The sequence below is a fragment of the Callionymus lyra genome, chromosome 11 (assembly GCF_982586985.1).
Source record: "Callionymus lyra chromosome 11, fCalLyr1.hap1.1, whole genome shotgun sequence".
Lineage (NCBI taxonomy): Eukaryota > Metazoa > Chordata > Actinopteri > Syngnathiformes > Callionymidae > Callionymus > Callionymus lyra.
Window position 1 is genome coordinate 5,857,288 of NC_141828.1, and position 50,726 is coordinate 5,908,013.

Genomic DNA, 50,726 nt, shown 5'->3' on the forward strand with positions numbered 1-50,726 from the left:
AAACATTACCACTTTAGTCCCCTGGCGTCGCCTCGACTTTAAATCGCATATAGTTGCTTTGAACTGTTTTTTTTGTTTTGTTTTATTTAAAAGGTAAAACCTGTTATTTTATGGGATTATATGAAATGATATGTCCTTGTTGGCACTTTCATAAGTTAAATGGGTTTATCTGTAATAATGTGTCGATGTCTGTGTGTGTGTGATTTTCTTGTTTCTCTAAAAGCTGCAAAATGTTTATTCTTGTGTTTTTAATGTTTTTTATTTTTATGTGGAATGTGAAGTTTTAATTATCATGACAAGTTTGTTTCTTCGCTTTCATTCTATAGTGTTGGAATGAATAAGTGACTCAGCAGTTAAATAACCTCTTTAAAAGTACATTAGTTATGTACATATATGTTATGTACATAACTAATGTTATTGAGCTGGTGAATGGATAAAACACATGTTAATAGAAACATTTAGATTGTAAAACAACTTTGTCGCCTTCACAGTTTTATATTGAGAAACACAAAAACCACAACAAAAACTTTATGGTCCTAACTTCAAAAATAAAACCTTAAAAAAAACGAATGTACAAGTGGAGATCGAATCAATTGACGACAGTTTTACATTGGAAGTTCAATCTTTATTAAAATAGGTTTGTCAACATTGATGACACATTTCCTCCTTTATCTTGTTCCATGATCTTGTCCACCGCAATTCCCGCACCTGGAACAAAACAAGAAGACAAACTTAGCAACAGCTTCGTCTCCAGAACTCTTACATGTTTCTCATTATGTGTGTTATCTTATGTCATTCTTTTGTTCTGAACTGCCACCACAAAATAAAATGGAGTGAATACAACACTGGAAATAAAGATTTCTGATCCTGACATCAGTGTGAAGTCGTCTCTTACCTTTTTGGACCATTTCCTTAATCTGACCATTTTTTTCGTCTCCAGCATTTCCACTCAAAGCACCCATCCCTTTGGACCAAAACAAGAAGACAAACTTAACACCAGCTTCGTCTTCAGAACTCTTATATTTTTCTCATTATGTGTGTTATCTTATGTGATTCCTTGGTTCTGAACTGCCACCACATGATAAAATGGAGTGAATACAAGACTGGAAATAAAGGTTTCTGATCCTGACATCAGTGTGAAGTCGTCTCTTACCTTGTTGGAGCAGGTTTCCACCATTTCCACCCAAAGCATCGATGCCTTTGGACCAAAACAAGAAGACAAACTTAGCAACAGCTTCGTCTCCAGAACTTTTACATGTTCCTCATTATGTGTGTTATCTTATGTCATTCTTTTGTTCTGAACTGCCACCACATGATAAAATGTAGTGAATACAAGACTGGAAATAAAAGTTTCTGATCCTGACATCAATGTGAAGTCGTCTCTTACCTTGATCGAACAGGTTCATTTCCTTCTTGGGTTCGTCATCCTTTTTATCATCCGAGCCACCACCTACAAACATGCGTGTCAGTGAATCACCAATTTCTGTTTCAAGTTGCTCCAGCGTTTGTGGCAGCAGAACGAACTCCAGGAGACAGTTATTGAGCATTAAGGATTTCAGATAAGAAGGACTTGATGAGAAATGTTTACATTTTTCTTCTTCTTTTAAGTATAAAACTCCATGGAAAACGTCTTGTCAACAAACTCTTCTCAGAGACGACACAGTCAAGTCCTCATCAGTCGAGTCACAATGTTTTAACAAATAACTGGTTCCACGTACGACCTCCATACTCACACACTGTTCCCAAAAACATCCATATTTTGGTGCAGAATCCCCCCCCCCGTTCAATACTTCTACTAGTCAGCGTGTTTTGTCAGAGTCCTCATTGACACCGTGATAGTGATCGAGTCGTGTGCATCCCTGGTCGAAAAAACAAACTAAGTATTAAGTCATTACTTACCGACAAGTCCTTTGGCTAGGGCATCGAAATTCATTGTTGCTGATGGTGTCACCGGGAGTGATGAGGTCCATCTTATAGCTGCCGGTGTACCAGATCCTCCCCACTGGCATGGGGTGTGTCGACCGGTATACCAGGTCTAGGCTGATCTTTACGACAGCATTATTGAGTATCGGGTTTGTTGATGCCCTGAGCGACTGACGTGCCCAACGTCACACAACTCCACCCAAGACAAAGAATCTGGTGACTGTGTTGTGTTGCTTTAGTTTCATAACAGGAGTGTTATTGTCACGATTGGAAGATTGACTATGCGGCTATGGTGGCTGAGAAAACCTCCCAACAATCGCAAACGGCGCAACACAACAAACTACTACTATGGACCCATTTCGGATAGTCTCAAGCGAAAAGTATCGGGAGATATTTAACAAATAAAAGTCGGAAAAGTAGGTTAAAGGAATCAAATATCCCAATCTGACTATCTACTAGGGGTGTAAGAAAATATCGATAAAACGCTATATCGTGATATATGCCTCGGTATTAAATTGCACTGTATCGATATTTAAAAATATATATATGTCACAGTACAGATTGGAATGCAGTAGGATCTTGAAGCCTACTTGTACAGATTGGAATCCTGCTACTGAACTGGGATCTTAATATTAATATGTAAATCAGAGAAAAAAACGTAAGTTACTGACTCGGTATAAAAGAGCTAATTTCTCCCAGTTTCAAAGTTGATGTCAGTGACAGCATAAAGTAGCTTGATCAAGTGATGGCGGCAGATGTTCCAAGATCAGGGTGTGAACTAGAAGTGATACTAGAAGTGATACCATGCATGACGCTTTCAAACATTTTTGATAATGAAAGGTTGCGGTCTTTAAAACTTGGCGTTCTTACTACAGGTATTGTGCTAGTACATTCCAATATTCAGATCCCAGTTCAGAAGTAGAATTCCAATCTGTACTTGGACAGATTGGAATTTTTGTTGCTGTGTGCGGATGTTTGGAGGAGAAATCCCTCCACTGGATTCAACAGCACTAACTTTATGAAACGAGCAGAAACAAGAAAGACGAAACAAAGCGGTTAAGTTCGCTGTTCTGTAGAGACGAGATAAACTTTCAGTCGACGCATAAAAGTAAAACAATAACAAACGTTCTTGTTAGTGTTAATGTTGACTTCATCATTGGAATCTGTCTCGTACAATAACTAGAGAGTTTGAGTTGAATACTGGTTGAATGAATCAGTCGACGCTCCATTAATTTTGAATTTAACAAACTTCAGGACGATTAATGATGACACAAAAGGAAAAATGTTTAGTCATAACAGCCTTAAACACTTTACAAACATACTTTTAAACCGTGTTAATCACAGATCAAATGATTTTTTTCAAAGGTAAAATATATATTTAACCTCAGCTTTTAAAATTGATGTTTGGACTCATTTTAAAATGAAGCAGGAATCTCGTTCTGTGTACACTTTGTTAATCCAGAATGACAATAAAAGATGTCTAAGTCTAAGAAATCACATAGTTTTGGGGCAGAGTTGTCTCAGATTTTTACATTCATGACATCCACACATCCATCCATCCATACATCAATCCATCCATCCATCCATCCATCCATCCATCCATCCATCCATCCATCCATCCATCCATCCATCCATCCATCCATCCATCCATCCATCCATCCATCCATCCATCCATACATCAATCCATCCATCCATCCATCCATCCATCCATCCATCCATCCATCCATCCATCCATCCACCCATCCATACATCAATCCATCCATCCATCCATACATCAATCCATCCATCCATCCATCCATCCATCCATCCATCCATCCATCCATCCATCCATCCATCCATCCATACATCAATCCATCCATCCATCCATCCATCCATCCATCCATCCATCCATGCATCCATCCATACATCAATCCATCCATCCATCCATCCATCCATCCATCCATCCATCCATCCATCCATCCATCCATCCATCCATCCATCCATCCATCCATCCATCCATCCATGCATCCATCCATCCATCCATACATCAATCCATCCATCCATCCATCCATCCATCCATCCATCCATCCATCCATCCACCCATCCATCCATCCATCCATCCATCCATCCATCCATCCACCCATCCATCCATCCATCCATCCATACATCCATGCATCCATGCATCCATCCATCCATCCATCCATCCATCCATCCATACATCCATGCATCCATGCATCCATCCATCCATCCAGACATACATCTGAGACTTACCGTCTCTATATATTTTCTGCCTTAACATAGAGACAGTTTTCCAGAAGATATTGCAGGAAACTCAGTAAATGTTGAATGTGTTCCACTTTGCTCTTGGAACAAAAAAATAAAAAACATTGTCCAACATGTCTCTAAAAACTCATTAGTAAAAGTTGGAACACAGCAGTGGCATAAGTTTTCCCCTTCTGTCTCTTTCTCTGATCCTGCAAGCATTATGGAAGATAAGAGGAGAGAACTCTGTTTCCTGGAACTTCAGACTTCCATGCTAGACACACATTTGCATCTCATGCAAATGTGTGTCTAATGCCTGCATTTAAAGCCCTAAAAACAACTTCCCAGTACTCCCAGAACCCTCCCCCTAGGGGGGTCAGCAACCAACGCAACAGGCAGTGACAGTAATTTTTTAAAAGTTTATTCTCAAAACCATCAAGGTCACATTTATGTCGTATTTGTGTCGCGAATCTCCGTCTCTATCGCACATACTAGATATTTGAGGTCAGTCTATATCCTGAGCTCACATTAGAGTCTCTTTGTTTTTGTCTTTGTCAGCAAAACATCTATTCTCTGACATTGACAGGCCTTTTGTCTTGTGCTCACCATTAGCGCCAGTAAGAATTCCAACTTTTATGAGCAGGACAACACCCTGTTCTTGTTCAGCAATGTCTCAAAAAATGTAAACTGGTTCGTCTGGTTAAAAGTCAAGAATCTGAGGTCACCACCCAAAACAACTCTGACCAGCGTGAGAAACGAAGAGTCAATGTCACCTTTAAAACCTTTATTTTCATGATCTTTTAAAATGTAATATTGGACCCTTGTGAAGCCCTGTCTTAAAAATCTATCAATACAATTCAAGTCTTAAATTTCAACTTAACTTATATAAATTAAATACTATTATACGTATTTAAACATCAACGTGTTTCTGCTTTGTTTTTTATTCTTTTATTGATCTACACTTGATTATTTCTCTCTATTTTTGTCAGTCGACATATTCTGTTTTTATTGTGTTTGAGAAATACTAGAATAAAATAGTTATGGTTCAACACAAATATTTCCCCATAATAGCTTCACGAGTACAAGAGTCGGCTCTTTCAAGTCAAAGACGGAACCGGACGAGCTTGTTTTAACACAGTCGATCACGGGTTCCTATTAGAGACCTCAGTCCTTTGCTTTTTTATCTCTTGAGTTCAGCACATTCGTTTGATCCGAGGAAGAGCGAAAATTAGAATTAATACTGTGAATTTATTTAAGTTGAGTTAATTTAAAAAATATTATAAAATTAGGCCATGCAAGACCTCAAGTACAATTAACAAAAATCAAGACACAAAGTGAACAAAAATGAAGATTATTTAGAAATACCAGAAGTTCTGTGCAATCGGTCCAGCCTCCGTCAAATCCTGGTGCATCCACCAGATTCTATCAGAGAGTGACCCCTGACCTATGAACTTGCCTTCCTTACATGCACCTCCAGAGACTCCTCCAGGGGGTTTATGACCATCACGCTATAGCTGGCTAGGAGAAGATATCTTTTACAATCTAGTTCCGTCTCAGATCTCTGCAGCCAGAATTCGTTGCTCTAGTAGAAGAACTCACATTTCTTTCTTTCTTTGGTTCTTACTTTCAGATCTATTCATGGTCAGACCTTCCATCAGTGATCTGATCCAGACTTACACCCCAGCTCGGGCTCTGAGGTCTGTGGATCAGAATCTACTGATGGTTCCTGAACTTCAGGACCAGAGGAGAGAAATCCTTCCAGACTGTTGCTCTTAAGCTTTGGAACGATCTCTGTGTTTGATGATCTACTGACTCCTTCAAGAAACATCTTTGTTTGATGATCTACTGACTCCTTCAAGAAACATCTGTGTTTGATGATCTACTGACTCCTTCAAGAAACATCTGTGTTTGATGATCTACTGACTCCTTCAAGAAACATCTGTGTTTGATGATCTACTGACTCCTTCAAGAAACATCTGTGTTTGATGATCTACTGACTCCTTCAAGAAACATCTGTGTTTGATGATCTACTGACTCCTTCAAGAAACATCTGTGTTTGATGATCTACTGACTCCTTCAAGAAACATCTCTGTGTTTGATGATCTACTGACTCCTTCAAGAAACATCTGTGTTTGATGATCTACTGACTCCTTCAAGAAACATCTGTGTTTGATGATCTACTGACTCCTTCAAGAAACATCTGTGTTTGATGATCTACTGACTCCTTCAAGAAACATCTGTGTTTGATGATCTACTGACTCCTTCAAGAAACATCTCTGTGTTTGATGATCTACTGACTCCTTCAAGAAACATCTGAAGACACTTTTATTTGAGCTTTTCCCTGATTTTCTGGGACTCCTGTGTTTGTCTTATGTGTCTTGATCTTTTATAGTATAGAGTTTTAACTGTGTATTGTTTTTTGATTGTTAAAGCGCTTTGTGACCCTGGGGTAGAAAGGAGCTTTACAAATAACCATTACTTACTAAATGGTAAGTACTTAAGTACTTGACTAAGTCAAGTCAAGTTCTTTTATTGTCAAATATGCATGTATTAAGACATACAGCATAAATTAAATTGTGGTTCTCTCTGACCCATGATGCAAAACATAAGACATTAAACACTTAAAACAATTAAAGACTTAACAGTTTAAGACTTAAACAGACATTAAATAAGACATTCAAGAAAATAAATAAAAATAAATATACCGTAAAAAATAAATAACCAACGAAATTAAATAAATAATCAACAAACTTAAATAATCAACTAAAAGACAGAATTTAAACAAAAAAAACAAAGAACAAAGTTAATGCACAGATAAAAGTTAAAACAGAGATTGATGGTAGGACAGGGAGGGAGTTGAGTCTCCTGACCTTTAACCTGCTGGTTCTGCCCTGAAGACTGCCTGACGGCAGCAGCTGAAGAGGCTGTGGGACGGGTGAGTGGGGTCACCAGTGATCCTGATGCGGTTGTTATAAATGTCCAGGAGGGGAGAGACACCAATGATCCTCTCACCTGCTCTCACGACGCGCTGCAGCTTCTTGCGGCAGGAAACTGTGCAGCGCTGAACCACACGGTGATGCAGCTATATAAGCTAAATATATAAATAAATAATAAACTATATATATAAGTATACTTACTAAAGTTAGTACTCCTCATCTCAACAGTTTACCTGAATTAAACACACCTGTCCACAGAACAATCAGACGCCCACCATCACTGATGGTCCCTCCTCGGCTCAAGATGTTGAGAATGTTTGGAAGAGAAAAAACACACAAGAGTTCACACACTTTCAATACACACACTGATCACCCATTAGAAAGCAGGATGTTAAAAATAATATAGTTCAACCTTTGTTTGTTTATTATGAAAGCAAATGTCATGAAGTTGATATTGTTACCATCTGATAAGCGTGAGAACATATCTGAGGGTAAATCTGAGAATCTTAATTCCACCTTCTTGTCACGTGCAACAAGAAATATGTTGTGTTTGTCAACACATTGTTGCACTTGTGAAAACGCTTTTGTGCGTCGTTATGGAATTATTTTGACCTTATGTTGAGCTGACTAAGACAGACAGAAAGTACGAGTGAGAGACTGTTGACACACACAGAGACTACACCTATAATAATATATAGTTATAGTTATAGTTATAATAATAAGTATGTGATTCCCTTTTTGGGGATTTTGTAAATTTGCTCACCCACAAAAAAAATGTTTTTTTATACTTTAAATGGCAGTTTCATTTTAACAGTGAGAGAAAAAAAAAAGAAAGTCCAGAAAATCTCATTTAAAAATAATAATAATAATGATTTGTATTGCATTGAGTGAGATAAGTTTTTGATCCCCGAACAACCATAAAGAATTCTGTCTTCCACATAATTCTCCACACATTAGTCCTTTCACTTTAATAAAGTACTCCTCAGGTCAACAGGTTACCTGAATAAAACACACCTGTCCACAGAACAATCAATGAATCCAGACCCTCATCCTACAGGAAATCTGTGGCGATTTTACTGTTTAGTTTACGACAAACTTTTAAAATGTTTTCAAAAATAATAACATCTTCCAAATACCAGCCAAGAAAAACAAAAGAACAAAGAAAGAAGCATGTTTTTTTTTATCTATTATTTTATTATGTATTATTTAGTACATTTTTAAGTAGTTTTTTTTTTTCAAAACACAACATGAACAATGTTTAACTGCACCCAGAATTCCATCAACAAAACAAACCAAAAATAAAACATGAAAGAAACAATGACGAATCCGAACCTGACAGTCGCTGCACACTCACGGAAAAATACAAAAGGAAATACAAACATAAAAGTGATGACAACACTAAAAAGAAAATGATGAATGTTCTATTTAGTAACACACGAGACAATACGTGCACGTTACCGCCTCCCAGCGGCCAGAACGCCTCACTGCGTCGATTATATTCCACCGGTCAAGCGAAGTTTTTAATTATATTACGTGAATTACTACTTATAATGTTTTGGTATACATTGTTGAAAGTCAAACTATTCCAGACTTTTTACTGTTGTTTACTGTACTTTTCTCCTAGATTTCCAGTTGTTTTGGTTTTATTTAGCAGATATCCATATTGTTATTATTTTGCCTCAATATCTTTTAACATAAAAACATTTAGGGTTTTAAAAAAAAAAGGTTTGTTTCGACTTGTCAATAATACTCAGTGTGGACGTGGACGCCAGCAAACGTTAAGAAAAAAAGGAAAAAAAAGTTTTATTTTCTTAAGACTAACCGGAAGTGGGGCCTTAGCTGTACTCTGGTTTCCGGTCCCGCTGCGTCCGTTACTTTCTCTGGTGGTTCTGGTTCCAGGCTCGCGGCTCCGGAGGATGATCCGAGACCCGGTCCTGCAGGCGGGCTGACAGGGCGGCGCGGAGGCGGGAGCAGCGACTCGGATCCCGGTAAGAAGCGAGAAGACTTTTGCAAGATGTCGGTTCTTGAACTTTCATGGTCGGACCTCGTTTTCTCCGAGCGTGCACGTCAGCGTGCATGCGCGGCTCGGTTTCCATGGTGACCCTCGGCGGAGTCTCTCAAGTTAGCTTCAGAAGTGGCTAATTGTTGTTAGCTTTCCTATTTTTTATCTTCATTCCAAACAACATCACGAGGAGGACAAACCACTAATTTACTCATATTATTGTATCTGTATCCTATTTTATTTGCAGAGTAAAATGTGTTTAACGCAATTCATTTGTTAATATCTTTTTTTTTGTTGTTTAATTTTTTGGTCAATAAAGTTAGATTAACCAAGAGAAGCCATTTTCCCAAAAAAGGGGCAGAAATCAATATATTCAAATAAAATAAAACGTTTATATACAGACATTTTGGCTGGTTTTATAGTTTGACTCGGTTGATGCATTTCCCCTTCTGTTCATCTGTTATCTTTGTGACATTTTACTTCAAAATAATTTAAAATAAATATATTAAAGCTGAAAAGTGTGTTTATTTTCTTCAAATGAAAAAAATGACAACAATAACATTTATTTTAAATATTTCTCATCATTCAGGTATTTAGGGATCTATGTCTTCTCGTTTACACTATTGTAACAGTTTATTTTGTGTCTAAACAAGAAGGATCTTCTCGCCTGCAGTTCATACAAAACTCTGCAGCAAGAATTCTGAGCCGCTCTAGTAGAAGAACTCACATTTCTCCGATCCTTAAAACTCTTCACTGGCTGCCAGTTTCTTTCAGGATCATTTTAAAATTCTGGTTCTTACTTTCAGATCTATTCATGGTCAGACCTTCCATCAGTGATCTGATCCAGACTTACACCCCAGCTCGGGCTCTGAGGTCTGTGGATCAGAATCTACTGATGGTTCCTGAACTTCGGGACCAGAGGAGAGACTATTGTTTTTTATTGCTAAAGCGCTTTGTGACCCTGGTCTAGAAAGATCTTTACAAATAATAACTTACTTACTTCGTCCCTCACAGGACTCACAAAATAGAAAGTGGCGCCTCAGGAAATCAAACCCCCTGGTTTAGAGTGTGTCGATGATTCTAGTTTCACCAGAAGAGGAAACGTATACTAAGTGAGGGAGTCCATGGGGCGTCATAGCTCAGATGGTAGATTGACTCGTGGTCTGAGAGGTTGCGGGTTCGATTCCAGTTCCAGACGAGATTGTGGTGTTGTGTCCTTGAGCAAGACACTTTACCCTGATTGCTCCTGATGGTTGAGTTGGCGCATTGCGTCGCAGCCTACTCCCATCAGTGTGTGATTGTGTGTGTGTGTGAATGGGTGAATTTGTAACTTAGTGTAAAGTGCTTTAAGTGCTGTAAGAGCCATAAAGGAAAGAGGCATTATTGATAATATCGCTGTTGCTTGAATGTGGGTCACCAGGACCTGGGGCCATTCAGAGTTGACTTCCATCTCTTGACGTGGAAAAACAAGAACGTGATACAAATGTTTACCAGAGCACTGATGAGGACCTGCTGTATAACTTGATGCACTTTACATCAGGGAGGTCACACTTAATCATGCAGTCCAAAAATACACATTATATTTACTTTACTGGAAGAAGCAGTTTATTTATTTTATTTTGTTCTCTTTCATGTTGTTGACATCCATAACTTTGTCTCTTAACTTATCTTAAACACAGGTCTTTATATGTCATATTATAATGAACATTAATACACGTCAGGAATTTGAACCACATGAAATGACCCTCCAGCCAGGGTTCAGCCCGTGGGTGATTGATTGTGATTCGATGAAGACTAAGTGACGTCACTCTGGGTCACCAGGTTGTAGTTCCTGGCAGTGATGTCATCATGGAGGACGAGAGCTGCTACGAGACGCAGCTGAAGACCGAGTTCGACCGCTGCGACTCCACGTCCTCTGGACGCCTGAGCAGACAAGAGCTGACCGTTCTGTGTCAGAACCTACAGCTGGAGGCACAACAGCGCCTCCTGTTGGAAACCCTGCTGGGAGATCACGTCTACACCGGAGTAAAACACACACATCCCATCAACAATCCACACAGGTGTAGCATTCAAGCATGTGTGTGTGTCCTTCAGGTGAACTTCCAACGGTTTAAAAATGTCCTGGTGTCAGTTCTGTCTGGAACTTTGGACTTGAGCACGTCCGAGGACGACAGCAGCTACCTGGACCCGGGTAAGACCTGGACCTCCACACCAGGGGTCACACGGATGTCGCCGCATTATTGATCAACAATGTTCGTCTTCAGTTCTGCCGCAGCGGGAGGTGAAGCCCAAGTTGGTCCGAGGAGCGAAGAGCTACGGTCGACGTTCCTGTCCTGACCACGAGTCGGACACGTTGACCTCCGAGGAGGACTCTGTGCAGGACAGCACTCAGGATCCATCAGCAGATGTTCCCAGGGCCAAAGTGAGACGTTCAATGTCTCTGGATAGTGTCCAGGTGAGCCTGTGTTAACACACACAGACACACACACACACACACACACACACACACACACACACACACACACCAGGGAACACCTAAGAGAATGTGGTGCGTGAGTTGTATTTAGAACAGGAAGTGGTCTTGCGAGGAATGTGAGTGAAAGTGGTCTTTCGTCTGCAGAGCCTGAAGTCTGAGGAGGAGGATGGCGGAAGGTGGGGGGACACCGTGTCTGACTTCCTCTCCGAAGGTTCTTGGCTCAGCACAGCATCATGTCGAGTGAAATTGTTTTTGTCTGTAAGTGCATCCATATGTGTGTCATGCAGGGAGTCACCAGGAGGAGGCGCTGTCTGCACCTAGTGAAGGAGGCGCAGCCTTGCAGGCGCTCGCAGAGAAAGTAAGACCAAATACAAAGTGGATTTTTCTTTATTATTCAATACAATAAAGTTGCTTGAATAGAAAAAAGTTGCTGCAATAATAAAAAAAAGCCATTTAAAAGCCATTTTTTCTATTTAAGCAAAAATGGTTTTGAATTAAAATGATAAAGAAAGTTTTCTTTCATTGAGATAACATTTTTAACAGGAAAAAACCTTCAGCCTCGAGGAGCTGCAGAAGGAGCTGAGAGGCTCCGCCCCCTTCTGCTCCTCCACCCCCGCCAGAGACCAGCTGAGGGGGTCGACACGGGTGAGCGTCATCGGGTCGAGTTGATCACCTTTTTTTTTTTATTTTAGGAAAAAAAGCTCATTAATAACATCCAGAGAAATATAACTTTTTCCACTCGCTTCGTTTAAGTCGAGCTGATCAGACGCACCTGAACGCATCGTCAGAGCAGTGACGTGTTTCAGCTGCAGACAGAAACAAGTATTTGGTTATTTGAGTCAAAATCAGAGTAAGAATGATTCAAATCTACACTGAAGGTGACTTGGTTCTATTCTAGAAACTACTTACTTTTAAAAATGTATTACAATTTTAATAATATTGATCACAAGGATTTTGTTGTATTTAATTTCTGTTAATAATGTTTTCTGTTGCTCTGGTTCTGTTGCTCTGGTTCTGCTGCTCCGGTCTGGATATGACTGTGTGTGTGTGTGTGTGTGTGTGAGTGAGTGAGTGAGTGTGTGTGTGTGTGTGTGTGTGTGTTCCGACCTCCCGCTCAGATCTAGGAATAATCCAGATTAAAAGTCATCACGTGAGAAAACTCTTGCACTCGCTGACTTGTGGTCTTTCTCTGGTTTGGGGTCGTCATGCAGGCCCAGGCGGTGTCGGCGACCCCGTCTCTCCTGATGGCCACGGTGGGTCACAAGGTTCTGAGCCGGCTGGACGAGGGGTCCGGGTTCACCACCCCGGATCGCGTGGTTGCCGTCTGGGTCGAGGAAGGAATCCAGAACAGCCAGGACATCCTGCAGGTACGGTCTAGTTTTTCTAATGAAATAACTAAAACTTAAACCATACTGTGTGTGGCTCAGACCCTGGACTTCTCCCTGGACGAGCCCGTGAGTCTCACTGACCTCACCATGGCTCTGGACAACGAACTGTTGGTCAGTGGCAACGGCATCCACCAGGCGGCGCTCATTTCCTACAAGAGTGAGCTGCAACACCTGCAGTAGGTGTAACCCTGTGCACTGTGGTCTTTTGTGTTTTAAGTGTGGGTCACTTTTGCGTGTCGTGTTGAAGGTTGCAAGTCATGCTTGTAGGTCGCTACATGTAGTTCTTAAGTGTAGCCACTAGGCGGCGGTAAACATTTCAATTCAATAGTTTTGAAGTAAGTAAGTAATTTTTATTTATAGAGCGCTTTTCCAGACCAGGGTCACAAAGCGCTTAAACAATCAAAACAATATTCAATAAAGTATATACTTTAAAGATCAAGATAATACTGAGAACAACACAGGAGTTACGGAAAATCAAGGAAAAGCCTGAACAAATAAAAATGTCTTAAGATGGATAGATGAAAATAGAATGACGTTATATTGAAATGTTTTAAACTGCACTTTACATTTTTGAGTAGAACATAAAACATGTCATTTACAATAACCCATTTGCCAGTTTATCCTAATCTTTCCATGTAAATGTATATTGTGGCGTGATAAGGAAAGCGAGTGGATTTAACTGTTTATTAAGAGGTCGCGGGATCAGACACTGCATGTCATACACAGCAGTGAGAATTTGTACCATATGTTATATTAATTTATTCATTTTCTATCGCTTTATCTCTTACCGGGGTCGCGGGGAGACTGGAGTCTATCCCAGTATCATAGGGCGAGAAGCAGGGGACACCCTGGACAGGATGCCAGTCTATCACAGGACACACAAAGACAGACAACCATTCACACACACACTCATAATTTAGTTTTTTCTGAATTGAGCTCATAGAATTGGTGTCTAAAAAGTATTGTTTATGAATCAGTATTTAAGTGAAGGTATCGGACGTTTTCCTACAAAACCCAGCCCTATTTTTTTAGGATTTTTTTATTATGTTTTCACTGTACTTTGTTTGTTTACATTATAACTCAAGCGGTTATAAATGGATCTCCCTGGACTTTCCAGAATTGGTTTGAACGTGATAGAATATTTTTTATTTACTCGTATGGTCTCTGACTGCTGCTGCTCATGTGCACAGTTCTCTGTTCAGAACTAGCAAACTAAACAGGAAAATATATCAAACAAATGCGTCTAATCACTGAAACAATTCATCCTTCACTCTAGAAAGAAAGAGTTTTATATTAATTCAAGCTTGTTTTGGGAGACTTTGGAGATTAATGGACTCTGGAATGCTGCTCTGGTTAAGACCCTGAGGTTAAACCCATTCCTGGAGAGGGAAACTGATCATTAACTTTTTTTTTGCTGAGACTTAATTAATTGTTAATTGTTAATTGACTTAATTGTTTTATTGATTACATTTTATGTTGTTTATTTTTTGTCAAATGAGCTTCTTGGCAGAGGTATTAACTGTCCTGGTGCTTCTTATGGATCCAAAATAAATCAGTTTCCTGTGACTGTTCTGCTGGTGTCACAGTCAAGATGTATCCGATGTTCAGAGATTAGTTGGTTTCTTTATCTTTTTGTGTGTGTGTGTGTGTTTGTTTATTTTTTTTATTTGGGTTAATACGTCTGTGAGGTGCATTCATGCTTGTGTGGTGCGTTCAGGGTCCAGGTGGAGCAGGCCTGCCGACAGAAGGACAAAATGAAGTTGGACTTGGAAGCTGCAGAATCTAGAATCCTGCAGTTAGTCAGGGAAGTTGACGACCGACAAGCAAACCTAGAGACCCTCAACCAGAGTCGCCTTCGGTACACACACTCACACACACACAACACACACTCACGCTCCTGCTAAGGTCAAGTTACCCAACAGGGAAATCCAGCAGAACTTTCGGGAGAGGTTGTCGACTCAGCGCCTCCTGGCCGAGCAGGAGAGCGACGCTCTGCTGCAGCAGCTGGAGACCGAGCGGCGCCACCTGCAGGACGAAGTATCTCAGCTGAAGGTGCAAGAGGGGGAGCTGCAGGAGGAGCTCAGCTGCGCCATCCAGGTACGTTTGTGTGTCCGTCGCTTGAACCTACGTGACACGTTGACGTGTGCATGTGTTCTCAGGACAAGCGTCACCTGCAGGAAGATCTTTACGTGATGAAACAAAAACTCAACGAATCAGAGATTTTGGTTTCTCGACTGCAGAGGGACATGGAGCAGCTGCTGCAACACAAGGTCACACACACACACACACACACACACGTGCACAGTCCATAGTGTCAACTTTCAACCCGTTAAATATTAATGAGTCTTTCTTTTGACATTTCTGCTGGAGAGATGTTTTGCTTGTCAAGTTGGATTGACAGCCAGGTTTGTGCTTCGGATTTTGACAGTTTGGCGGTCTGGACCCGGCCGGGGCGGTTCTGACCCACGAGGAGAGATTCTCAGAGATCGTCAAGGAGTACGAGCTGCAATGTCGAGTAAGTGTGTTTGTGTGTGTGTGTTCGGTGATGCTGAGCTCAATATCTGTGTGTGTTATTTTCATGCTTCTGATCTGTGAGGATAGAAAATCATGGTGAAGTATGACTTCCTCCCTTCAGTTCAACACTGTGACCCGACTATGATTTTTACAAAGACGCTGCAACCGCTTGTTCGTCCTCAGGAACTGCGAGACAGAAACGACGAGCTGAGTTCGGAGCTGGATCTGATGAGGAGTCAGCGGAGCGTCTGCCGGGTCGTAGGAGGCGAGGGAGCTCTGGTGAACTGGGCCAAGCAGCGAGAAACTGACCTCGGTGAGCTTCATGAATAATCATTTAAATGTGTGTTCACTTGTCTAATTAAAAGATCGGGTGTCCAGAGCGACCAGGACTGGATTAAACAACATTTTTTACTTTATGCCATTAGTAATTTCCCTCTTTATTATTATTACTATAATTATTATTTTAAATCGAAATATATGCATTTCCTTCTCCTATTCACAGTGATATTGATATGTATTAGGATTCACCAACGTTTGAATGAGGTTATTATATTCACTGACCAACGTTCAGATAAACACAGTAAAAATAAACCATATAGAATTATTTTTTTAACACACTTTAACTAGTTTACAGTTGATTTTTGGAGTAAACTGGAATGAAACTAGTGTTTTGATATGTCAACAGTCTGAGGTTACTTTAGAGAAATTAACATCTTTAAAAACAAACAAAAAAACGCATTCCAGGCAATGATAATACATTTCAAATATAACATATATTATCCTTTTTTATTCTTCTTCTTTCTGTGAGTAAGAAGTTCCTCAAAAGGGGTTTCAATCTTGAGTTAAAATGTATATTAAATGAAATATTACCATTAATTGAAATCTCTAGCTCTTAGTTCTAACAATACACTTGCTATAAATATATTATGCGGCTCATTAGGAGTAATTACACACTGAAACTGAAGTATCTGTCACCCAACCTTTGGCTCTGGTATTTAAGAAATATTTCTATCCAAGCAGGCGAGTCTTCAAAGCTCTGCCCAGTGATGAAAACTTACTTAACTTGTCCGTCAGGTTCTTGACAAGACGCGTCTCACACATGTCAGTTTCTCTAAGTTCTGGACTCGTTTCATTTGTCAGACGAGACAGAAATGAAGCAAAGTTGCTCTCCTGTGACCCAGAAGAAGCTGGAGGACAAACCAGGTGAGCGCACGCACACACACACACACACACACACACACACACACACACACACACACACACACACACACACACACACACACACACACACACACACACACACACACACACGTTTAAGTTCGACCACAGTACTTCCATGACTCCAGTCGTGCCATCTCATCATTATTGTTCATACGTCTAGTTTCCAGCGTGAGCCTTCAGACTGAACTCGCTCTGGAGCAGCTGCAAGAGAAGCACCAGCAGGAGGTGAAGGACCTGCGGGCTCAACTGGAGACTCAGGTAAATGATAATGTCTGATGTTTGAGGAAGTGATGCGGCATTAAATACTGACCTGGGATACGTTTATTTACACTTATTAATCAATTGTATTTACCCAATGTCAATTCTACAATGAAAATAAAATGTAGAAATGTCAATGTCCCCCTTATTTAATGTGTAGCGAAACGTTTTTCAACATATAATTATGAATTATATTTAAAGTCAAGTTATTTTATTGTCAAATATGCATATATTAAGACATACAGCATAATTAAATTGTCGTCCTCTCTGACCCACGATACAAAACAATTAAAGACTTAAACAGACATTAATTAAGACATTCAAGAAAATAAATTTAAAAAAAAAACAAATTGAAATAAATAATCAACTAATAGGTTATGTTAGATCCCTCAGGAGGTCTCGTTCGGGAAATTGTTTTTCCAATTAGACAAAGCAATACAGACGATTATTAATAAAAATAAGAACAAGAACAAAGAGAATAATAAACAGAATATAAACAAAGTTAATGCACAGGTAGTGCAAGCAGAGGTGAGATTGATGGTAGGACAGGAGTATTTGAGTATGTTAGACAGGAAAATCTTCATACATTCCTGAAGATTTTTTAATTTCCTTAATTTCTTTTCCTTAGCATACTTTTTGATATCCTTCTTTACAGCTTCTCATGTTTGACGCTCTTCACTTGGTTTCTTCTCTTCTGCCTGCACTTAAACTATCGCCCCCTGCAGGTGAACTACTATGAGCGCAGCCTGGAGTTGATGCGTCAAAACGTTGAGGTCGAGCGCAAAGATGTTGCGCAAACGTTCAAGGTGAGTCCAGCAGGTCTCTCTCTGCTGCCCCGTGAGGCTGATCCTTGTCGTCGCAGCTGGAGATCACCGAGCTGGAGGATCAGAAGGCCGAGGCCGAGAGGCGAGCGTTGGACCTGAAGAAGGCGCTGGACTCACTGCAGGTCCAGATCCAACATGGGGGGAGGAGTTGGAGCCCCGAGCAGGAGCGAAGGTGAAGGTTATTTTGTGTTCGGGTCTCGTTCAGGGATGAGTTTGGGATTAAAGGTTGGGGAGAAGGTAGAGATTGACGTGAAGATGCGACTTGTGTTCCAGTGTGCAGCGAGAGAGGGCAGACATGGAGCAGAACTTCGCTCGGGAGATCAGTAATCTGGTCCAGCAGCTGAGCTCGGAGAAGGAGCAGCTGGAGGCGGAGCTGAAGCTGAAGATGGACCAGGAAGTGATGCTGGTCCGGTGAGTGACGACGAGGCGTCGACCGACACGACGTGATGGACTCATGGGTTCTGTGTGTGGAATAGAATTCAGCTGGAGGAGGCCCGGTCTGACAACAGCGCCCTCCAGGAGCGAACGATGGTTCTGCAGCAGCAACTCGTCGCTCTAGAAGAAGACATGGTCAAGAAGAGGTCAGTGACCTTTGACCTGAGGATGTTAACCGTTCTAAGCAGAGGGATGGAGATCACGAGTCGAACTCAAGGCCCTCTTGACGGTTTTATGTGGCTCTTTATTTTCTAGTATTTAGTACGGGGCTATTATTGTTGCCAAACCATTTCCTAACAGATTTGTGTATCTGTGCCTTTATACGCTAAACTTGATTTTTAAATGTTTTGAGATTTTTATTTTAAATTTAACAATTTATGAATAAGGTTTTACGCATTTGCTGATCATGGTCCAGATACACGAATATATTTGCAAATCCCTTCACGCATTTTCAAAAAGTTTAAGATACAATAATGATCCCATATACAGTATAATCTCGAAATATTCATATAATATATTTATTTAATATTGGGTTTTTATTTAAGCACGTTTGTCATCCACTTTTGAATATTTACTGCCCTTCAAAAACATTTAAGTGATGTATATTAAATATTTGAAAAATAAAGTATTTCTAATGATTAGCTTTAAAAAGAAAACCGTAGAATACAATAAAATGACTACAATTATTTTTAATTAATACTTTTCACTCCCTATCTTTTGGTTGTTGGCCCCTAACAACAGCAACTATATAAATATGTGGCCCCTGAGGAATTATAACTTATAGATGGTTTGCTCAAACTAGATAACCGTATTTTACTGACTATAAGATGAGCTTGAAATCCTTTAATTTTCTCAGTGTATATTATGTATTATTTCAGTTTGTACTTGCTTACCTAGAAACTATTTAATATGGTACTGGGCGCTCAAAAATATGTCAAAATATTTTAGTATAAGGCAGTGTTGCTCTGTGGCGTCACTCCATGAGTTCTACTACTGATCAATTTGTGACGTATAGAGATGTTCTAGTGTTTAAGATAAGATAAGGAAGAGATGTTAATAAACACAAAGATAATTAGAATAAATCAAGACTTTTGGTAAATATACGTTTTGCTCGCCCCCCGATTTCCATTGTTCAAATATCGTGTGATTGAGTTCGACCTCCTGGTTCATGTCTTCAGGTGGAGGCTGGAGGAGCTGCAGCAGGACAGTGCCCTGAAGAAGAAGGATGAGGAGGGACTGTTGAAGGAGGTGAGACCTCATGACGCCGGCCGCCCACGCCTCACCATCTGACCACCGCCACGCTCTCCCTCAGAACTCCAGCTACAGAGAGGAAGTCATGAGTTTGAGCAGCAGGAACCTTCAGCTCGGCAGCCAGAACACGGAGTTGAGTCGTCGCCTCCACGAGGAGCAGGAGTCGGCGCTGGTGCTTCAGCGGCGTCTGGACGCGTCTCAGGAGGAGCAGCAGGAGAACGGCGCCGAGGTGGATCAGAACCAATCATCTCACGTTTTCCTGACGTGTATTTAAATCTGTCCCGTGTTCAGATTCAAGGGCTGCAGGACACGTTGCAGCAGCAGCAGAACGAACTGAGGGACCAGCAGGAGGTCTGGACTCTGCAGAGGCGCCACCTGGAGGATGAGCTCGGTAAATGCAGGAATGAGGTGAGAACTTAAGCATGAAATACTGCCATCTATTGGTCAGTATTGGTCAGTAGATATCGGCTCTAAAAAACAACTTTTTACTATCATCAGGTAAAGCGTCTGACTTCCGTGGAGGCGGAGCTTGTGAAGGTGACCCTGAAGGTGAAGCAGATGGAGAACGCCGCCGGCTCCCGGTCAGACCAGGTCAGTGACCACATGAGACGAACCATCATGACCAGGAAGTGGCTGACGGACATCGTGTCGTAGGTGGAGTCGCTGCAGCGCTCCCTGCTGGAGGCGAAGACCAGGGAGGAAGACCTGCAGGCTCGGGTCCAGGCCGCCACGCTGAGCCAGACCCAGAGGGTCAAGGAGCTCCACGTGAAGGAGCAGGAGCTGGTTCAGGCGGTGCAGGCGCACGAGAGGACGCAGGAGGAGCTGAGGCGGCAGATGCTGGAGAAGACGCACCTCCAGCGAGCGGAGGAGCAGGTGACAACATCCCTCCTGACCCGTCTTCGTTCTGGTCTTTTTTTTTCAATGTCGGCGTCTTCGTCCAGGCCACGCTGGCGAGCGCCGCCCTCAGCGTCGCACAGCAGGAGGACTTGGACCACCGGGAGCAACTCGTGCTCCTGCGGACCAGACTACAGGAGGAGCAGGAGAAGACGAGTGAGCTGCAGGAGGAGCTGAGACGGAGCAACACTCAGAGTCGCTCACAGATGAACCTCACACAGGTCAGTCAGCAAGAGATCCCAGTTGAAATATTGGATTTAATGGTTTTATTGTGTGTTCAGGAGCAGAACAAGATGTCTGCCGAGATGCAGCAGAGGATGGAGGACCTGGAGGTCCAGTTGAAAGGGGTTCAGCTGGTCCTGCAGGAGAAGGTCCAGCAGCTCAAGGACCAGGTGAGTTCAAGGTTAATGTTTCAAACTCAAGGGCAACATCCGACCCGACAAGTCATTCGATGTGGCTTGTGGTCAGATGTTTCAAAAGTGAAAGTAGATGTTGAGACGTATAAATATGTCTGTGTTTGAGAGAAGATAATGGACGATGGATGTCAACGCAAGTTAAACTGGAATTATTTTGATGAGAGAAGAAAACAGAGTTAATTAGAATCACTTAATTCTCAAAGAATGAAAAAAAACAACATCAGACTCTACTTCCTATTTTACAAATACATTCTGTTTCAGCCACAACTTCCTGCTAAATGGTTTGACTCCTGGTATAGAGTCGCTTGATGCTTCTTGAAAGTTGTATCGTCAAAAGTATTGGCAAGAATATGGCATTATAATATAATAATATAAAGTATATTTGTCTGAATACTTGACCCTGGTATTGTAGTATTTACAGACCACATGACTCTTGACAAAGTCGTAACTGCTTTCATTTTCAAACCAAAGTATGTCCAAACATCAGCTTTAAAAGCTGCTGGAGTCACTGTATCCTCTCGTGCTCAGTCATCATGATTATTGTTCCTTCAGCTGTTGAAGACTTAATGATTAATTGCAACACAAAAGTTAACAAACCATGAACATTTGCATGTAAACTGTAAAGAAAAAAATGGAATAGAATTATTTTTAAGTATAAAACCTAAAAGACTAAAAATAAAATCTGAGTTGAAAGCCAAGAAAATATCAAGTGCTTTTGAATATCAGTACATTATCGTGAAAACCGTGTTGGGATATATATCCTCGAATTGATGTTTTCTCACCCATGTTCCTCAGTTACATAGACTCTCGAGCAAACATTCACCCGATCACTGGTGTCCTGTTGCAGCTGCTGAAGAACGGCGTCAGCTGCTCGCGGCTCAAAGAACTGTACGTGGAGAACTCTCAGCTCATGGTGGCGCTTCAGGTCACGGAGAAGCGACAGAAGGACGCGGAAAAGCAAAACTTTTTGTTGGAGGACAAGGTTCACGCTCTCAACGAACTCCTGAAGGACCTGGTCATGTCCACGCTCGCAACGTAGCAGCATGTGGTTGTCATGGCAACACAAAGTCACTATCCTCTACTCATACAAACCATGGAATCATGAAAAATGTAGAATTTCCTCTTTTTATCCAAACGTTTATTTTTTCCTGTCGCAGGACTTTTATTATGAAATCCAGACGTTTCAATAAAGTTCACATTTCTGACAACGCGCTTCACGACGAACCGGCTCCTCCTCAGGACACGACGTGCTCCAGGACGCCCTGACGAATCAGCTGCTCGCATTTCCAGCGCGGCAGGAAGTGCTGCGGACACAGAAGACGTTTGGTCACATGACAGACGAGGAGGAAGAGCCACTTCCTGTCCGGTCACCTGACTGTTCTTCTTCAGCAGGATCACCGTGCCGTCGTCGATTTCAAACTCGCCGTGATCCTTCAGACATCGAACCTGGATGTAGAGGCTCTTGGGAGGCTTCATGTCCTGAGTCACGTCCAGACCTTCTTCTCCGCCCAACGACCGCATGAAGGACGCCAGAGACTTCTTGTACTGAGAGAACCACTGCAGCTGCACACACGGGTTAGAGCACGTCAGTCGACATGCACCGCGTTGTTTCATCTATGCTCGACTCTAGAACAGTGGCAGGTGTGACGCTGCGTTAGTAACCATGGTAACATATGCCGGGTACCTGCTCACCAGGTTTTCTTCAACTTACTCCGGGTTTTCTCATATTAAAGTGTAGCTGCGCCATAGAAATCTCCATTGTTTGATCAAAGTTGTTTAACTTGGACTGACAGAACTGTTGAGCCAGACTCTCAGGACCATAGACATATATACATATATACATAGACGCCGCATCGACTGCTGCCGTCCACTAGAGCGGTGTGTAAACAGGGCGGCCATCTTGGTACAGTGCATTACATCTATAGAGGACTGATGTATTTACACCATCACTAATCGCTCATTTTTCAAGATATTTTCACGAGGTTGTTAGATAGACATACGGACATAAAAAAATAACCCAGAAAACATTCAGGACTTTGAAGTTCTATTGGATTAGAGTATATTCCTCTTATTACAGAAGTTCTTAAACAACTTTGTGGGGGCTTGTTTTTCAGGACATTAATTTCAAACGGCAGCTTCTATGGCCAGGAACTATAAGGTCTAGCCATAATTGCTAAATTATCAGAAGGAATCTTTTTATTATTATTATCCAAACACCCCGTTTCAAAGCTACATGCATGACGTTTTGAACAAACCAAACCGTTGGAAAATCAGTCCAAAAATTCAGCGATTAATAGTATTTTAAGATTGAGAAGTACCTCCTTCCCTGTAGTTAACGCTGCCTCTGATGACACTGTACCAAGATGGCGGCGCTTCATACACATCCGTCTACAGTCGATGCAAAAACGTACTCATCCCTCGGCTGCTAGTGATGACATCATGGTGATTCTTGATGACACGAGCAAATGACTCAAGTTTGAGATGCATGTCTGCCATTCACCAGTTCTGTTACAACCTTTCCAACTTTTTAAAGACAACTTGAACGCAGCACGTTTTGGTCACATGCCCGACACGACCTCCTCGTCCATTGGCTGCTAGTGATGACATCATAGCGATCCTGAACGGAACTTGTTCTTTCCCTTACAAGCCTTGCTCATGAGAAACGATCACATACCTCGTCTGCACACATGTGTAGGCGGACGTTCGTGGGAAGAACGCTTCCATACTCCCATCTCAGCGCCCTTATCCTCAGCAGCCGGTCGTACCTGAGACACACACTCATCACATGACCTGAAGACATATTTAAAGATTTGTGTGTTTTTACAGGTAAGCAGTGATGCAGCGTTGGTTGCGCAGCAGACAACAATGTCTGAGCTTGATTGAAGGAATCAAATCCGCTCTCGCGCCACTTTTGGCCTCGTTCCTGAAGAAACGAATGAACACAGAAGTAAATCTCACATGACGAGTGACATTAGTTGGATCTTCAAGAATTACTCAACACTTACACGTCACCCTGGTTCTGCTCATACAGCGACTCCATCTCCTGCAGAACCTGTCGCAATCCATCCTCCTGCAAACATCAACCGTGATCATGACTTTCACTGGCATCACATGAACCCGCACTGAAGAAATCTTGCGCGTCTATTGCCAGGCTTACGGTAAAGACGCTGAAAGCTACAAGATAGGTTGAGAGAACTTGAAAATTGTTTTTCTCAAGCAATACATTAATAGTAATAATGTTTTATTTTATTTTTATTCAACCTGATGCAATCCTGTTCTATTTTCTTTGGACTAAATGATGTAATTTATTTATATTTATTATGTTTACATTTATTTATTTTAACCAATAACAAGACCTATAACAACAAAGGTGCCGACGAGGATGGCTGCCTCTCCAGTAGCTCCACAGCAATAATCTTTAACTTTCTGTTTTTATTAATAATTTTTAGTATTATTTCTTCGATGGATACTTTTTTTTTTAAACAATTTCCCAAAGAAGACCTCCTGAGGGATCAATAAAGTTCTACCTTACCTAATAACACAAATTAATTAATTAATTTAAATTGTGTTAATAGCACTATAGCGGAAATGTATCTTAAACTTTTATGGGGTACATTTAAAAGTTATATCATTATAATCTTTCAATAACTACATATTGATTTTAAATATCATATAATGAAACTCTTTAAAGTTAGTGAAAAATTCCACTGGATTATGATTCATGATGACCTTGACTATTATCCTGGAAAATTTGGAGAGATTTTACTGCAGAAATTTGAAGTAAATGATCATGAAATACAGTCATTAATGACGACATTTAAAACAATTAAATAAAAATAAAAAACTTAAAAGTTTAGTGAAAAATTCCACTGGATTATGAGTCATGAAGACCTTGACTACTGTTCTGGTAAATGTGGAGTAATTTTACTGTAGAAATTTGAAATAAATGATCATTAAATACAGTCATTAATGACATTTAAAAAATTAAATTTAAAAAAAAATCCTTAAAAGCTTAGTGAACAATTCCACTGGGTTTTGATTCATGGAGACCTTCACTACTGTCCTGGTAAATGTGGAGTAATTTTACTCTAGAAACTTAAAATAAATTATCATTAAAGTAATCATATGTTAATGATGACATTTAAAAAAATAAATCCTTAAAAGCTTAGTGAAAAATTCGAGAACTGCGGGCTCAGGTATGACTTTCATCCTCAGTGTTCATCTTTCACTTCTTAATAATCAATGTTTCTTAAACAAGCGAAACACTCGCATTTCATGGAACAGCATTTTTATAAACCAACATCAAAACTGTCAGTTTTTATCAGTTTCTAGTTTAAATGACACACTTTTAACAGAAGTATCTCTTCTGACAAACTTACGTTGAAGGCCGGAAGTTGTCCTTCGCTCATCCGATGAAGTTCCCGGATCAACTCGACCGCTTTCTCACAGAACATGTTCAAATAAAACTCAGGTTCCTTCGACAAAACACTGAGCTCCTCGTACGGGAAAATTTCGCGGGTAAACTGTGATGTTTTGACCACGTGACGCAATACGTAACGCGACAACGGCATCCGCTTGGGGTCAAACGGAACATAGTCTTCCTGTTTGGTTTTCTTAAAACACCTGAATCGTCTTGTCTTGGAGCGAGAACATGGAACAACTTCCCGAATATTTCTTAAGGTGAGTTCAAGTTTATTTAATCAACACAGTTTCCCATTTTTAATAGAAACAAACCGTTTTGATAAAACACACTTCCGGTTCTGCACTTGACAGCTTGTGTTCAAACGAGTACTTTAAGGTAACAAATCAAACTTTTAATAAGATTAGGTTTAATGATATTGATAGTTGTTTCTCCTTTTAAAATGACGTCTTACTTTGCAAAGATTGATCTTATAAGAATAATAATGCAAGATTGTAATAATGGGAAATATAAAATGTGTTAATATTATGATATTTTTGGTGTTTTGTTCTGGTATATTCCTCAATGTTCATATTGTTCCTGTTACGTTATTGTTGTTTTAAAATAGATGTTCTTTATTACACAAGCGAATTAAAACCCAAGTTCGAAACGGTCCGTGAACGCAACGCGCGCTATTCACCATCTTTGTTTTGGTTGTGTAATTTCCGACTTTCTGAAAACGGCTTGAACGCGGCACGTCACGGTCACGTGCCCAAGAACCTCCTCGCCCATTGGCTGTGGTTCGGCAGCTTCTGCGGTCCTCGGTGCGGATCAGCGGGGACTCGGTTCTGTCCAGAAAACCGGCTCCCGGCGCTTCTCACCTCCACCTGCCATCTGCACTCCTCAGGTATGCGGAAGCGGACTGACAACGCGAACTCTGGTTCTGAGGTGGACTCGGGCACGGACGGGCCCGGGGAAGAGTCGTTTGGGTCCGGGTCCGGTTCTGGCCCGACTGAGGTGGCGACGATGAAGAGAAGGTTACGGAGGTGAGTCGAGGACAGCCGGTCTTTAATCCTAATCTTCTACAAATAAGATAATGTTATCAAGAATGACAAGTAGAAAATCCCAAAATAATAAAGTATTTATTTTAAATGTTTACCTTTAATGTACTTGTTCGACCCAGTTCTGTGGACGTGGTGCCGGTGTAACTGGTTCTGGTCTCGGTAGGATGGAGGACTTTCATAAGGGCGAGACATGAAGTAGATGTTTCTGGTGTTTCCTCTTTTTTAGGGGTCACTGACTGTCGTCACCACTAGGGGGCGTGTTTTTAACCTCTGTACTGGATTGTGCTGTGTTGTTACTTTTATACTGTTGTGAGTCACGAGACAAACACAGCAGCGAAAAGTATCAAATAAAGTAATACAATTGAGCTAAATATCATCTTTATTTCATTGAATACTTTACTATACTGTATTTGTTTTTACCTGTAAAAGCGTTTTTTTCCCCAAAAATATTTTTAAGCCACTTAAATATTTCTGAGGGGCAATAAATACAGTAATGAATAATAAAAATAAATAAAAATATAGATTGACCTCCAGGTCTGGTGATGAAAGAAACAAGTGTAACAACAAGTACAAACTTGTTAGTGTTTGAATTGTTCTGTGACTGTTGTTGGTTTAATGAGTCTGGGTGAGTCAAGACACCTGTTGTTCGAGCTAAAGTCACATTTGTTTTTATTAATCATTTCAAAATAAATCTCAAGGTTTAAGATCATGTCAGGGATTAATGGGAGTTTCAAAATAAGACGACTGCTCCAGAGGTCATGTGTAATAGATCCTGTTGGATTATTCAATTATTCATCAGAGCAAAGACACAAGAGGAACTTGAAACTATGTGTGTGTGTGTGTGTGTGTGAGTATTTGTGTGTATTTTCATTGACCCGTCTTGGTGTCCCTGCAGGTCCGGTCTGATGTCCCGGGTGAAGCGGGTCCTCCTGGGTCTGCTGCTGGTCTACGCCTTCATCCCGGTTCTGGTGAAACTCTGTCCATCCATTCAAGCCAAACTAGTCTTTCTTAACTTTGGTGAGTTTCATGTTTGTGTAGTTTTATTTTTTTTAAACATGTTTGTGTTTCTTTGACAGTTTGTCACAATATTTAACAAATTAACATATTGTTACATAATGTTGATGTTGTTGAATTTTTCATTTTTACTGAAATTATTTTTTTTAACCCTTGTTTCTGGGTCAAGGTGACCCAAAGGCCCAGAAACAAATGTGTTTGTGGTATCCCTTGCATTATCTCTAGGTCAAGGTGACCCAAAGGCCCAGAAACAAATGTGTTTGTGGTATCCCTTGCATTATCTCTAGGTCAAGGTGACCCAAAGGCCTGAAAACAGATGTGTTTGTGGTATCCCTTGCATTATCTCTAGGTCAAGGTGACCCAAAGGCCTGAAAACAGATGTGTTTGTGGTATCCCTTGCATTATCTCTAGGTCAAGGTGACCCAAAGGCCTGAAAACAGATGTTTGTGGTATCCCTTGCATTATCTCTAGGTCAAGGTGACCCAAAGGCCTGAAAACAGATGTGTTTGTGGTATCCACTGTGTTGTCTCTGGGTCAAGGTGACCCGAAGGCCTGAAAACACATTTTTTGTGGTATTCCTTGTGTTGTCTCTGGGTCAAGTTGACCCGAAGGCGAGAAAACAAATGTTTGTGGTATCCCTTGTGTTGCTTCTCTGTCTCAATGAACGACCTCCCTGGCTTTCAGAAATACATATGCAGTGGTGGACGTCGTTGACCTTGACCCAGAGACGACACAAGGGATAATATGAACACATTTGTTTTCAGGCCACCGATTCATCCTGACCCAGAGACAACGCAAGGGATAATGTTTTCAGCCTCAGGGTCACCTTGACCCAGAGGCGGTACAAGGGTTAAGAATTGGATTATCTTTTTAAATAATATAACTTAATAATGTTTTTATATCAAAAAGTTTAGTTTTTTTGCACATAGTTTATCTATAATATATTTAATTTATTTTTTTATAATTGGAATCGGCATATCAAACTTAATGTGTAAAAATCATTAATAGCAAAAATGTTGAAAAAAATAAATAATAATTCAACCTTAAATATGCACATAATTAAATCCAATTATAATAAAATGATTAAAAAACACTTCAGTAACTGACCAGTACTGACCAGTACTGACCAGTACTGACCAGTACTGACCCGTCCATGTGTTTCCGCTCCAGCGAGGCTCCCCTACTTCATCGACCTGCAGCGCCCCCTGGACCAGGGACTGAACCACACACACAACTTTTACCTGGAACCCGAAGAGGGCCTGAAGATCGGAGTCTGGTAACACAAGTCGCACGAGTCCGACCCACAAAGAAAGCGCAACTCTTTATTATCCCGACGGTTCTGTTCAGGCACACGGTTCCGGATCACATGTGGCGAGCAGCCGAGGGCCAGGAAGGCCATTGGTTCGATTCCATGATAAGATCCTCTCATCCTGTCATCCTTTATCTCCACGGCAACGCAGGGACCAGGTGAGTGGCTCGTGTGTGTGTGTGTGTGTGTGTGTGTGTGTGTGTGTGTGTGTGTGTGTGTGTGTGTGTGTGTGTGTGTGTGTGTGTGTGTGTGTGTGTGTGTGTGTGTGTGTGTGTGTGTGTGTGTGTGTGTGTGTGTGTGTGTGTGTGTGTGTGTGTGTGTGTGTGTGTGTGTGTGGGGGTGGGGGTGGGGGTGGGGGTGTGTGTGTGTGTAGGTTGTTATTTGTGTCCTTCTAGTGTCGTACACGTGAGGATTATTGTTGTGTTGAGATGTTTTTTTGGGAAACAAGTAAAAAAAATAGATCCTTGTAGCGACGTTTTTGACTCTTGATCGTTATTTATAAAGTACATTTTTTATGAAGTATTTAAGAAGGTGTGTAGCGGCGATACGGGGACAACAATACAATATATTTGGAAACTGTAGGAACAAGAATATCTTTGTAGTATTCTACGAGTACTTGACTCTCTTTTCATTTGTCTCGAAACCAAAAAATATGTCCAAACGTCAGCTTTAAAAGATGCAGGAAGTCGACTGTATCCTCTCGTCCTCAGTCATCGCTGGGTTCTCTCTCCAGGGATGTCCTTGTGTTTAGCTGTGGAGGACGTAATGACTGCTGCCATCTAGTGTGTGGGAGTTTAATTGCAACACAAATATGAATAAACGCAGTGAATATTTGTGTGTTAAGTGTACATTTTTCAACACATCTATTCTTTTGACTCTGCGGTTGTTTCTCCACAGAGGGGGTGACCACAGAGTTCAGTTGTATAAGGTACACACATGTACACACATGTACACACATGTACACACTAACACTGACAGACACACACTCACTTTGTGTCTCTGCAGGTTCTCAGCTCGTTATCGTACCACGTCGTCACGTTCGACTACCGAGGTGAGTTTGTGTCACTGGTGTGTGAGACTGTATGTGTGAGACTGTATGTGTGAGACTGTGTGTGAGACTGTGTGTGTGTGTCCGTGTGTGACCGTGTTTGGAATTCCAGGCTGGGGCGACTCGGACGGCTCGCCTTCAGAGGCCGGCATGACGGCGGACTCTCTCTTTGTGTACGACTGGCTGAAACAGCGCGTGGACAAAAGGCCGCTCTACATCTGGGGCCACTCTCTGGGGACGGGGTGAGACCACAGGCCTGTGTTTTCTTGTCAGAGATGTCACTCACGTTTGTTTTCAGAGTCGCCACAAACCTGGTGAGACACCTGTGTGAGAAAGGTAACGCACACACACACACATGCACACACACACACATGGACGCACATCACAGCTTCACAGTGTGTGTGTGTGTGTGTGTTTCAGGGTCTCCTCCAGACGCTCTCGTGCTCGAGTCTCCGTTCACCAACATCAGGGAGGAAGCTAAGAGTCACCCGTTCTCCATGGTAACTGAACACAGGTTCACAACCATAAATATACACTTGAACTCAACAAATATACACTTACACTCTAGAAATATACAATTAAACTACATAAATATATACTTAAACTCCATAAATATACACTTGAGCTTCATAAATATACACTTGAACTCAACAAGTATACACTTGAACTCAACAAATATACACTTGAACTCAACAAATATACACTTGAACTCAACAAATATACACTTGAACTAAACAAATATACACTTGAACTCAACAAATATACACTTGAACTCAACAAATATACACTTGAACTCAACAAATATACACTTGAACTCAACAAATATACAGTTGAACTCAACAAATATACACTTAAACTCCATAAATATACACTTAAACTCCATAAATATACACTTGAACTAAACAAATATACACTTGAACTCAACAAATATACACTTAAACTCAACAAATATACACTTGAACTCAACAAATATACACTTGAACTCAACAAATATACACTTAACTCCATTAATATACACTTAAACACCATAAATATACACTTAAACACCATAAATATACACTTGAACTCAAGAAATATACACTTAAACTCAACAAGTATATATTGACACTCCAGAAATATACACTTCAACTCAACAAATATACAGTTTAAGTCCATAAATATACACTTTAACTCCATAAATATATACTTAAACTCAACAAATATACACTTAAACTCAACAAATATACACTTACACTCCATATGAATGTACATGAATACACATGTATGAACTTTCTCCAGGTGTATCGGTACCTGCCCGGCTTTGACTATTTTTTCCTGGATTCAATAACTGCGAACAATATCCGCTTCGCCAGCGACGAAAAGTAAGGTGACCTTTGACCTTTACGTTGCCAACAGCCCGTAGACAGAACTGTGGAACTAAAGCTGACGTGTCCGTAGTGTTCATCACATCTCGTGTCCGGTGCTGATCCTCCACGCTGAGGACGACTCGGTGGTTCCGTTTGATCTGGGCCAGAAGGTATGATGTCATCTTTTTAAGATTAATAGATAAGGATTTTACTGTCTTCTCTTCATTCTGATGACCATTCGTTTCGCTACAGGAAGTAAGTAATGGTTGTTTGTAAAGATGTTTCTAGACCAGGGTCACAAAGAGCTTGAACAATCAAAACAATACACAGTTAAAATATATACTTTAAAGGATCAAGACACATAAGACAAACACACGAGTCTCAGAAAATCAGGGAAAAGCTCAAATAAAAGTGTCTTCAGATGTTTCTTGAAGGAGTCAGTAGATCATCAAACACAGATGTTTCTTGAAGGAGTCAGTAGATCATCAAACACAGATGTTTCTTGAAGGAGTCAGTAGATCATCAAACACAGAGATGTTTCTTGAAGGAGTCAGTAGATCATCAAACACAGATGTTTCTTGAAGGAGTCAGTAGATCATCAAACACAGATGTTTCTTGAAGGAGTCAGTAGATCATCAAACACAGATGTTTCTTGAAGGAGTCAGTAGATCATCAAACACAGATGTTTCTTGAAGGAGTCAGTAGATCATCAAACACAGATGTTTCTTGAAGGAGTCAGTAGATCATCAAACACAGAGATGTTTCTTGAAGGAGTCAGTAGATCATCAAACACAGATGTTTCTTGAAGGAGTCAGTAGATCATCAAACACAGATGTTTCTTGAAGGAGTCAGTAGATCATCAAACACAGATGTTTCTTGAAGGAGTCAGTAGATCATCAAACACAGATGTTTCTTGAAGGAGTCAGTAGATCATCAAACACAGATGTTTCTTGAAGGAGTCAGTAGATCATCAAACACAGATGTTTCTGGAAGGAGTCAGTAGATCATCAAACACAGATGTTTCTTGAGGGAGTCAGTAGATCATCAAATACAGATGTTTCTTGAAGGAGTCAGTAGATCATCAAACACAGATGTTTCTTGAAGGAGTCAGTAGATCATCAAACACAGATGTTTCTTGAGGGAGTCAGTAGATCATCAAATACAGATGTTTCTTGAAGGAGTCAGTAGATCATCAAACACAGATGTTTCTTGAAGGAGTCAGTAGATCATCAAACACAGATGTTTCTTGAAGGAGTCAGTAGATCATCAAACACAGAGATGTTTCTTGAAGGAGTCAGTAGATCATCAAACACAGATGTTTCTTGAAGGAGTCAGTAGATCATCAAACACAGATGTTTGTTGAAGGAGTCAGTAGATCATCAAACACAGATGTTTGTTGAAGGAGTCAGTAGATCATCAAACACAGATGTTTGTTGAAGGAGTCAGTAGATCATCAAACACAGATGTTTCTTGAAGGAGTCAGTAGATCATCAAACACAGATGTTTCTTGAAGGAGTCAGTAGATCATCAAACACAGATGTTTCTTGAAGGAGTCAGTAGATCATCAAACACAGATGTTTCTTGAAGGAGTCAGTAGATCATCAAACACAGAGAGGGTTCCAAAGCTTAGGAGCAACAGTCTGGGAGGATTTCTCTCCTCTGGTCCGGAAGTTCAGGAACCATCAGTAGATTCTGATCCACAGACCTCAGAGCCCGAGCTGGGGTGTAAGTCTGGATCAGATCACTGATGGAAGGTCTGACCATGAATAGATCTGAAAGTAAGAACCAGAATTTTAAAATGATCCTGAAAGAAACTGGCAGCCAGTGAAGAGTTTGAAGGAGAAATGTGAGTTCTTCTACTAGAACGGCTCAGAATTCTGGCTGCAGAGTTTTGTATGAACTGCAGGCGAGAAGATCCTTCTTGTTTAGACACCAAAATAAACTGTTACAATAGTCTAAACGACACAAACACATGGATTATAAGATCCAGATCATGTTGTGACATCATTTTTCCTAAGTTTAGAGATTTTTCTCAGTTGAAACTGTTTCTGGTCAGTTTTCTTCACTCACTGTGACTTTTTTTCAAAATGAATCCTGTTTGTTTGATTCCTTATTCCTATGTAAAGCTTTTCAATGTTTTTTAATACTAATAAAAGAACATGGCCTTGATATTGTCATCAACTCTTATCTTCCAGCTCTACAATCAGGCCACTCAGTCCCAGACCTTGAAAGGCCACAAAATACAGTTTGTCCCGTTTCCCGCCAGTCGCAACTATAGACACAAATACATCTACAGGAGCCCGGAGCTACCAGACATCTTGAGGTACTACCCCCCTCCCCCCCCCTGACCTTTGACCTTTCACACCGCTCTTCTCTTGCGTAACCGTCCGTTTCTTCTTCCAGGGACTTCCTGGGCTCGACTGAGAGTCACTGAGAGGAACCTGGACTTGAGACGTTTCACTTCCTGTTGACATTCCCTTCGACGACTGTTACCCGATCATCTTCATCATCATCACTCATCCTCATCATCATCATCATCATCAAGGCCTGAATGTGTTTATGGATCCAGAGCAGGATGTTTTGAAGTTTAATGGCCACGTGAAGAAAATGTTGTTTTTTTTCACTGTACACTTTTAATTCCATCTGCGGTTTTTACAAGTGCCGTCGACCACTAGCAGCTGTTGTTCTTCTCACCCTGAAGGTTTCTTAGAGAAACCTCCTGAAGCGACAATAACTCGTATCCGTTACATTGCACGAGCAGAATCTTCCCTCGCAGTATTCCCAAGTATCTTGAAACCAAAGAGACACAATTGTACGCGGTGGCTGTGGATGTTGTTGAAGAAGAAATGTGACGACTTGAAGGCTTTTATTCTTTTGATTTTCTTTGTTGGATCATGTCTGAATTAAATATTTCCGGTTTTACCTCAATGTCTTCTCTTTTAATCACGTTTGGCGCCACACGCGACCTTTTGAATGTATCTACGCGACTCTGAAGGAGGTCAAAGGTCATGTACAAACTTTCTTTTGTATTGATTTGTTTGTTTGTTCTGTATATTATTCATTACTAGTCTAGCAGTTTATGGAAGTAATTATTCACCCTTAAAAATATGCAAGTGAACACAAACAAAATATTTGGGGGAAAACATGCTTTTATATCAGATTTAAAAATATAAATATTATATAAAATACATTCCATTTATACTGTACTGTACCAATGTAAATGCTAACCACTGGGCTAAGCTAACAAAGTCACATTCATTTACCAGATAAAATATCTGTAGAAAAAGTTTATTATCACACGGGATTCAGGCCGACAACCCTTTCATAACAACGACACGTGACTTCGGAGTATCTTGAGGTATTGGCTCGGTCAGGGTCAGGGGTCCGGCTCAGACGGACTTCAGATATTCGAGGTAGTGGAAGGTGGCGCCGAGGGCCCAGCTGGTCTCCGTGTGATTGATGGCTCTGGCCAGCTGCGAAAACAAAAACAAAGATAACTTTAAAGATAACTATTGTGTGACCTTTGGACCGAGCTCCTGACCTTGAGCTGCTTGTGAGGAGGGAAGCCCAGCTCCTGCAGCAGGACGGAGATGTAGACCAGGTCCAGACACAGAAAGGGACCTTGGTCTGGGAGGTATGAACCCGCACAGGCTGAGGACACAAGAGGGTCGCACACGTCACTCGAGAGCGCTGCTCATGATGGCCAGCAGGGGGCGGTGTCTCACCTCTCTCTGCGGCGTCAGAGAACTGGCCGAGGCTGATCACTCCAGCAGACTGAGCTTCTGCACAAACACAAGTTCAACCAAACATTCAAGGGTGTCGAGGTGATGGGTTGAGGTTTTACCGATCGCTCCGAGGTCGACGGCACGGTCGTAGTAGAAGGAGAAGGCGTAGAAGTCCATGTCCTCCACCTCCACCACCTTCTCCAGCTTCCTGTACAGAAGCTTCTCCACTCGGGTGCGACACGCTGACAACATGGGTTCACCTGCAGACGTCACGTGTTACTTCCCGACCAATGACGCGTCATCACACACCTGGATCCCCTTTTTTGTTTTACCTGCTTTCTGTCCCTTCACTGTGTACATGATGTCATTGTGCTGCCAGGAGCCCGAGTACTCTGGAGCCAAGCAGGGACTCACCAGCTGAGTACTGCCCCCTACTGTTCACACACCAGAGTGAGGACAGACAGACCAGAGTGATGCAGGACAGAAGGATAAGGGTGAGAAAAGACAGAAGAGAGGACAGACAGAAGGATGAGAGTGAAGACAAACAGATGTGAGGACAGACAGAAGAGAGTGAGGACAGACAGACAGAAAAGAGTGAGGACAGAAGAAAGTGAGGACGGACGGACAGAAAAGAGTGAGGACAGACAGACGGAAGGATGAGAGTGAGGACAGACAGACAGAAGAGAGTAAGGACAGACGGAAGAGTGAGGACAGACGGAAGAGTGAGGACAGACAGACGGAAGGTTGAGAGTGAGGACAGACAGACAGACAGAAGAGAGTGAGGACAGACAGACAGACAGAAGAGAGTGAGGACAGACAGACAGAAGAGAGTGAGGACAGACAGACAGACAGAAGAGAGTGAGGACAGACAGACAGAAGAGAGTGAGGCCAGACAGACAGACAGAAGAGAGTGAGGACAGACAGACAGACAGAAGAGAGTGAGGACAGACAGACAGAAGAGAGTGAGGACAGACAGACAGACAGAAGAGAGTGAGGACAGACAGACAGAAGAGAGTGAGGACAGACAGACAGACAGAAGAGAGTGAGGACAGACAGACAGAAGGATGAGAGTGGGGACAGACAGAAGAGGGTGAGGACAGACAGACAGACAGAAGAGAGTGTGGACAGACAGAAGAGTGAGGACAGACAGACAGACAGAAGAGAGTGAGGACAGACAGACAGAAGAGAGTGAGGACAGACAGACGGAAGGATGAGAGTGAGGACAGACAGAAGAGGGTGAGGACAGACAGACAGAAGAGAGTGTGGACAGACAGACAGAAGAGAGTGTGGACAGACAGAAGAGTGAGGACAGACAGACAGACAGAAGAGAGTGAGGACAGACAGAAGAGTGGACAGACAGATCTTGGAACAGATAAACAGCAGCTGGCCGCAGCAGCAGTTAATCTTGCTCTGATATTAAGAGATTAGATAATGGCTTATTAATCTGGAGATGAAAGAAAAACAACTCTGATGGAAGCAAGGACGAGGGGGGACGGGGGAGGACGAGGGAGGACGAGGGAGGACGAGGGAGGACGAGGGAGGACGGGGGAGGACGAGGGAGGACGGGGGAGGACGAGGGAGGACGAGGGAGGACGAGGGAGGACGAGGGAGGACGAGGGAGGACGAGGGAGGACGAGGGAGGACGGGGGAGGACGAGGGAGGACGGGGGAGGACGGGGGAGGACGAGGGAGGACGAGGGAGGACGGGGGACTCACAGGGCGGGGCCTCCACGCCACCTAAGATGGAGAGTCGAGCCGACATCAGACCCAGACCTAAATAACTACACACACAAACACACAAACACACACAAACATCAGATCATGAGTGTGCGACTTCATTTGTGTCTGTGTGCACCTGTGTGTGTAGAGGTTGTGTGTGGTGTTGAACATCTGGAAGGACGTGATGAAGTCCACGGGAGACGTCTGGATGGTTTGCTGCACACAAGTGTGTCAGTGGCGTCAGGAAACTTGAGAAATAATTAATAATCATTTAATTAAATAAATAAATAAAAATGTAATTACCTACTGAACCGTTTAATTTTTACTGTTGAAACTTTGATCCTTTATATTGAACACGTTGTTGGTTTTATAAGAATTGAATTAATTTCAATAATTTAATTGTAAAGTTAATACTGTATATTGAATGGGTGATAAAAAAAAAAAAAATAATCGAACAATCACATGATCGTCTGCGCGTCACATGATTGGCTGAGAGTTCCTTCAAGTAGCTCTATACTATCATGTATCATCTATACTCTATACTAACATGTTTATATGGAACTAAAAAGACAAAAAATAAAAAAATATTAAATTTACCTTTTTTTATTAAATTACTGAGATCAAAATATAAAAATCTTTATGTAGAAAAATTATAAATTTCATTTTTTATTATTATTAAAAAGCGACTTTTCAATATAAAAATTAATGAATTATTAAATTAAATAATTTAAAAAAAAATAATAATAAATTATTAATAATAATTCTAAAAAAAAATAATTAATTAATTAAATAAACATTTCAATGAAAAAGATAAAAGGTTTCAGCGGCTCCGAGAGGCTCCGCCCCCTCTGGCTCGGGGGTGTGCCCAGGATTACTGTAACCATCTCCATCTTGACACGTGTGAAGTTCTACATGTTCCAACTCACCTCGTCCTGAGGTTTGAAGGTGATCTGAGTGGACCCCCCGCCCAGGTCCAGGATCCCCACGGTGGGGGTGACACTGTCCCGAAGGCCACCTGCAATAAAAGAGGGCGGGGCCACAGCTGTCAATCGGAGCCGAGTTGTAAACACGTGGGGTCTCACCGGTGAGGAAGTTGATGGTGACCCAAGACGAAATCCCTGAAAAGACAAAGGTTGGTCAGTGTTGGGTCGTCTGGAGGTGGAACCGACAACTCTAGCAAGTGTGTGAACATGTGTGTGTACATGTGTGTGTACATGCCGACAGTCAAACTAAAGTGAGATTTGTGTATCCAGGTCACCTCGTTTATGCCGCGAGTGTCTCTGGACTTAGTGCATTAGTGGCTTTTATCGGTGCCCTCTGACCCCCGGGCCGGGCAGAAGTGGGCGATTACTCGCAGAAACTGTATCATAGAAGCTTTAAGATAAAACTTGAAAAGAAGCAATTTTCAAAACAAAACAAACAAGCGAGGAGCACGGAGAGCTTAAGTCACAGCTAAACACTGGCACTTAGTGCCCCCCCCCCCCAGACCACCCCTCCCGCTCACATCTGCATTAACAATAAGTCGCTTCCATCCGGGCCAGTTTGAGGGTAATCTGGGCCCACAGATAGACGAGCACTCAGGCCAAGAACTGCTAAATATGGAAGCGATAATGAGGTTAGACCAGCGGCCAGCGTCGCGTCCATTAGCAGCTAGAGTGGGTCGGGCTAAGAAGTTAATTCAGTGATCATTAAAAGACTTTTACTGCTCAAAGAGAGAAGGAGAAAACATTTTGAGGCTCAGAAATGAGCGAGGGATAATCACCCCCCCGCCCCCTCCAAGATTAAGCGGGACATTATCCCACGCGGCCATAATTGCTTGTATGAACGACTTTAAAAGGATTGGACTATTTTTGCGGACCTGCGTGTCGAGAGGACCTTCATCCCTGCGTTCGTGCTCGTCCGGCTCGTTTATGTCACCTCGATTCAAACGTCTCCGAACATAAAACGGACTTTGCAAACGCAGGTTTTAAGTGAGAGTTTTTGGAATAAACAAGTAAAAAAAAAAGAAAGAATAATTAAGTCCTGGCCAGCAGTGTGAGATCACATGACCCCAGATCAAGACGTTAAGACGTGTGATCGACGTAGCAGGAATATTTGACAAATTTGATGTGTATTGTGTTGGGTTTAATGGCTTTTGTGTGTTTTTTTTTTAATTATTTTTTTCAAAGCTGTATAAATGATGGAAACCATCTGACAACAAACATTCCCTTGTAGTGTTATGCACTTTATGTACTTTTTTCTTTTGCCCCATTTCGCTGTTACCGTCAGTGAAAATGAACGGCAGCCTTAAACAATAACACAGTGTCAAAATGGCTGCCATTATTTATATTTGGGGCGAGTGGTTGTTGCTGGCAATCTCAATACAATCGCGCACTTCTGCACTTGAACAGCCAGAAAATTGAATGTGGATCGATGGACACTTTCCACCCTCAACGTCCTCCATCTTAGTGATGTAGATGAAGCTAAACTGAAGCTAAACTGAAGCTAAACTGAGGCTAAACTGAAGCTAAACTGAGGCTAAACTGAAGCTAAACTGAAGCTAAACTGAAGCTAAACTGAAGCTAAACTGAGGCTAAACTGAAGCTAAACTGAGGCTAAACTGAAGCTAAACTGAAGCTAAACTGAAGCTACGTCACTGACGACGCGTCTTCGGAGCAGATACTGACGTAAATGTCTCAAGAAAACACTCGTTTTACCACAAAACAACACAACAACAATAATAACACAATGAAACACAACTTAATAACTTGTTTCAAGTGTAGAAAAGTGTTGTCAAGTGTCAGTGATAGTGTTTCAACGACTGGTTACAATCAGTGTTAAAAAGTAGTAGAAGAAGAAACTGTGTAGCAGCAGAGTTTGATCTGAGACAGAACTACACTGGCCACATTTGTGCACTGCGCAAGTAAGTGCACTGTCTTAGAGTGTACTGTAAAACAGTGCATTTAGAGAAGTGCACGATTTGAGACACAGCAATTGTATCCCTTGCCTCTCACCCTGAGCAGCTGGGACAGGCTCCAGCTAATACCCCGATAAGGAAATAAGTGGTGGAAAATAATATGAAAAAAATATTCCTTCCACTTGATTTAAAAATATTTGAAAACATGTTATTTTGAGGAGCAGGTGATACTTAAGTTGAAACACTTTGATTTCTTATGTCATTTTAGAATTTGTCTCCCGTTATGAAGTTTGAAAAAAAAACCAAGAATTGTTTTGTCTCTTTCTAACCATACTGTTATATTAAATTAGACATTTATTAACTCATTTAATGTATCTTGGGATAGTGGTTAAGGAAAGTCTCTCATCTCATATTTTCTTTACAAATCTACTGCGATTCAATCAACAACAACAAAAAAAATCACCACCTTTTTTTAAGGCAGAGTTCCAAAAAAATGTTTTTTTAAGTTTAATTTAATTTTTTTTATAAGCGTTTAAATTATCTCAGTCAAACTCGTGGCACACCAAGTCATTTTATGTAAGTAAGTAAGTAATATTTGTAAAGATCTTTCTAGACCCTTCAGGGTCACAAGCGCTTAAACAATCAAAACAATACTGTCAGCCAGCGAAGAGTTTTAAGGATCAGAGAAATGTGAGTTCTTCTACTAGAGCGGCTCAGAATTCTCCATGTGGTCCTTCCGATAGTCTCAAAATCATAGGAGACTTACGTTCATGTTGATAATGTGATTAAAGATGTCAGTGTTTAAGATAAGATAAGGAACAGACATGATGGAGGATACGTTTGTTTGGTCAAGGAAAACTCAATTGAGCCTCAAAGAATAAAAAGTCAATATAACAAAAAAACATAATACTTCCTTAAAGGTAAATGTAGGTTTTTCTCGGCCCCGCGAATAAAAGATTTTGGCCCAAATGAGATTAAGTTTGAAACCACTGGTTTAAAAAAACACTTTGGTAGCTATAACTAGAGTAGAAATGATCACCATGGTTACCGCTGTTTTGACTACAACCATGTCTGCTTTGGTCCATCATAATAACAGTAACTAATGCGACATCAGCATTAGTTACTGACGTCATTTCCTCCACGACCTTGACCGTGATGAACTATTATGATCATAACAAGAGCTCGATGAACACGACTTATCGGTGACGGTAGCGATACCTTCGTCCGTGCCGTCCATGATTGACACGCTGTCAGACTTGTACAGGAAGGGCGACGCCTGGAACAGAGTCCTCACCTGCAATAAAAGAGTGAGTCAAGAGTGAAAAAGATGTTTATGTGTGAGTGTAATCAGCTCGGAGCATAATAAGAGTAAAGATTAAGATTAAACCTTGTTATCGCTGATTACTTAAAAGATTTAATAGACTTTATTTTTGGCAGCCTGATTAGGAGGATGCAGGGGCGGAAGCTTAGCTTGGGCTGGCACAGGCTACTTGTTTGGATATTAGCTCAAGTAATAAACCGTTTGGAAGCCGTTGCCATGGTTACATCACTAAAGGCCTGGATGAAACACGATAAATCATTGTCAGTGTGTGCGTGTTTGTGTGCGTGCGTCACTCACAGCGTCCAGTAGTTGTGCAGCCTTGTCTCCAGGTAGTAGTCGGAGTCCAGCCGTGGCCTTCAGCGCCACCGGAGTCACATTCCACTGAGCGGACGGAATGTTTACCTTTGCCACGTCCAGCAGCTGCTGGATCCCGTCCGCAGACTGCAACACAGACGAGCAGGTGAGGAACTTTAACTCACCCGGGGCTCGTGAGACGACGCCTGTACCTTTAGGGGCTCGACGGCGTAAGCAGACAGTCCTGGCTTGATGGCCCTGAAGGTCTCATGTTGCAAGAGAGGTACTACGATGTAGAAACACATATATGTTCATATTAATTATTAACATTTTTTGTATTTCCATGACAATCCCTTTACTTCAATGTTCACCTTCACCAGTTTAATAAAATGTATTTCTTAAGCCGTTTATTTATCATTTATTTTTTTAGAGAAAAATAAGTTAACATTACCAAGATTACTGAGAACTAGAAAGAAGAAGACGAATGGGAAATTGTAAACAAAAATATAAATACAATAATAATAAAACTGAAAAATCTTGGGGGAGACACACCGATCTCTATAAATTACTTAATCAGTTGGATATGTTAATTTAACTTATCTGTGAGTCCCAGCTCACATTCTTAGGAAGTTGTATCTTCCATTTGGTGAATCTCCTCCATTTGAATCCAACAGTTTTGATTCGATGCATCAACATTCTGTCAGTTCCTCATAATTCCTCTAAAACTAAAACATTGACTTGTGAAACAAAATGATACCCAACAAAAATGACTGACAGTCTTTAGAGAAACTACTGATGACGTTTTATAATAGTGCCATTATACTGACACACAATATTAGCACATTAAAATATTTTTATTTATATTTATAGTCTGTATAGCTTTTACTAATGTATCTCTTCTCATTTTACATTAATATCTATATTCTGCTAAAGCACTTCCGGATGGATACAAACTGCACTTTGTTGCCTGGTACTTGTGATATTCTAATCTATTCTATTCTATTCTAGAGCAAGTCCAACGTACATTATAAGGATTTGATGATGTGTGACCTCGTTCTCTCCAACAGTGTTGTGGCTGTTCCATGTCTAGCCTTGGAATTCAAGATTATAAAGATTCTAAATAAAACCTTCCAACCAGATTTACCTCCATCTGTTGGAGCTCCTAGACCTACGCAGTGACCTGTGAATCAAATGCTATTCTCCTCATTCAGATGAAGATATAAACTAATGTTAAATGTACTTAAATAACCAGCGGCGCGTCTTGTACCTGGTGACACTCGCCTCTCATGACTGGGTCACTGCACTGCTCTACGTGGAAACCCTGAAGATTTGGGTCCGGCAGACCTTCACGTATGATATAAACTGGGTCTAAAGAGACCCTCAAGGCAGTTCTACTTCAAGGCTCTGAAAACAAGTTCAATAAAAACGTCCTCTTCTCACCTTTTTGACCCGCCTGGAACTTGAAAATGTGGATCCTGGTGCCGGTGCTGCCCGCATCAAACATGATGCCGTAGTAGAAGTTCCAGCCGTCCGGCTGAGGGTCCCGCAGGTGGGTGGGGGGTCTGTAGATTCGGTCTCCATGGTCGTAATAATGCTTCATGGACAGCAGGTAGAGGAGCAGGAAGGCGAGGGACAGGAAAACTGCAGTCAACTTCAGCCTCTTCATCTCGACTCATGCTGCTCAGCATCTGTGGAGCAAACATCACTCTGAGGCTCAACTCACTTTAGTCCAACTCACTTTAGTCCAACTAACTTTAGTCCAACTAACCAGGTCAAGTTTATCTTATGAAGTGGATCACAGGGCAGATATTTAACTACTTATTAGCAGCAGATTAGTTTTATAACTGGGGCTACAACAACAAAGACAAGCTGTTTCCAGACTCCACGTAAACCCACAATAACTCTGATGTTTACATGAACAAATCGCAAGTCTTATAATCGCATAAGATAATAAAGTGATGCGACATTACATGCTGGTTTAGTTCGTCTGGAATAAACCGTTAACCTGAGTCGTGAGCTCGTAAATGTAGCGGGTTGTATGTAGCCAGGTGGCTAAACTTCACAGTGACTTATAAAAACGACGTAAATTCGTTAAAGTTACCGGTCAGTCGTGTTCCGAGCTGGCGACATTCAACAGTTCCTGCTCCACATCCTCCTCACGATCCTTGGAAAAACACACACAGCGTCGCCGGGTGATGACGTCAGCATGTTTTGATCAAGGTGTTTGGTTTGGAAACGGGCGGGAGATAAAATGAAAAAGAACACATTTATTTCATCACATTTCGCTTATAATTTCAGAAAAAATAATATTGTGCAAAAATTCTCGTGAATTTTCACGAGAACGTTGTTCGATAATTCACGGTCGCAGATGCACTGAGTGGCAGGTCGCGTTTGGACGAGCCGGCCCTCCAATTAGGCGAAAAAAGCGGAACTGTTTCAGTTTATTTGTTGTTTTGGCTGATAAAACAAAACTATCAGTTCCGTGTGTGCTTCAACTCTTGCATGTACTATATGAGCACCTTCAGCAGACCATTTTCTCTCTACAGTGCTCAAGAGTTCCGCCTACAAACTTCGAAAAACTATACTTATTTAATGTTGTGCAAGCTACAAAACAATAGTGGACCAGTGAAAACACTTATACTATAACAGTACAATTGGCCATTAAAAAACATCAGAAAAAAAGATATCTGCTGGAGCACAATTTCTTTATTTTAGAGAATACTTATATTTATTTGCATTCTGTTTTTAAGACAGAAAAAACCGCAGCAGTTTCATATTGTCTTCATTAAAAATATCACTGCTGACTCAAAAGTATAGTCTATTTGTATTTTTGGTTCAATTTGTCGTCCCACATCCTGGTCCTATTTTTCCATGTCTTTTTTGAGAGTAACTACTGGCTCACGACCCATTAAGCACCACCACGAGAGATGGGTTTTTAACCAAGTTTTCAGCTACGGTATTTGAGATATTGGACTCACAGTGTTCCTTGTTGCTTCTGTGTTTTGACCTCATTGTATTTTTAATGATTTGTGTGTCTGTTAACGTCGACAACTCTGCTCCGTTCAGTCGCTCAAACGGTGTAATTATGGATCCTATTAAGTGTATGTGTGTCTCCTGTATTTTCAATTTCCAAATTATCTCTGCAGGAATAATTGAAATCACTCAGTGGAAGTATTTAATATTTGTAATCCAACGCTGCTCTGGTGGATCAAACCGTTGCTCCTCAGCTCTGCTCCATATATGTAATTTAATCTGTAATCTGCTTCTAATAGGTTAAGTTAATGGGTCGCAGCCCGTTAATGGTTTTGTAATCTTCATCTCATCACTGTGATGGGCCTCAAACAAAAGCGAGAACCGAGTGGGTCCTAATCGTCCACAGATTTACCCACTCATGACATCATCGATGACATCAGCGATGACACACATCACGACGTGTAAACGTTTAAAAACGTTACAAAAAGCCATGAAACTTTGCACGAGTGAGGGAGGAGTGAGACTCACCTGTGACGTCTACCTGAGTTTATTCTTATATTTTAAATATATACTCTTTATCCATACATGTATATTAATACACTATCAATATTGATTGATCCTGTAATTATGATTCTTTTTTAGTTTTTATTTTATTAACCCTTGTGTTATCTCAGGGTCAAGGTGACCCAAAGGCAAAGGTGAGCCAAATGTGTTTTTGCAGTACATGTGCAATGTGGGTCAAAGTGAACGATCTCCACTGCATATGTATTTATGGAAGCCAGGGAGGACCAGAGACCCAGAGACAACACAGGGGATACCACAAACACATTTGTTCACAGGCCTTCGGGTCACCTTGACCCAGAGACAACACAAGGGATACAACAAACACATTTGTGCCGGGCTTTTGGGTCACCCTAACCCACAGACAACACAAGGGATACTCAAAACACATTTGTTTTCAGGCCTTCAGGCCACCTTGACCCAGAGACAACACAAGGGATACAACAAACACATCATTTGTGCCGGGCTTTTGGGTCACCCTAACCCACAGACAACACAAGGGATACTCAAAACACATTTGTTTTCAGGCCTTCAGGCCACCTTGACCCAGAGACAACACAAGGGATACAACAAACACATTTGTTTTCGGGCTTTTGGGTCACCCTAACCCACAGACAACACAAGGGATACTCAAAACACATTTGTTATCGGGCCTTTGGGTCACCTTGACCCAGAGACAACACAAGGGATACCACAAACACATTTGTTTTCAGGCCTTCAGGCCACCTTGACCCAGAGACAACACAAGGGATACTACAAACACATTTGTTTACGAGCTTTCGGGTGACCCTGACCCAGAGACAACACAAGGGATACCACAAACACATTTGTTTTCGGGCTTTTGGGTCACCTTAACCCACAGACAACACAAGGGATACCACAAACACACTTGTTTACTAAGTAATAATTAAATCAAGGGGATGAATAAATCCAACAATGATCATTACCTCAAAGATGATCCTCAACAAGACCTGGAGCCACATTCAAGGAAGTATATCGTTGCCATCAGAACATTAAAAGACTGCATTTAACATTTCAAATGGTGACATTTTTTACCATTTAATTAATATTTTTAACAATACAATTATATAATGGAAGGTAAAAAAATGTTTTTAATGAATGATTTAATTTAAATTATTTGTTTATTTAAATGTTGCATTGGTTGAGTTGTTTTTTTAAATAATTTAATTTGGAAATTGGAATATCTCTCCACTGCATCTGTATTTATGGAAGCCAGGGAGGACCAGAGACCCAGAGACAACACAGGGGATACCACAAACACATTTGTTCACAGGCCTTCGGGTCACCTTGACCCAGAGACAACACAAGGGATACAACAAACTGCATTTAACATTTCAAATGGTGACATTTTTTACCATTTAATTAATATTTTTAACAATACAATTCTATAATGGAAGGTAAAAAAATGTTTTTAATGAATGATTTAATTTAAATTATTTGTTTATTTAAATGTTGCATTGGTTGAGTTGTTTTTTTAAATAATTTAATTTGGAAATTGGAATATCTTGAAATTAAATGCATTTCTTTACACATATAATTTGATTGTATAATTCCAATAATTAAAAAATACATTTTCTTAATTCGAAATGTTTTGCTTCATAAACCTTTCAAAATAAATATAAATCTTATTTATTTTTGAGCCACCAAAAGCATAACAAGCTACTTCCTGAACTGTCACATGATCGTCTGATTGGCTGAAAGTTTGATGGAAAACGTCTGTAACATAACGTGAGATTTTTTCCAAATACCATGAAATAACCGGTGCTGTGTCTCAAATCGCATACTTCTCTTAGTGTACTAGAAGTTAGTATGCATCAGGATAGTGTACATACTAACTAGTAACTAATTCTCCACAGATAGTATGTCTCAAATCAAACTCTGCTGCTACACACTAACAGGAAATGACGCGATAGCTTCTTCTTCTACTACTATTTAACAATGGTTTCAACCAGCTGTTTGAACACTATCGCCACCTGCTGGCAGCACGTTTTGCAAGTTTGGAAGAAGAAATAAAGAAAAAATATGAGAATCTAAATATTCGCGAGATATTTAAGCTGGTATCAGCAGCAAAGACGTGTCATCCTTCTACTGCTGCGGAAAATAAACCTGTAAGTATATGAATATATATATATATATATATATATATATGACGTAACTTCCATTTAAAACATCACTAAGATGGCGACCGTTTAGGGTGGTTAGTGTCCATCGAACCATACTCAGTTTTGTGGGCGTGTTAGTACGCCAATTTAGTGTGCAAGGCTCACTAAATTTCGCATACTAAGAATTGAGATGCACTTACGCACTTAAAATACTAACTTTGAGTACGCAAGTATGCGATTTGAGACACAGCATCTTATTAAACCTCTCCTGAGCTTCAGATGCGACAGAAACGCTCGTCACTGTGGCTGTGATTCCATCTAGAAATCGTGTTAACCGGCTTTGTCCGTCTCGCACAAGCGCGGCCAGTCATTGTGGTGGTTTGAGGGATTTTCACGAGATATAATTTGGTGTGTTTGGACGGTAACTGATGGAAGACTTTCATCTTTAAGACGCTCACGGATTAGACGGACATCTGGACGCGGCCGATGTCTTATTAGGTTGCTACTGATTCTATATCTGTGACGCTCGTGTGTTACCATCTGTACAGTTCCTGTGTAACTGCTGTGTCACCGTCACTGGATATTAAATGGTTTATTTAGTGGAGAAATAACCTCTCAATCAACTCGTTAACACGACGAGTAACTAAGTGATCGTTAACAAACACTTGTGACTTCATCTTCAAAGTGTGACTCGGCGGGATTTTGGCGAGAGATAATTTTCTCTAAACAAAGTCACTCGCGGCGGGACGACGTGCGAGCATCGCCTCTGCAGTAAAAACCAATAAAGGAGAGTGAATCTAATCTAATCTGCGGTTTATTTCTGGAGACAAAAATCCAGAAATGATGATTAATCTTATTGGATTATTTACATTTTCAACATGATTGAGCCTCAGAAATGAAATTAAAATGTGTGTCGAATTGGATTTCCCGGTAAAAGCAGGACGGTAATAAGACACGACTGATCCTGGGGAACAAAGACGAGCGGGATTAGACGAGCAGGGCCACATTAGGAGCCAGATTAGAGTGTTTTCATCTATTATTCAGATTATTATTCCGATGATTATTCTGCGTGTTCTTGTCCTGGAGGCTTAGCGCTCAAAACAAGCTACTCGACACACAAACATCCCATCAGAAAGCCTCAATAAATGTCCCGGATTAGTTCCTACTGCCGTTTAAAGGGATTAAAACTGTTTGCAAGATATTTTTCTGACAGTTTCGTGGGTTAGACGTGTTTTTTTCTTTAATAAATGTCAACAAGTTTCAGATCCATGTTTGTGGTGCAGGTTTGAGTCCTGCTCTGAACCTTCATCTCAGCCAGGAACAATAGTTGGACTATATATATATATATATATATATATAATATTAACTATATTAGTTAATAACTAATAAATAATAATATAAATTATTAGTTATTAGTTGGGCTTAATAATATATATTACTAATAATATATATAGATATCGATATAGTAAATAAAGTCCAAACTAAATATCCAACTAATAACTAATAATATATATATATATATATAATCCAACTAATAACTAATACTATATATATATATACTGTATATACAGTAGATAGATAGATAGATAGATAGATAGATAGATAGATAGATAGATAGATAGATAGATAGATAGATAGATAGATAGATAGATGGATGGATGGATGGATGGATGGATGGATGGATGGATGGATGGATGGATGGATGATGGATGGATGGATGGATGGATGGATGGATGGATGGATGGATGGATGGATGGATGGATGGATGGATGGATGGATGGATGGATGGATGGATGGATGGATGGATGATGGATGGATGGATGGATGGATGGATGGATGGATGGATGGATGGATGGATGGATGGATGGATGGATGGATGGATGGATGGATGGATGGATGGATGGATGGATGGATGGATGGATGGATGGATGGATGGATGGATGGATGGATTCACACACACACTCATACCTACGGACAATTTCCCAAAAGTTCTCAATCAACCTCTGTATGTTTTTGAACTGTGGGAGGAAACCGGAGTGCCCGGAGTAAACCCACGAACATACGAAGTCCACACAGAAAGTTCACAAGTTGGCTTGGCCTGGAAGCGAACCAGCAACCTTCTTGCTGTGAGGCGACCACTGCGCCCCCTAGCTGTGAGTTATGCTTATCAAATTGAAAATAAACTATATTCAAATAAATGTGTCTCTTATTGTTATTACAAACCTATACAGTATTTACTTTATTTAAGTTTTTTATAATGATATTTCTCAAATATTATGAAGACATACCTTTATATCACTATATTCATTTCATTCAATTAAACAATTAGCCGTGTATCATCAGCATAGAGTCGCACCTGTCGATGGATCTCATGCATTTATCACTTTGTTCAGGTGTTACGACCCAGAGGTCGAAGGTCATGAAGATACCGTTGACCCTTTCAAGTGGACTGTCAATCACACGTCGACTTCAGTCACAAATCTTTGTCCGAAAACATCCACTGCTGTAAAAGTTCCCTCCTCCCCTGACGCTGGTCAATTGGTCAGATTACCGTGATGAGAGAAGCGGTGCATGCTGGGAAGGAGAGATTATTGACATTTTGAAAACAATAATAATTCAAGTGAAACTGAGGGACATATGTTTTTTGATTTCTAAGCTGGTGAAATTACAAAACAAGCGCACACGCCCACACACTGGAGTGGTTTACTGTGCGCTTCATCATCCGAGGGGTCTTTGGTGGATTGTTGCCAGAAAGTGAGGCTTAAAAACTCCATGAAGAAGGATAACGATGAGGAAGAACGAGGAAGATGCACATTATAGGTGCATAAGTGTCGTTGTTTGGTGAAAACATCCCAGTTATTACAAAGAACACACAATTAAACCTCTTTTTCTTCTGCTCCTGCATCATCAAATTATTTCATCACTTTTTCTACAGTCGTTACATTGTAATTACACCGTTATCACCATCATAGCATCATCACATCATTTCATCACCTTTGTTAAATTTTAATTACATCATTATCTGCATCATGTCGTCATCATATCATTTCATCACAATCAATACATTGAAATTACTGTAAATCATTATCACAAGCATAACATTTTCATCATTATGTTATTTAATATTTTGTGTTAAATTGTAATTACACCAGTATCACCATCATTACATCATCATCACATAATTACATTACTTAAGTTACAGTCCTTACATTGTAATTACTGTAGACTATCACTATAATAACATCATCTTTACGTCATTTCATCACTTTTGTTACAGTCCTTACAATGTAATTACTGAACATCATTATCACTATCATTACATCCTCATCATCACATAATTACATTAATTTTTAACAGTTGTTAAATTGACATTACTGAACATCATTATCACTATCATTACATCGTCATCATCACATAATTACATTAACTTTTAACAGTTGTTAAATTGATATTACTGAACATCATTATCACTATCATTACATCGTCATCATCACATAATTACATCACTTTTGTAACAGTTGTTGCATTGATATTACTGTAGAATATCACTATCATAACATTGTCATCATCACATAATTACATTACTTTTGTAACATTCCTTACAATGTAATTACTGTAGAATATCACCACCATCATAAAATTATTACACGTCATTTCATCACTTTTGTAACAGTCGTTACATTGATATTACTGAAAATCATTATCACCATCATAACATCATCACATAATTACATTACTTTTGTTACAGTCATACAATGTAATTACTGTAGAATATCACCACCATCATAACAATTTCATCACGTAATTATATATAATCACTTTTGTAACAGTTGTTGAATTGATATTACTGTAGAATATCACTATCATAACATTATCATCACATAATTACATTACTTTTGTTACAGTCCTTACAATGTAATTACTGTAAAATATCACCACCATCATAACAATTTCATCACGTTATTATATATAATCACTTTTGTAACAGTTGTTACATTGATATTACTGTAGAATATCACTATCATAACATTATCATCACATAATTACATTACTTTTGTTACAGTCATACAATGTTATTACTGTAAAATATCACCACCATCATAACAATTTCATCACGTAATTATATATAATCACTTTTGTAACAGTTGTTACATTG

At 40.6% G+C, this 50,726-nt stretch overlaps 4 protein-coding genes and 1 long non-coding RNA gene across 5 annotated transcripts; 2 read left to right on the forward strand and 3 right to left on the reverse strand.

The window, feature by feature from the left end:
* Positions 1-603: 603 nt before the first annotated feature.
* On the reverse strand, positions 604-2,007 carry LOC148069043 (uncharacterized). The gene is made up of 5 exons (XR_015713010.1): positions 1,900-2,007; positions 1,388-1,450; positions 1,154-1,198; positions 896-964; positions 604-708 (listed from the first exon to the last, which is right to left on the reverse strand). It is a non-coding gene; the product is annotated as an uncharacterized LOC148069043 (long non-coding RNA).
* A 6,981-nt stretch (positions 2,008-8,988) lies between these two features.
* On the forward strand, positions 8,989-21,825 carry ninl (ninein-like). The gene is made up of 28 exons (XM_087802463.1): positions 8,989-9,088; positions 10,924-11,127; positions 11,197-11,293; positions 11,367-11,557; positions 11,723-11,789; positions 11,866-11,936; positions 12,122-12,223; positions 12,790-12,945; positions 13,006-13,142; positions 14,684-14,824; positions 14,889-15,063; positions 15,126-15,236; positions 15,395-15,481; positions 15,664-15,793; positions 16,621-16,683; positions 16,862-16,959; positions 17,685-17,765; positions 17,822-17,955; positions 18,057-18,194; positions 18,260-18,364; positions 19,397-19,466; positions 19,531-19,698; positions 19,761-19,877; positions 19,968-20,060; positions 20,124-20,342; positions 20,411-20,584; positions 20,645-20,755; positions 21,627-21,825. The coding sequence occupies exons 2-28, from the start codon at positions 10,951-10,953 to the stop codon at positions 21,816-21,818; spliced, it is 3,405 nt and encodes a 1,134-aa protein (XP_087658589.1). The 5' UTR covers positions 8,989-9,088; positions 10,924-10,950; the 3' UTR covers positions 21,819-21,825.
* A 162-nt stretch (positions 21,826-21,987) lies between these two features.
* On the reverse strand, positions 21,988-25,308 carry gins1 (GINS complex subunit 1 (Psf1 homolog)). Its single transcript, XM_087802466.1, has 6 exons — positions 25,159-25,308; positions 23,785-23,849; positions 23,604-23,702; positions 23,454-23,544; positions 22,151-22,342; positions 21,988-22,083 (listed from the first exon to the last, which is right to left on the reverse strand). The coding sequence occupies exons 1-6, from the start codon at positions 25,231-25,233 to the stop codon at positions 22,015-22,017; spliced, it is 591 nt and encodes a 196-aa protein (XP_087658592.1). The 5' UTR covers positions 25,234-25,308; the 3' UTR covers positions 21,988-22,014.
* A 170-nt stretch (positions 25,309-25,478) lies between these two features.
* abhd12 (abhydrolase domain containing 12, lysophospholipase) lies at positions 25,479-33,881 on the forward strand. The gene is made up of 13 exons (XM_087802465.1): positions 25,479-26,224; positions 27,138-27,259; positions 28,427-28,532; positions 28,604-28,723; positions 29,463-29,493; positions 29,571-29,616; positions 29,726-29,855; positions 29,912-29,949; positions 30,034-30,113; positions 30,892-30,974; positions 31,051-31,129; positions 33,155-33,282; positions 33,363-33,881. Exons 1-13 carry the CDS (start codon positions 25,764-25,766, stop codon positions 33,391-33,393), a joined length of 1,455 nt encoding a protein of 484 aa, XP_087658591.1. The 5' UTR covers positions 25,479-25,763; the 3' UTR covers positions 33,394-33,881.
* A 209-nt stretch (positions 33,882-34,090) lies between these two features.
* entpd6 (ectonucleoside triphosphate diphosphohydrolase 6) lies at positions 34,091-43,098 on the reverse strand. The gene is made up of 14 exons (XM_087803137.1): positions 43,015-43,098; positions 42,354-42,601; positions 41,126-41,199; positions 40,917-41,060; positions 40,517-40,592; positions 37,485-37,520; positions 37,329-37,417; positions 36,539-36,618; positions 36,400-36,464; positions 35,017-35,118; positions 34,804-34,944; positions 34,685-34,741; positions 34,501-34,610; positions 34,091-34,432 (listed from the first exon to the last, which is right to left on the reverse strand). The coding sequence occupies exons 2-14, from the start codon at positions 42,577-42,579 to the stop codon at positions 34,349-34,351; spliced, it is 1,284 nt and encodes a 427-aa protein (XP_087659263.1). The 5' UTR covers positions 42,580-42,601; positions 43,015-43,098; the 3' UTR covers positions 34,091-34,348.
* Positions 43,099-50,726: the final 7,628 nt, after the last annotated feature.

Bases quoted from the DNA above. Each gene is read 5' to 3' on its own strand.
- gins1 (XM_087802466.1), bottom strand. From the start codon at position 25,233: ATGTTCTGTGAGAAAGCGGTCGAGTTGATCCGGGAACTTCATCGGATG. The intron at 23,703-23,784 runs GTAAGTGTTGAG...TCGTTTCTTCAG, and splicing joins GAGCAGAACCAGGGTGACGT to GAACGAGGCCAAAAGTGGCG. The intron at 22,343-23,453 runs GTATGTGATCGT...CCGTGTGTGCAG, and splicing joins TACACATGTGTGCAGACGAG to CTGCAGTGGTTCTCTCAGTA.
- ninl (XM_087802463.1), top strand. From the start codon at position 10,951: ATGGAGGACGAGAGCTGCTACGAGACGCAGCTGAAGACCGAGTTCGAC. The intron at 15,794-16,620 runs GTGAGCTTCATG...TTCATTTGTCAG, and splicing joins GCAGCGAGAAACTGACCTCG to ACGAGACAGAAATGAAGCAA. The intron at 20,061-20,123 runs GTCAGTGACCAC...ATCGTGTCGTAG, and splicing joins CCGGCTCCCGGTCAGACCAG to GTGGAGTCGCTGCAGCGCTC.
- abhd12 (XM_087802465.1), top strand. From the start codon at position 25,764: ATGTTCATATTGTTCCTGTTACGTTATTGTTGTTTTAAAATAGATGTT. The intron at 28,533-28,603 runs GTAACACAAGTC...GGTTCTGTTCAG, and splicing joins GGCCTGAAGATCGGAGTCTG to GCACACGGTTCCGGATCACA. The intron at 29,617-29,725 runs GTGAGTTTGTGT...TTGGAATTCCAG, and splicing joins CGTCACGTTCGACTACCGAG to GCTGGGGCGACTCGGACGGC.
- entpd6 (XM_087803137.1), bottom strand. From the start codon at position 42,579: ATGAAGAGGCTGAAGTTGACTGCAGTTTTCCTGTCCCTCGCCTTCCTG. The intron at 41,061-41,125 runs GTACAGGCGTCG...TCTGTGTTGCAG, and splicing joins ACGCCGTCGAGCCCCTAAAG to TCTGCGGACGGGATCCAGCA. The intron at 36,465-36,538 runs GTGCACACAGAC...TTGTGTGTGTAG, and splicing joins CACAACCTCTACACACACAG to TTATTTAGGTCTGGGTCTGA.